Source organism: Gastrolobium bilobum, unplaced genomic scaffold (assembly GCF_033153095.1).
Source record: "Gastrolobium bilobum isolate Gb01-03AN ecotype WA unplaced genomic scaffold, APGP_CSIRO_Gbil_v1 utg2779, whole genome shotgun sequence".
In the NCBI taxonomy this organism is placed as follows: Eukaryota; Viridiplantae; Streptophyta; class Magnoliopsida; order Fabales; family Fabaceae; genus Gastrolobium; species Gastrolobium bilobum.
Genome location: NW_026897558.1, coordinates 192,894 through 264,982, shown reverse-complemented (window position 1 = coordinate 264,982; position 72,089 = coordinate 192,894). Strand labels below are relative to the sequence as shown.

Genomic DNA, 72,089 nt, shown 5'->3' with positions numbered 1-72,089 from the left:
CTTTTAAATCCTCCCAAAGCTCTTGACGGATATTATAATGAGGACTAGCATACACTGCTGTCCAGAAAAAACCAACCATATCAGGGAACTCAACCCAAACATGAATAAACTGATCATGTTTAGATATGAGGGATATTTTAACATCCCTATTATTCCAAACCAGCCAGATACCCCCAGCAAAACCAAGAGCATCAACAACTATACTGTTAGTAAAACCCATACAATGAATTATCCTATTTGCTTTAGAACCACTAACTCTAGGTTCAAAAATAGCAGCAACACCTACCTTATACTTTCTACAGAATCTAGAAAAAGTACTTTTGAATTGATTTTTCGCAGCCCCCCTACAATTCCAAGAAATGATATGCATGATAAAGATTGGTTTAGTTGCAAGTTCTATAAGCACTTGCTACTTAACTCATTATTAACTGAAAAAGAGTCACTCTCAGCAGTAAACTTTTGCTCACCTACAGGTTTGCAATCAACATTCATGGAACAAAATTCGGGAATTCCTCCCAAACCTGAGGCTTTATCTACCTCCATTCCTGACTGGATACCTTCTTCTTTGCCATCCTTTACAAAATCTTGCTCTGGTGGGTCAGGATCCTTCACTACTTCTTCGAAGACCACCTTCTCTTCTACTATCTTCCCAGCACTACCCTCCTCCATTGAATTATCAACAGCCATCATTAAATCTCCCCAAAGTTGACCCTTAATTTGTTCCCCATTGGACTGCCTTTAAACTCCTAAGAGGTCCTGCCCTACCCAATTATTGGCAACAGCAACAACAGCAGGAGATAGGGGAGCCACTCCTTTGCCTTTACTGTTGAAATTCTTGGGATTTTGCTTCCTAGCTGTTATCACAAGATTTTTAGATCCTGTAGATTTCCTAGGCTGACTTGGAGCAGCAGCCGAGAACCTCATCCCACCAGCATCTGTCTTAACATTTCTCTTCAACCCCTCATTTTCCTTAAGCACATTTTCCTCCCTACTACCTTCACTAACATGATGACTTGCTGCAGAATTCACAGCCTGAAAAACTTGAGAACACTTAACAGTCCTACCAACCACCTCAGCCTCATTGGTACTTTTCTTGTTTGATATGTCTTCACCAAATTTCCTACCACCTGCATTAACCTTGTTCTGGCCAGACTGCTGAATTCTTTTTTTTCGCTGGACTACCATCCAAGGTCCTACCACTTGAGCGCCCTGATTAGTCACTGGCACCTCAACAACTCCCTCTTCTTTTTTAGTGTAAACTGGTTTAGCATAATCAGGGCATGAGTCTGCATTATGCCCATATTTCCCACATCTCAGACAAATAAGGAATAATCCTTCGTATTCCACTTGCTTCCTACATCCATCAAGGATGTATTCACCTCTCAGAGGCTTGGAGAGATCCACCCTCAATACACACTCTAGCAAACCTGGCCCTATCCCCTGTTGACGTCGTCTTATCCACCTTAAGGACCTTCCCTATTACAGTACCCAATTGACTAAGAAAGGGGAACTCACAATATTCTTGAGGCACTCCAGGAAGCCTAACCCATGCAGCCACCTTATGTATATTGGCCTTGTCCGGATCAAAGCACGATTCCTATTTTCTAGTGGCAAGGTAGTGACCCAAAATAATCCATGGACCTCCAGTGATGGCCATATTGAGATCTTCAAGAGAGCTGAACCTCACTGAAAAGAATTCGTTCCCTAAGTCCGCCACCGTAATGCTACCGGCTTTGGCCCAAAAGGACTCCAGCTTCTTTTTCATGAAACCCACTCCTACTTTCTTTCCCAGCAACTTGACAATGAGAGCATGTCTCCAGCGTTGACGCATCCTCGCCCTAGCCTCACTGTTGCTCTTAATCTCCACAGAGCCAGCTTCCCTGAAGATCGTCTGAAATCTCCATTCAGAAATTTCCCCCAAACTTGGATCCAACGGCTCCAGATCAACATCTTCCTCCTCAATCAGCCAAGGAATAGCTTCCCCAGCCACCCCGTTCTCCGCGCCCGTAACATCAGCAAAGGATCTTTGCTTCGCTTTCATCGGAGAACCCGACTGGAAAACCCTCACCGCTTCCCTCATTCGAACCTCAGCCAGAATTTCTTCCCCATTCTTAGATCTCTTAGTACTCTTCCTCTCCATTCGCAAAGCATCATCACAAGCAACTGGATTTTCTTCCATCGAAACCCACTCAGCAAAAGAACAACCAAAAACCTAACGCTCTAGAAAAAAATCGCGCGCGTGAACTAACGCGCCTAACCCATCACTACTCTCCTTTTGGAGTACTGGTGGCAGTGATTACTTTCGAAAGGGTAATTTTTGTTTCAAATAATTTATTTAATTGCCACATGAATATGTATGTTTATGTATATGAAATAAAATGTTTGTCAAGTGATAAAATTTTATGAATGAGCAAAAACATATCAGCCCCACACCAAAAAAAAAAAAAAAACATACTAGCCTTTTTTTTATTGAACATAATATTTTTGGTTCAATTGAAATAATCTAAAATGGTTGTTACGATGGAGATAATCTGGTCTGAGCTTTGGCCCTCCCCATTTAGCAACATTGTAAGTAAATGATAAAAAAAAATTCCACAAGCTTTTTCTTTTTAAAAATTATACTTATCTCTAAATGGGGAGATAATAATGAAGGTGTTACCGTGTTAGTGTCCTATCACCGAAAAAGGATGCCTCTCATGGGGCGTTTGGTTGAGGGAAAATTTTATGAATAATAGGGAAATGATATACATAGGGAAATAGGTGGAAAGTGAGTTTGGTAGGAAAATGTTAAAAAAAGTTGTTTGGTTGGAAAATATTTTACCAGGAAAATTAAGTAAATTTATAATGTCTATGTTTGGATGTAAGGAAAATATAGATGGGAAAGAAGGTTGGAAGTTACGAAAATAACCCTCTCTTCAAATTATTTTGAATCAGTATCAACTACCCTTTATTCGAATGTCACCAAAAAAGAAAGGAGAGCATCTCTGTCATCGCACGCTTTCCTATGTCACCAAATAGCTAGCTAAGTCAAAATACCACACCATGAAGTGGGTTTATTTTGCCGGTTTTTTCGTTTCAGATTGGTAGGCAAACATGAGAACTAGGAAAGTCATTTACATAGCTAACTTTGAAAGCAGTCCAACCAAACTTGGTTCTCCAACAATCCCACTTGCCATTTCCCCATCTTTCTCCACAAAATCCACCAACCAAATGCCCCCTCAGTGCTGTCTTTTCTTTCTTTTGAGTAATAGTTAGCCACACCTGCTTTAGGTTTTTGTCCATTCTGTTTATGTAGCTGGTTATCAATTATTCTCTTCCTTATCTGTGTCGGCAGAGCTAAGGCATACGAATCTTCGTCAACCGATTCAAACTGATTCAAATTGCGGTGACCGAACCAAAAAATCGATAACTGAATAAATCGAAAATTGAAAAATCGAAAATTGAAAAAAAACCACAAATTTTAATTAGATTGAATCGGTTTTTAGATGGACTGATGAAAATCGATCCAATCCATATCGATCCAATATATTAATTCTCCTCTATATACTTAGATCTTTCCCTAATCATAGCCTAAAAATTTCTAAATCCAAGACCCATTAACCCATCAACTAAACCCAAGAAAAAATCTAGTCACATCTCATCAACAAAATATGATCTTTGTAGAGTTTCATATCTCATTGTTCAAAAAAAAAATAAAAACTATATTATAGTTTTTTTTTTGGTAATCAAAACTGTATCATAATTTATTAATGTTTTTGTATTTCAAAAGAAAAAAATTTTAAAAGCCAATATTAGGGGTGTAAATGGGCTGGGCTGGGCTGGGCTTTGGCCATCCTGGCCCAAGCCTACGTAAAAAAAAAATCTAGCCTATCTGGCCTACTGGCCTATTAAAGGCTTTATTTGTAGGCCAAGCCCGACCCATTTTAAAAAATAAGAAAGCCTGACATGGCCTACAGGCCTTGTAGGCTTCCCACTATATATACTAAGCAAAAAAAATAAATTGTATAGAGCAAAGAAAGTTTCATTCATCCATGCACTAGTACTTCTCATAAGAAAAAGATGACAAACAAGAAAGAGTCAACGTAATACCTCAGCTCTAGAATGTATATCATAGAGGAATAAAGTCAAAGAAATGAGAAAAATAAGAAAAATACAATTACTGGATGCTGAAATAAAGTCTACAAGAGAATATCATTCATTTAAAAATCTTTAAACCACCATCAAGACAAGGGAAAGAAGAGTATTATTGAAAGATCTTCATCAGTAACATCATAATCCAGCAAGGTACCCATTGCTCCAAGGTATTAAGCTGCAACAGCATGTAAAATTTGGAGACATTAGACAAGTTTTTCTTTCATAAAATAAAATAGCACAAAAAGTAAGAGATATTGGTATTTAGTACTTTGTGTCTTTGCCACATAAAATAAATATTATTTTATTATTTTATTTTCATAAATTAAATAGGCCAGCCTACAAGGCTGTAGGCCGGGCTTGACAAAATTGGCCTATGGCCTATTTATTAAAAAAGCTTTTTTATAAGCCTAAGCCTACTCTACTTTTCTGAAAGGCCGAGCCTGGGCTGGGCTTAATGTAGGCCGGACCGTAGGCTGGGCTGGGCCAGCCTGGCCCATTTACACCCCTAGCCAATATATACAAAAGATGTTATTTGCACAATAATCATGAAATAAATTTTTAGATTTTCAAAAAATTGAAAACCGATACAATCTAAACTGAAAAAAACTGGATTGGATCGAATCGAAATTTGAAAAGAATCCAAATTGAATGATTGATTATATGATCAAACCGAAGGGATTGTATCGGATAATTTTTACTTCTAAAAATGATCCAATCTAGACTGCGAACACCCTGCTAGCACATCTGTGAGGGAAAAGTAAGTAATCCAATCTTTTCAAAAATCTCATCAGAAAGAGCACCCGGGAGAGAATAAGAAAAAGAGTAAATACATTTTTTGGTCCTCGGCAAATTTCACGACGCCCGTTTTAGTCCCTAGCAAATAAAAAGACCATCGTGGTTCCTAAGAAATTCAAAATGGACCCATTTAGTTGAAATCGTGGTCCCTCACAAATTCAAAAAAGATCCATATTAGTCCCTAAAAGGACTAAAATGGATACATTTTGAATTTCTTAAGAACCACGCTAAGCCTTTTTATTTACTAGGGACCACGATCATCATTAAATTTGACGAAGATCAAAAAGAATATTTACTCTAAGAAAAATAAAAAGAACTTCGCAAAATACTTTCTCTCTTTTTCTTTTGTGAGTGCACTGGCAAGCTTATCTACAACACATTTTTTTTTTCCAGAGCCGAATGAGTGCACTTGAAGTGTGGAACACTTCGTGCTTAAGATATTTTGCTAGACTTAGCCATTGACTTGACCTTGTATACTCTTACAATTCTTCTTGGCTCCCCCCTCTTCCAGCCACACACTTCTCAGAAGTGCGTTGCATTCCTTTCTCTGCTCTTTCATCTTTCCCCCAAAATCATGGCCGAATCCCTTCTCTTCAGCGTCGCAGAATCACTCATTGGGAATATTGCTTCTCGTGCTGTTGAAGAAGCTTCTTTGGTGCTGGGTGTGCACGAAGATCTGCTAGAGCTCAAAGAAACTGCGTCATTCATCAAAGCTGTGCTGTTGGATGCAGAGCAAAAGCAGCAACAGAACAATGAGTTGCGGGTGTGGCTGAGACAGATTAAGCGTGTTTTCTCTGATGCCGAAGACATAATCGATGATGTTGAGTGCGAAGCCCTATGTAAGCATGTTGTCAACACTTACGGTAGCAACTCAAGGAAGGTACGCCGTTTCTTTTCAACTTCAAATCCTCTTGTTTATCGTCTTAGAATGGCACATCAGATCAAAGATATCAAACAGAGATTAGACAAGGTTGCCGCTGATAGGCATAAGTTTGGCCTTCAAAACATTGAGAATGATACACGTGTTGTGCATAGGAGGGAAATGACTCACTCTCATGTTGATGCTTCTGATGTGATAGGAAGGGAACATGATAAAGATAAAGTTTTAGAGCTTTTGTTACAACATGATGGTGATGATAAAAGTCTCACTGTTATCCCCATCGTGGGAATCGGAGGTTTGGGGAAGACTACACTTGCTCAGTCGGTGTTTAATGATAAGAGTATAGACGATAAGTCTTTCCCATTGAAGATGTGGGTGTGTGTCTCTGGCAATTTTGAGCTTGAGGATTTGCTTCGTAAAATTCTCAGGTCTGATACGGGTAGTAGTACATCTGCTCCTACCCTAACTCACCAGGAAAGCTTTAAAAGTTGTGATATGGAGCAACTACAACATCTTGTAAGGAGTAAACTTGATGGTAAAAAGTTCTTGCTTGTCTTGGATGACGTATGGAACGAGGATCGCGTTAAATGGGTCAAGTTGATGAAATTACTAAAAGGAGGGGCCGAAGGAAGTAAAATCGTGGTGACTACACGTATTCACTCAATTGCTTCTATGATGGCCACTAATTCATCATACAATTTAACTGGTCTTTCTGAAGATGATTCCTTTTCCCTATTTGTCAAATGGGCTTTTAAAGAAGGAGAAGACAGAAGATATCCTGAATTGTTGCAGATTGGGAAAGAAATAGTGAAAAAATGTGGCGGGCTTCCATTGGCTGTGATAACATTAGGGAGTTCATTATTCTTGAAAGTTGATATGAAAGACTGGGAGTCTATTAGAGACAATGAGATTTGGAATTTACCACAAAAAGATGGTGACATTCTGCCTGCCTTAAAATTAAGTTATGACCAGCTGCCTTCATACTTAAAACCATGTTTTGCTTGCCTCTCCCTTTTTCCAAAGGACTATGATTTCACTTATTTTCGTGTTAGTGCACTTTGGGAGGCACATGGATGATGTTGGCATCGATTTTTTGCATGAACTACAATCAGGATCATTCCTTGAAGATTTTATTGACTATGGTACTGCTTGCAGGTTTAAATTACATGATTTGGTGCATGATCTTGCAATGTATGTTGCGAACGATGCGTTTCAGGTCATAAGGTCCAGTTATCAAAATATATCTGAGAATGTCCAGCATTTGTCATTCGTCAAAAATGATTTGCATGGTCAAACATCCATTCCAAGAGGTCTGAGAACCATACTTTTTCCTGTGGGAGCCAACAATGAAGCTTTCTTGAATACATTGGTGTCGAGGTGCAAATACTTGCAGTTTTTGCAATTAAATGATTCTGAGTACGAGAGTTTGCCCCGCTCCATTGGTGAGTTGAAACATTTAAGATATCTCTCTCTTAGTGGTAATCAAAAGCTGAAGAGTCTCCCTAATACATTGAGCAAGCTCCAAAATCTGCTAGCATTGCACCTCTATGAATGCACAAAGCTACAAACATTGCCCAATGGAATAGGAAACTTGATTAGCCTGCGAGTTTTGAGTATAAGCACAAAGCAATCTGATTTTCCAGACAAAGATATTGCAAAATTGACTTCTCTAGAAAAATTAATTTTAACATTTTGTGATAATTTGGAGTCATTGTTCGGAGGGATGCAACTTCCTAGTCTTAAAAGTTTTACTATCAATACTTGTGGGAGTCTAAAGTCTTTGCCACTTCATGCTACTCCAAACCTAGAGACTTTGTATATTATAAAGTGCGATAAGTTGGAATTGTCAAAGGGCAATGACAACCAAATCTCTGAGTTAAGGTTAAAGTTACTATGGCTTAGAGATTTGCCACAACTGGTGACTTGGCCTCAATGGCTGCAAAGATCTGTGAGCACTTTACATTCCTTGACGATTATAGATTGTGACAATCTTGAGGAGCTTCCCGAGCAGCTGTCAGCTTCAATTTGTCTCAAAGCACTTCAAATTTGGAATTGTCCAAAGTTGAATTCCCTCCCAGATGATATGAATCACTTCTCCAACCTTGAATTTTTAGAAATTGGAAATTGCCCTGAACTCTGCAGAAGATACCAGCAGGAGGTTGGACGAGATTGGCCCAAAATATCGCACATCAAACAAGTCCGCATATATGAATCTGAATAGGCGAAGAGGAATTCTCTGATAACGAGGTCAAAAGTTGGAGGTATTAATTTTTGCTTATTGTAGATTGTTTCTTTAGAGGATTTTGTTTTTCTATTTGGACGAAATGGTTTTCTTCTTTACTATCATACTATTTTAATTAAATGTTCTTGTAACCCATATAGTCTTTGCTTAATCAATTTGTTAATTCTTTTTGTTTACACTTGTTTTACTTTTGGATTCAATTATAGGACTACATATATTGACAACTTAGCATATGATGACCTTTTGTCTATTATAACATAACTGATTCCACTTTATAATATCTTTGAAGTTTATTGCAGAGAATTATTTTCAATGATGTATGGAAATTAGCTCTAGCGTATCCTCTGGCGATTGTATGCATATAGATAACAAACAGGGATTTGGATTTAATATAACTTTTAATATATTTTTCAACTCTAAAGACAATGCTTTTGTTAGTTTCGTATGCATGTCATAATTATTATGACTATTTTTTGTATTAGATAAAGATGAGGACGATTTTTATTACTATGCCATTACTGGAAATTTTACTTTTCTATGATGACAGTCTTCTTTTTCTTTTTCTGTATTTCTTTAAAGAAAATTACACGTTGATATACATCTTGAAGGAGGTGCATCTCTGTTTAAATTAGCATTGTAAGTTTCTTTTAATTTTGTGTTAATTCAAGAATTTTTAAAAACTATCATTTTATTACTTTCTGTTTTATCTTATTCATATATTAACTACCACCTGATAATCAAATCAGTTTTTAAATTTCAACTCAGGATAGTACTATGATAAGCAACAAGACTCCTTGGAGGAGCATCATGATGAGGAAGTCCAAGGAGACACAGCAAATGAAGCCCAAGAGTTGGAAGAGGAGGCCCAAAAGGAACAATGTCCAGCCAAAGTGGATGAGGGACTATGTGTAGCTGAAAGAAAAATATCAGTAAGGCAGTTAGTGGAGAGAAGGTGCATGTAATTCTGTTGGGAGTGGTGCTGTGAGGCATGCTCTTTTTTTGTGCATTTTTCAATTCTGTTTTGGGTGTGTTGTTGCTTGTGTGTATAAGACTGATTTTTGAATTCAGAAATAGTATTGAGAAGTTTAGATCAACCTTTGGTGGTTGGAGGAGCCTTCCCTCGAAGCAAGGCATCTCATATTCTCTATTTTTTCTTTTTGTATCTTTCCCCTTAACAATTGGTGCTTTCATTGATTTCCCTTTTTCATAGCTGGTCCATCATATAACCCTGAAAATCTCGAAACAACCTTGGCTAAGTTGATGCAATCCTAACTTGCGCTTCGCCGGGAAATGCAAGAAATGGCTCAAAAGGTTTTGTTTCTGGAATCTCGAGTTACTAATCCATCACCTCGCACGCCGGGATCTTCGTCCGGTCCACACTCATCCACAAACCTAGCCGAAATCAAAGCCGTCACTCTGAAACTCGATGTATCTTGATGAGTCTCCAATTTATTATATATTAAGAGTTAATATGAGCATGAAATTGATTTAACAATAATTAAAATGTATAAGAATTATAATTAAAGTGTTATTTTATTCTCAATAATATTCTTATAAAAAATCTTATAATTTACAGTAATTTTCAGCTCAATAAAAAGATAAATTAGAGAGCTCAAGTGGATTTGCTTTATGGATCCGACGTGAATCCTATTTGTGGTTTAAATTGGTTTGTTTAATAAATTGTCTTGGTTTATTTGTACTTTACCTTGTTTGAATTTTTATATCATTGTATGTATTGTTGTCAAAAACTAGTGTAAAAACGTAAAAACTTATGTTTTTACTAGAGTGGTGCATGTTAAAACGATAGTAAAAACTATCTTTAGTAAAAACTGGTAAAAATGACGTGTAAAAACGTAAAAACTGTAAAAACTTATGTTTTTACCGTTTTTACTTAAAACTATTTTTTTTTTAAAAAAATAAGATTTACAAAAGAAGAAATTAAAAAAAAAAACCAATTTTCATTTTCCCCAAATCATATGCACAAATCTTGATATCTTTTTGTTTAGATATATGTCTTTCATAATTATGTCCTATAAACTATAAAGCTGCAATTCTATTATAAGTTATGCTATAGAATCATTTTGTGTTTTTGGATCATTGTGTGCACTGAAAGAAGTGGAATGATATCTTGATGAGCGATGATCCAAAATCTGCAGAGTGTATGAAGCAGTTAAAACATGTTGGTTATCCATTACTTGTTAGTTATCACTGTTTATAATTTTGATATTTGGTCATCAATTTTTTTTTTCCTTTTTAGATGGGATAAGTGGCTCAACACACATTATGAGATATTTTTTTATATGCATATATATATATATATATATATATATATATATATATATATATATATATATGTATTTGTATCTTGACCTCAAGTAGTAGAAAGTAGAAACTTTACGTTTCGTGTCGTTTCTACGTTTTACGTTTTTACCACCCATTTCCGTTTCTACGTAGAAACTCGAGTTTGACAACATTGCTTGTATGAACTGATCACTCTTATAGGGATTTGAGGGTTAGGGTTCACAATAGACATATTGAGATTCTAATCTTGACAGGGGTAAAATACAAATTGTTGCATGATCTAGACATAGCTTGCTTGGATTGCAAACTTAATAATTCATCACACTTAATCATTAATCAAAAAGGGATCACTAAGACATTAGGGTTCTAATTGGGTTAAAGGGTTAAAGTCACTAAGACATTATGATTTAACCAATTATTTTTAGAAGATGAATTGTTTGAGATAAGTGAGATGAATTATTATTGAAATTAATTTAAACTACTTAAAGGAGGATCTGAGGTGAAATAATTCCTAGCTACAGCTTCCTTCTTTAATACTTAAAATTCAATTTTCAATTCTTTGTCTTCTTGCTTATTCTTTATTTTCATTGCAATCGCCTTCAATTATTTTTAATTTAATTCAAAAATTAGTCTCTACATTAAATTGATTTGTCCAAATTAGAGGGAATAACGAGAATAATACTTGGTGTCATTAATCCTCGTGGGAACGATATCTTATTCACTACTTTATTACTTGTTCGACTGGTATACTTATCGTGATCGCAACATACCTCGTTTTGATGGGTCCAATGCTTTGGGATGGATCTTCAAGGTAACTCAATTTTTTGAGTTTCACGGTACACCGGAGGCCCAGCGACCCCGCATTGCTTCCTTCTATATGGAAGGTGAAGCGCTGAACTGGTACCAATGGATGCATGCTAATGGTCAAATCTCATATTGGACTCAGTTATTCCAAGCCCTAGAACTGCATTTCACTTCGTCTCAATATGATGATCTGAAGGGGGATTTGATGAAGCTTTACAGATGGCTTCCATTCGTGAATATCAAGCTCAATTTGAGGTGCTCGCTAACCATTGCATTGGTTTACCCCCACCTTATCTCCTTAGCTATTTTATTTCGGTATTGAAATCAGAGATTCGGAGGGAGGTTCGAGCGCTGCAAACCCCTTTCTCTGGCTCATATCATTGGGTTAGCTCGACTCCAGGAAGACAAATTCAATGACCAAAGACCGTACCAAATTTTTCAATGGCCTGAACTCCTCCACTATTAATTGTACGTGTGGCCCTATCAGTACATCTGCAATTATCATTCCCTCACTCCGGTCACTACTTCATCAGCATCTTCTACCCCTCAACAATTCACTAAACCTGACTTTAAGCGCATGTCCAGAGGAACTTCAGCTTCGCTGTGACAAGGGCTTGTGCTATACCTGTGATGATAAATATCATCGAGGGCACGTCTGTGAAAAGCAATTCATTCTTCTGATAGCATTGTCGAATTCAGAGGGGGAAAATCTTGAGTGGCTGCGACTGTTGGAGGATGAGGTTGCAGATCAGCCACACCAAGGCTCTAGAGAGGATATGGGGCTAACAAGTGATGCGGCCCAAATTAGTTTCCACGCGTTGACGGTCCATGCAGTTCCCCAAACACTGAAGGTCCAAGGACGTGTAGGTAAGGCCCAACTCTCTATTTTAATGGATAGTGAGAGTACTCACAACTTTGTGCAGGCCAGAATTGCCAAAAATTTGGGCCTCCAAGTGCACACAACCCATGGGTTTATGGTATTGGTAGGAAATGGAGAGGAATTGGATTGTTCCTTTGTTTGTAAACAGGTCCAATTGTTTATTGGAGATTACATGTTTGTGTTGGATTTTTTACTCCTACCAATTTCTAGGGCGGATTTGGTTATAGGAGTCGAGTGGTTAAAAACATTAGGGCCCTTTCTCACCGATTATGAGACTCTGACCATGAAATTTGTTAAGGAAGGTAAATTGGTAAAATTTAATGGCATTCCCAACGAGCCAACCCAAGAAATATCCATGGCCCAACTGAAGAGAATGGCTTCCACACAATCCATTGCTGAGATGTATCACCTCTAAGCTGTCCCATCTGCGCCACCATCACCGACTACAGAGTCCATCCCATCTGAAATCGAAGCTCTTCTTTCTAGATTTCAGATGCTGTTACAGAACCTAACCCAGTTACAGTTACTTCCCCCTCGTCCCACTGATCACCATATCCCATTGGTGGTTCCAGTGAACGTCCGCTGATGGGACAAAAATTCGTTCCCATCTAAGCTCATTTTGATGGTAAAATTCCATCCGTTCCTTCAACTGGTGACCATTTTTTGCCATAAAAACACATTTCTAGATCTTGGGAACAAAAGCACCAGAAAGGAACGGATGATGATGTAATTAGTTGAGAATGCAAGAAAAGAGGAACAGATTGACTTATGTGCACACCTGCTCCACTAACCCCCTCTTTGACCACTTTGCAGGAAATATTGAAAAGAAGCTTCCAAAAAGCAGAAGAAGTACAACAATCAAGCAGGAAGAAATGTGTACAACAGAGAATAAATAGCAACCTTTGGGTGAGAGAAAAAGCAAGCATGGGAGAGTCAGTAGAAAAAGGCAAATCTCAACCTTAAGTTGTCTCATCCAACAACTTTCTTCACATATCATAGCACTGTCTGCACCGCATCTTTATGCAACCAAGGAACAACTAAGGCAGAATTACAAGTGTGCCATCCACTCTTCTGCCCTATAAATAGGACGTTCCAACACGAAGAAAGGATCGAATTTCTTAAGAAGAGATCTTTTAGGATAGTTTAAGTTTATGTTTTTCAAGTTGTATAGTTTTAACAATAGTTAAGTGACAGCAACTCTTCCCTCATTCTCCTTCCACCATTTGAGACTCCTTAGGAGCATTACCCATACTTCTCCATTTTATTTCATTGTACCCTAAACTTGTTTCTTATTGATATATGTGTGTTATTTCTCTTCTCTTCCACTCGTTATCTTCAAACTGAATATCGGGTATATGAGATTTCAGGTTGAAATAATTATGTTTATGTTTTCAGTCATGGGCTAAATCATTTTGGAATGGAAAAACTGTGAAAATCTTAAAGAACTATTAATATGCCTCCAGCATATATATGATTGTAAGCCAAAAAGAGAAAGAATCTTGATCGATCTTGGATAAAAAGGGCAATAATTGTTATTAAATTGATAAATCTCAATCAGATATCTTGTCACTGATTTTATTATATTTTTGTAGGAAAATCTTCAACTTATCTCAGAAAGATTGGACTAAGATATATGATGAAGATTTGATCAAGATTTCTAAGCACGGGCATAAAGTCTATAAATAGAGACTCAGACCCCAGAGACAAACATCTTTGGCTGGAAAGAATTCTTAGAGGCTCACGCTGGAGATCAGGATTCTGACAGAGTTGAAGAACGAAGACCATTGATCCTTGATCTTTTTCTTCTTTTTCATTATTGTTTTCATGAATACTTTTTATTTCTTTTATTTGTTTAAGTCAGACATGAGTATGTTTGGCTAATTTCTTTTTGTAGTTGGGATCACGGACCCAATGTGAATCCTTTATATTTTCTGTATTGATATTTTATAAGTTAATTAGTTAGTTTTTTTATTCTACCTATGTTAATTTTTTCATATCCTGTTTAGAATTGGCCACTCTAAATTATAGGGCTTTGAGGGTTAGAATTCATAATAGACATATTGGGGTTTTAATCTGGACAAGGATAGAATAACAATTTGTGTATGATCTAGACATAGTCTTACATAAATTGCAGACTCATAATTCATTTGCTTAATGCTTAATTCAAGAGGGATTCCTAAGACATTAGAATTCTGATTGGTTTAAAGGGTTGAAATCACTAAGACATTAGGGTTCAACTATTTTAGAGGGAAATAATGAATTGTCTGAACAAAGAATTAATTAATTATAAAATATAATATAGGAATACAAGGGAGGATCGGAGGTGAAGTGCATCCTGACTACATCCTTTTTATAAATTTTTCATCAATATTTTCTCGCGTTCTTGATCTTTTTACGCATGCGTTCAAAATTAATTGTCATTACTTTTCTGTTTTAAATTTAATTGTTTTTATTTTCCAACTTAAGGGGAATAGTTAAACTAGTACTTTGTGCATTAATCCTCGTGGGAACGATACTCTACTTATCACTTTATTACTTGAAACGAACGGTATAGTTGCCGACTTCGCAACAACTATGCTCAAAACTTTTACATTGAAGCTTTTGTATTTATGTGATTTAAGTAAGCTTAACCTTTTATGTATCAATGGAAATTGAACTCAACTGAGAAAAGAACTTCCTTAAGGAAGAGATTTCAGACAACTTAATCATAGGAGGAAGGTAGGGATGTGAAAAAATGCTACTGGTTGCCTTAGAAATAAGGAACCACCTTGTTCTCTGAAGGTTCTAAACTTAGTAATGTTAGTATTTGGGTGTCCTAGAGACAATCTTATGATTAAATAAGGACAGAGATGTAGACCTTTTTAATATTGTCGCAAATAAATAAAAGCACTCTTTATCTTGTTTCATAATTATGTCTCAATAATAATATTAATATATTATGAATAACTTGATAAACCCCGTGGAATAAAAATAGGTATCTCTTGAGTATCTGTGATGAGATCACAATCATGAGGATTCAAGTTTACCGGATGTTCATTCCTAATTTTATGTTCCTAGTCTAGAGATACTGAGAATGAGGTCAGTAATCTCGGGTAAGACTAACACGACTTATCTATTTGTATATGGATACAAGGTATAGACCTCATGTGCTACAGATATGGAGATGTCTTAGCTAAAGTCGTGGGTGGACCTATAAGGGTATAGCTCGCACTGAACGGACCCACAAAGAGACTCTATGAGGAACTCTCACAGAGAGTATCATTAGAGTAGTCTTTTTATATTTGGGTATGTCTTTCCTAAGACCAGAAGTTATTACCTTGACTGTGTTCTAGAAGGCATGCTTTGATTGTGCACTTCGTCTGCCTGAAACATGGAGACTCATAGGTATACTGTTGGGCTTGTCCTGAAAGAACACAGGGCTAGGGTGATAAGCTGAAGGAATTTGTCAAATCTCTGTGAGAGATTAGGTTATCTGTAAACCGAAGAAATCGGGATGACATTTACAGGGACTCAGGAATCTATGCATAGTAAAAGAGATCATGAGATGATCTGCCTTTAGAGTCTGTAAATTGAAGATTCCCTAATTTCGAATAAAGCTTACCCTAAACCGCAGGGGTTGATATGCTTCCTTACCCTAGGTTTTATGGGAAGGTAACCGAGACGAAAGGAAATATGTACGGCAACCAAATATGTTTAATAGGATGATCAAATCATTAATCTAACTAGTTCTGGGGCAACAAAGCATTGCTAGTACTCTGTGTTGTCATTAGATGGGTTGTGGGCTTATTGAGCCTAAGCCCATTTATGTCAGTGGCTAAGTTAGACCTAATGGGTCACACACAAACACCTAATTGTCTAGATGCTCTAGCATTAAAGGTATTGGGCCTAATAATAGTTATTAGCCTAAGAAGTAGTTTGGAACTCCACCTAAAGGGGTGGAGGGCGCATGGTTCATTGTAATGGGCTTGGATAGTCCAAGACATTACTAATTAATTTAATTAGTTAAATTAATTATCAAACATTTAAATTTTGAATTTTGGAATTCGAAATTTGAATTTTGAAATTTTGAATTTTGAATTTGAATTTCGAATTTTGAATTTTGAATTTGAAATTTGAAATTTGAAATTGGAATTTTGAAATTTGGATTTTGAATTCGAATTTTGAAATTTGAATTTTGAAATTTGAAAATTTGAATTTTGAATTTGAATTTTAAATTTGAATGTTTGAACATTTGAATTTGAATATTTGAATGTTTGAATTTGAATGTTTGAATTTGAATTGCCTATGAAAGGTTGTTTCATAACAAAAGGATAAGATGAGATCTTGTTGGAACAAATCACTAGTATCATGAGAGAATCTTTTGGACAAGATCCAAGGCCATATATGGCGCTGATTTGGGTTGTTGGTGAGCAAGATTTGCTCATCAAAATCAGCTCCAGAAGATTCAGTCAGTTGGGAGAAAATCTGAGTGAGTTGATTCAAATTTGAATGCAACTACTCAGATGTATCTGGTCACCTTTTTGGGCTATATGGGGCGCACCATATAGCTGATCTTATGAAGATTTCTGATCAGAATTTTGAATAGGTTTTGAACCAATTCTCAAGAGAATATTCTAAGAGCCTGTTAGCAATTTTTGAAATAAAATAACTCCACTTCTCTCTCTCCTATCTGGCGCCTAAGGATCAGATTTTTAGGAGAAAAATTTGATTGGTATTTTATTTTTAAATACTCTCCTCTTATGTGCCTAAGTGTTTAGTTGTTCCTCCAAGGGTTTTTCTGAAAACCTAGCCTATTCTCTCCTCTCTCCTGCGCCACTTGTGAAGCTTTCAGATTGAGAGCTTCACTTTTTCAAACACTTTCACCTAGCCTCCATCTTCACACATAGAGCGCCTAGCAAGCCTCTTTGTGGTGATCATACGGTGGCTTTACAAGAAGGAGTTCTTGCACCTAGACGAGTGGGTGGTGTGGATCAACGTTAGAGGGTCTGAACTCTTCAGACCGGCCTTGATCATCTGGTGATTTCACAAACAAGGTTACATCATGCTTTCCTAAAGCATGATCTTGATGTGCATGTATATTCCGCAAAGAAAACTTTTGTTTTTCCCTCTTGCATGCATCGGCCTTCAAGGCCATTTCGAACTTTCAAGTAACTGTTGGAGTCAAGGAAACCATAGGAATATGGAAACTTATGAGCCATTAAAGTTCATGGAACTGAGGAATCAGAGTTGGCAGTGAAAAGACCTGAATAAATTCAGAAGGGTTAAGTCTTAAGTTTGGAGTATAGTTATTTAAGAATGGAACAGTAGATTCGTTCCTTGTGTTAAAAACTATTTTTATCCATCTATCTTATTGTCTTTTAAACATTGTCATTTTTAGTTATTTCACTTTAAAGTTCTTGTGACAATATAATCAAACCTCCAATGAATTTGTCGTTCCTTCTCATATCAAGAAGGATTTAATACATAACGATGCAAGGAGTCGTTTAGAGTCAATCTGAACCTATTAACCTTGAGGGAACGTCCACAAGGCAGTAGGGAACGAAAGACTAAACAGTTCAAATACTGTCTTTTCTCTTATTTAAAATTCTTTTTAAAATAGTTCAAGGTATTATTTAGAGTTCTATCCTCATGGGAACGATAATCTGGGCACTAATAATCCCAATTATTACTTGATGCGTGCACTTGCGCGACTAGGTTGGTATCTAGAGAACAAATGTGTTTTCTCTAGATGGACTAAGTAAGGGGAACGTCCTTAAAAGAACATAAGCACCCAACAAGTTCTTGGCGCCGTTGTCGGGGATAGTTTACACTAAATTCTGTCCTTAAGACTATTTTATTTTATACTTTGTTAATATATCATTCTTTATTATTTAATGTTCATACTGTTGTTCATATTGTTTATGTTTTATGGTTTATGAGTGAGGAAACTGAAACTGGTTCTCACCATCACATTGAGATACCCGAGTTCTTCTTTGACCCAGAACCAGAACGCACTTTTCACAGGAGAAGAAGAAATCTAAGGGAAGATAATCTTGAAGCAGAAATAACTGATCATAATAATCATAACAATGAAAAGATTCTTCTAGAACAAAAGTTCAGAGCACTGGCTGCTCCTTCATGGAACAAACCAGAAAGAGGAGTAATCCTCCCTCCTGTTGAAGCTCCTAACTTTGAGCTAAAGCCCATCATGTTCAATATGATCAGGGAGGCTAGAAAGTTTTCAAAGGACTCCCTGCAGAAGATCCGTACACTCACCTTAACAATTTCCAAGATATTTGTGACAACTTTAGAACATAAGGTGTATCAGAAGAGAGAATAAGAATGAGGTTGTTCCCTCAGTCTTTGGGATCAAGAGCCAAAACTTAGATGAAATCCCTCATCTCTGGATCCATACACTCATGGGAAGAACTCTCTAATAAGTTCATAGAGAGATTCCTCCCTATGTCCTGTCAAGCTAATGTAAGAGCTAAAATCTCTAGCTTCAAAATGTTTTATGGAGAGAATCTCCATGAAGCATGGGAGAGATACAAGGACTTTATCAAGAAATGTCCTAACCACAGGGTAGAAAAATGGGGAGTCTTACGACTTTCTATAAGGGTATTGACCATACTTCTCAGTCTTATTTAGATTTTGTTGCAGGGGGATATTTCTTTACAGGAACTCTTGAATCCAGACATAAAATCATAGAGAGCACTGCAGAACGTTGCCTTCAGTCGCCACTAGAGAGGATGAATCCAGTCAGGAAACCGGTATACTAGAGTTGGATAAACAAACAGCCGTGAAAGCTCAACTGGCGGCACTGATGAATGAAGTAAAGAGTTTGAAAGTTGACAGAAATCAGCCCAAAGCCAATGTCTTATAACTCACAGCCCCTGAAAGTGAACCATGTTCAGCATGTGGTGACCATCATGACTCAACAGACTGTCCATCAACTACTCTGGTGTGTTATGCTGAAAATTTTGGGAACAGAAACTTGAATCAGACCAGAGACAACCTATATGCAGGTCGCAACAACAACACAAGCTTTGGAGGCACTATACAGAAAGATCAGAACCATAACCCTTAGTGGACACCACCCATGAATCAGAGACCATAGAACAACTAATAACAATAGTACCAGCAAAGCAACAATAGAGAAAATGGAGCATTTGATCAAAAAGAAGACCAAACAATATTTCCTTCCCCAGAAAGGACAATGCATCAGTGCATTGGAAAATTATGTGAAAGAATATGTCACTAGAAATAATGTAGTTGTCCGAAACATTGAGTCCCATTTTGGGCAAATAGCTGCCAGCTTAACACTAGAGTGCCATGAAAATTTCCAGGAAACACTGAAGTCCCCTCAACATCCTCCCCAGAGCAGATTAAAGCAATCACCTTGAGGAGTGGGAGAGTTGCTACACAAGCCTCAAACACACCTAAGACAACAAACATGAACACTGAGGAGGAACCTGTTGAACCAGTTGAGGTATCTCTAAGCATTTCACATCCTGAACAACATCAAAAGCAAGCAGCTAGTCTCAGTAAAAAAAACCAAGGACTTGAGGAACGCACCATAGCTGGTGAGCAAGCGAAGCTGAAATTTGTCAAGCAGCAAAGCCTTCACAAAAGAAACAATTTCCAGTTACAGTTACATTCCCTCAAAGAACGAAGAAGCAACAAGATGACAAACAATTTGGAAAATTCTTGAGCATCCTGAAGCAACTTCATATCAACATCCCTCTGGTAGAAGTTTTGGAGCAGATGCCCAAATATGTCAAGTTCATGAAGGACGTCCTTTCCATAAAAAGACGTTTGGAAGAATATGAGACAATAACCTTGACAGAGAAAAGTTTCAAATATTTTGGTAAACTTCCACCAAAGTTACAGGACCCTGGGAGTTTTATTGTCCCTTGTGTTATAGGGAACAATTCCCAAGCAAAGCCTTGTGTGACTTGGGAGCTAGCATCAATCTGATGCCCTCCTCAGTTTTTAAACAACTTGCTACTGGACCAGCAAAGCCTACTACTATAATAATTCAAATGGCTGACAGATCTATTGTTAAGCCTGAAGAAAAAGTAGAAGATTTGCTGGTTAAAGTAGACAGATTCATTTTTCCTGCTGATTTCATCATCCTAGACTATGAAGCTGATGGTGACGTTCTCATTATTTTGGGAAGACCGTTCCTAGCAACTAGAGGAGTTGTCATCAATGTAGAGAAATGAGAACTCACCATGAGAGTTCATGATGATGAAATTAAGTTCAATGTCCTTAAATCCATGAAGTTCCATGATGATGAAGGAGACTTAGAAGAATGTTTTGTGATATCTGTGTTAGACACCTACATTAACTCGAACTCAGATGAAGAAGAATAAAAAAAAAAAGACAGTTTGCTGGATGAGGAACTGATCCCTTATTTTCAAGAAAGAAAACTTGAGCCTATGTAGAGAACAAACAAAAAAAAAAAAACAAGTCAAGAGACTATCTGCAGAGCAGCCACCTGATATGGAATTAAAACCATTTCCCCAACATTTGAAGTATACATATTTGGGAAATGTTGACACTCTTCCTGTTATCATCTCCTCGTTCCTTACCAGAGAACAAGAAGATTTGCTGATCAACAAACTAAAGAAGTATTAAGAAGCTATTGGCTGAACCATAGCTGACCTCAAAAGTATCAGTCCCACTTTCTGCATGCATAAAATTTTTTTGACTGACCCTGATAGCTTTTTAGTGGAACATCAAAGGAGATTAAATCACATCATGAAAGAAGTGGTAAGAAAAGAAGTAATCAAGTGGTTAACTGTATGAATTATATATTCCATTTCAGACAGTAATTGGGTATGTCATGTCCAATGTATTCCCAAGAAAGAGGCATAATTGTAGAATTGAATGCAAAAAATGAGTTGTTCTTTATAGGTTGGAGAATCTACCAGGACCACAGAAAACTCAATGCTGCCACCAGGAAAGACTACTTTCCTCTTCCATTCATAGATCATATGTTAGATCACTTAGCAGGTAAGGAATATTTCTGTTTTCTGTATGGCTATTCTAGGTACAATCAAATTCCTCTAGTACTAGAGGATCAACACAAAACCACTTTCACCTGTCCCTATGGAACGTTTGCTTTTAGAAGAATTCCTTTTGGATTATGCAATGCACCAGCAACGTTCCAGAGGTGCATGTTTTCTATTTTCTCTGATTTAATAGGTGAAGGAGTGGAAGTTTTATGGATGACTTCTCAGTATTGGGAACGTCATATGATCACTGCCTGATTAATTTAGAAGAAGTGTTGCAAAGATGTCTCTCTTTTAATCTAGTTCTTAACTGGGAGAAATGTCATTTTATGGTAGGAGAATGAATTGTCTTAGGACACAAAATCTCCAGGAACAGATTGGAAGTTGACCAAGCCAAGGTAGAAGCCATAGCCAAGATGCCACCCCCTATCAATGTTAAAACTCTTTGATATTTTTTTTGGCATGCTGGTTTCTACAGAAGGTTTATTAAAGATTTTTCCAAAATAGCTAGACCTCTTTGTTAGTTGTAGGAAAAAGATGTTAAATTTGAACCCAGTCCTGAATGTTTGAAAGCTTTCAAAGCTTTAAAGAGTAAGTTGATCACTATTCCTGTCATCCAACCTCCAGACTGGAACCTATCCTTTGAATTAATGTGTGATGCAAGTGATCAAGCTATTAGGGTAGTTCTGGGCTAGAGGAAGGATAAACTATTTCATAGCATATACTATGCCAGTAAAACTTTAAATTAAGCTCAAATGAATTACACAGTCACTAAAAAGAGCTACTGGTTGTAGTATATGCCTGCGAAAAGTTCAGACCATACATCCTGGGGTCCAAGGTCACCATTCATACTGATCATGCAGCTCTTAGGTACCTGTTTGCCAAGAAAGAGGCAAGACCACATTTAATCAAATGGATTTTGTTGTTACAAGAGTTCAATATGGAAATCAAAGAAAAAAAAGGTTGTGAAAACCAAATTGCAGATCACATATCCAGATTAGAGCACACTCAAGTTGGTCTGCCTATCGAGGAGACGTTTCCTGATGAACAATTGTTTGCCAACTTTCTTGCAGCAGGGATAGAACCTTATGAAGCAAATAGGATGCAAAAGAAGAAATTCTTTTATGATTGCAGGAGCTACTTATGGGATGAACCTCTATCAAAAGATGTGCAAATCAAATGATAAGGATGTGCGTTCCAGAAGAACAAACTCGATTCCCCTTCCACTGTCATTCCTCTCCATATGGAGGCCATCTAGGAGGAATCAGGACTGGATCCAAAGTACTCCAATTAGGTTTTTATTAGCCCTCTCTTTTTAAAGATGCACTTCAATATGCTAAACAATGTGATAGATGCCAAAAGGACGGGAACATAACCAAGCAGAATGAAATGCCTCTCAACCCTATATTAGAAGTTGAATTGTTTGATGTTTGGGGCATTGATTTTATGGGTCCATTTCCCCCCTCTTGTGGGAACAAATTCATTCTAATGGCTGTAGACTATGTGAGCAAGTGGGTAGAAGCTGTTGCTTTAACCACTAATGATGCCAAACTTGTGGTAAAGTTTTTGAAGAAAAATATTTTGACAAGGTATGGAACTCCTCGTTGTATTATCAGTGATGGTGGGAAACACTTTATTAATCACTAGTTTGAGAGGTTATTGGAGAAATATGGAGTAAAACACAAGGTTTCAACTCTACATTATAACACCTCGTAATTCTAAAATACTTAATTATAGTTAAAAGATGGATTAAAAGGTAGGATTAGTGAAAATCCTGAATTTGGAGTCAAAATACGTCAAAAGGGTAAAACAGTAAATTGCCAAACACGTAATCCTTGGAAAGGAAATTTGAGTAGAAGGTTTCAAATAGAAAAAATAATCCTGAAAATGGACTCAGAACGAAAATTAAGTGGTTAGGCAAGTTTCTGGAAAAATGATGAATAGTATTTTTACCAAGTAAAAATATTGCGGTACAGTTGCACCAAAAAGCGTATAGAATGAATTTTGAGCTCTAGGTTTGGAAATAAGTTATAAATGGTACATAAGACTAGGAAATGTGATTTCTGGTGAACATTGATGGAAATTAGGGTTTTGGGGGAAACATTCCCAAAGCGCGCATAACAGCTTAAAACTATGAATTCTCCGAATGACCGGAAAACTCCGAATTCATCTGATCAAGGGCAATTAAAGGACAATAGTTAAAGTTAAAAATTGGAGTTTCTAATTAGTTTAAGAAATTATAGACGTTTAGTGGAATAAGCGGGAGATTTGAATTAATTTGAATCGCGTAACGTGGCGGTGGGACCCACTCCACTTAAGTCATTAGATGACAACAAGGATTGTGTCACTATTCACTCATCTCCCTCCCTCTTCTCTCTCCTAAGCCGCGGCCTCCATGGTTGCTTGGGGAAGATTTTCTCCAAAATTTCATTTGCTCCAACTGCACTTAAATCTCACTCAAAATCAACAAAGTCCTACATCAAACTTTAAGTAAAGGACCTTCTAAACACAACCATAGTAGTTTTAGGGCTTGAAACTCAGTGATTTGGGAGAAAAAGCACAGTCATGTCCGCGTCCATTGAGGGAAATTTTGATGTTCTTGGAGTTGATTGATCTTTCAATGCTTGGGTATTGTGTGGAGGAGTCATAGGCCTTGCTTGTGGGTAAGTTTCAACACATTTCATTGGTTGATTCATTAGATTTGAATTTGGTGACCTAGAGCTTGCATGCTTGGATTGATGTAGTTAGAGAGCTCAAATTGAAAATGTGTATTAGATAAAAGTGGCTTAGAATGATGTTTTATAGTGATTAAACTGATAAAAATTATTAGTGAAATTGTTGGATAACTTAGACAATTTTGATGTTAATATTCATGACTTTGTGAAACGACATTGATTGTAGGATTGTGTAATTGAGTTGTGGAGTGTTTGTATGAGTTAATTATAGGATTGTATGGTGTGTGGAAGTGTTGAAATGAATCAAAAATCCTTGGGTGCACATGCATGTTGAATTCAGCCAATGAGGGAAAATAAGGATGGATGATGTAAAAATTGTATAATTGATGTTGTGTGGTTGTGAATGATGTTTAAATGAGTTGTATGTTGGTTTGATGCATGTGATTTGGAAGTGAAGCCATTGGATATGTATAAGTGTAGGAATTGGTCTAAAGGAGGATACTTGAGAAAAATGGTGTTGTGATGGTATTGAATTAGGTTAAAGGCTTGAATTGGTGTTATGGTGAGCTTAGGAAACCATTGGGACAAATATCAATTAATTGTTCCTTTTAAGAATGGAAGATTTCAAAGGTTGTGACAAATATTGTCGATTGGTTTGAAATTGAGAACTGAAATTAAAGACTTATTTTTGTAATTTTTGTTTATGAGAAATAGACAATAAAAATAAGAATTGATTTTTCTAAATGTATGAAAAGCATTGTAGCTAGAGCGCACTCACCTTATGATCCCCACTTTTTATTTTGGATTGACTTACAATATTCATTTATAAATTTACTTGAATAAATTATTATCTAAAATAATTAGTTAAATTCCAATCCCTTGGCAATTTAACCCTTTAATCTCAATTGGAATCCTAATCCCTTAGCAACCCCTCATGAAAATTAAGCAATGAACTCAACAATTTAGGCATCCGCAATTCAATACACATCTATTCCTAGCATGCATACAAATCGTTATCCTACCCCCTTTCAGGATGAAAACCCCAATATTTCTATTTAAGGTTCTAACCCTCAGACTATTATCAACTATTAGAATGATCAATTCTAATAAAGAGAATATAAATTACGAACAAGGTAGAGATAAAGATAATTATATAAACGAAGAGTTATAAATCAATCCAGCGTAAAAAGGGTTCACATAGGGCTCGTGACCCTAACTACAATAAAAAGTACTAGCCAAACATAATCATGGCTAAAAATTCAATATTCGATAAAAGCATAAAATTAAAGAGAAGGAGAAGAAAGAAACTTGATCTTCAGATTCCTCTCGGAGCACCGTCGTCGTCTCTCTCAGTAGAATAGGTCTGAATCCCCTAATTCTGTCATAAGGATCCTTCTTTCTTCCAAAATTACCCTTCGCGCAGCACGGTCAAATTTCTCGCAAACCGGCGCCAGTTGGCGCCGGTGTGGCGTTAGTTGGCGCCATGACTCTGTCAAATTCTTCATCAAGTTGGCGCTAGGTGGCTTGGAAGGTGGCGCCATTTTGTTGTGTTTTGGCGCCACTTAGCATGGGTTTGGCGCTAAGTGGCGCACTTCCCTGTGTCCATTTTTGCTTTCTTTTAGTTTGGCGCCAGTTGGCGCCACTTCCAAAGTACCGCTGTGAAATCCGAAAACTGGCGCAGGTGTGCGCCAGTGTGGCGCCGGTCCGCGCCATGTTGCTGGAATTTGTAGTGTGCTACACCCATATGGAATTGCGTTAATAAGCTTTTTATAATTTTCACTTCTTTTTCCTGTAAAAACACAACCAATAGGTGAGAAATATTAATGAAAAGAAAGAATCAATATAATTAGCAAATATATATTTAAATTGCTCTAGTATGACTCAATTCTTATCAATTTTAACACAAAAAATCACACTTGCCAGAGGCACATCAAACCATTCCCAGATTTAAACGTTGCTGTCCCCAGCAATGTACAAGACTCAATCCAGGAAACAATCAATTATTCCAACAGGACATCACACAGACAATCAATAGCTCACTATGCTAAGCATGACTGAATCAATGCAAAGAACTCCTAACAATGCCTTCTATTCTCATAAAAATGTCAGAATCTGGCTTGAACACCCCTCACCAAGATAAACATATAACGCTCAGCACTCAAGTGTTTGGGGGAGTAACAATCACTCAATCCATCACAACAATAACATTACCATTGATCATATTCTAAAAAATTCTTAAAAATGAAGAATCAAACACATGCATCAATTGATCAAAAGGACTTCACAGGTTGTAACTTGGCCGGGTTAATGGGTAGGAATATATGGACAGTAGCTCAAACAACAATAAGATTGAAAAACTGGTATTATTTCACTTTAACACATTCAACTCAATGGTTTTTCTCCACTCAGATTCCCACAGAATTTCGGGAATTAATTCCTATCAATCACCTTTTCTTTACATTCACCCTTTTTTTTTCTTTTTCTTTTTCTTTTTCTCCCTTTGTTTTAAGGGCACAGATGAAATTTTACCTCCCCTAATTACTTGACCTCTACGGAGCTTACCTCAATTTCTTTGTTTTATTTTTCAACACATCAGTAATTCAATCTCAATTAAGGTAAGTCACATGGATATAGGCTAAGCTATCAATCCGGAATTATGAACAAAAAGGCTCAGGCTCAAAGGGGCTAGCAATGGAAAAATTCATACAGGTGGGTTATTTTGGCCAATAGCTAACAAGAACAAAATGCCTTTATCATATCAACCAATGCATGCATAATAGAGAAACAGAGCAAGTTCTAGAATGCTATCACAGTGAGGTTTCTCGGAATAAAATAAGTGTTTAAGCACAAAACCTCACCAGCTATGATGTCAAGCTAGACTTCCAAAAGAAACATCAGACATCATTAATCATTCAATCACAAAATTCAGACAAACGAGCAATCATGAAGTCTACTCATGCCCATACAATATCATGCGAGAAGTTCATACAAAATATGATGCTAAGAATTCAGTCAAGCACATTAACTAGATAAGCACATTTAAACCTGGGACTTGCTCAGAAAACATTTTCCAATTTTTTTTTAAAGATAAAAATAAAGAGCACACAAAATACTACAAAAATAACTAAGAAATTTAAAAGAGTTAGAATAACTCCCCTGATAGAAGAATTGCAGCAGTTCTAAGATGCAAGCCTACCATTCCCAGATTTAGAGAATTGCTGTCCTCAGCAATAATTAAACCACAAGAAAGAAGAAAACCCTGCACAATGGAACAAACAGTGGCATATACGATAAACTATAATGCGCACATTAAAACATCAGAAAGAGATATACCAGCACAAAACAACTAAAAATACGAAACAGAAAAATAAACTAATATACAAAATCTCCGTCAGCAAGGAGATATCAATCATCCATGTCATCCCCCTCAGCAGCGTGGGATGACTCAGCAAATGGAAGATCTGGTGGTACTGGATGCCTTGATGTATGAGACCACCATTCCCAGATTTGTTCCAAACCATGAAGCCATGTTAAGAACTCTTTGAAGCTTTGATTTTTTCGAGAGATAGAGTCTCGGTGTCTCTTGTCAAACTTCAGCTCCTGGTGTCTCTTCCAATTCGTGTCAAAGAGTTTCACCACTTCCTTTCTCAGTACCTTCTTCCGTATAGGATGACGCCTCCCTTGGGGTTTTTCCCTATGTTTGTCATCATCTTCATTGAGAATTTTGTGGGTACGGGAAGAGGGATCTTTATCTTTCAAATCTGAAGTAGACCACCCTATGGCAGTCTCATGTTCCTTCAATACTTCAATCACTGCCTCCTTATTACCCAAGAAGGTATGTTTCAGAGTTTCAGGAAGCTCTTTCAACTTTAATTTTGGGGCACCATCTTCTTTGTCATCATTTGTTTTCTCAAGAACTTCAAACACTACATTTTTTTTCTCTTAGCAAGAACAATCTTACGCGCCTCAAGTTCTTTATCAAGCTCTTGACTAGAAGATTTTTCTTCCTTCCGCACTTGCTCAAGTCTAAAACAATCAATCGCCTTTGCCAGAAGATTGTTTCATAGAGTCAAAGAAATTGATGGTAATGGACTCATCATTCATCCTTAACTCTAGCTTCCCATTCTCAACGTCAATCATGGCACAAGATGTAGCTAAGAACGGTCTACCCAGCAAAAGAGGTATCTCAGCTCCCCCTTCCATGTCCAGCACCACAAAATCAGCAGGGAAGATGAACTTGTCCACCTTCACAAGAACATCTTCTATTATTCCACTAGGCTTCCTTAAAGATCTATCAGCAAGTTGAAGAGAAACCATAGTGGGTTTTAGTTCTGTGATCCCTAAGGATTTGCAAACCGAAAGAGGCATCAAATTAATGCTAGCCCCAAGATCACATAATGCCCTGCTGATTTTTGTGTTACCAATTTCAATAGGAATGTTGAAGCTTCTAGGATCACGAGGCTTAGGAGGACATTTTCTTGTAATGATAGCACTGCATTCCTCAGTAAGTGCTACAGTTTGGCACTCTTGTAGCTTGTGCTTCCTTGATAAAAGATCCTTCATGAATTTAGCATAATTTGGCATATTGACCAAAGCTTCAGCAAATGGAATATTAACATGAAGCTTTTTGAAAATATCCAAGAACCTTTCATAATGCTTCTTCTGAATGTCCTGTTTGAATCTTTCAGGATACGGTGCCATAGCCCTCACATATTTGGGACTCAATTCGTGCTTCTTCTTTTCCACTGGCTTCACCACTTCAGCAGGTTTTTCAATTTCTTTCTCTTTTTCTAGCTCACCTGCAGTGTCTAGCTTTTCTTTAACCTCAAGAGATGGAAGTATTTTTCCACTTCTAATTGTGATGGCCATACAATCTTCCCTCGGATTGGTGACTGTGTTACTAGGGAAGGTACCTGGAGTTCTATCAGCCATTTCTTTTGCCTGGAAGATTTCAAAGGTTGTGACAAATATTGTCGATTGGTTTGAAATTGAGAACTGAAATTAAAGACTTATTTTTGTAATTTTTGTTTATGAGAAATAGACAATAAAAATAAGAATTGATTTTTCTAAATGTATGAAAAGCATTGTAGCTAGAGCGCACTCACCTTATGATCACCACATCTTATTTTGGATTGACTTACAATATTCATTTATAAATTTACTCGAATAAATTATTATCTAAAATAATTAGTTAAATTCCAATCCCTTGGCAATTTAACCCTTTAATCTCAATTGGAATCCTAATCCCTTAGCAACCCCTCATGAAAATTAAGCAATGAACTCAACAATTTAGGCATCCGCAATTCAATACACATCTATTCCTAGCATGCATACGAAACGTTATCCTACCCCCTTTAAGGATGAAAACCCCAATATTTCTATTTAGGGTTCTACCCCTCAGACTATTATCAACTATTAGAGTGATCAATTCTAATAAAGGGAATATAAATTACGAACAGGGTAGAGATAAAGATAATTATATAAACGAAGAATTATAAATCAATCCAGCGTAAAAAGGGTTCACATAGGGCTCGTGACCCTAACTACAATAAAAAGTACTAGCCAAACATAATCATGGCTAAAAATTCAATATTCAATAAAAGCATAAAATTAAAGAGAAGGAGAAGAAATAAACTTGATCTTCAGATTCCTCTCGGAGCACCGTTGTCGTCTCTCTCAGTAGAATAGGTCTGAATCCCCTAATTCTGTCATAAGGATCCTATTTATAACCTTGCTTCTTTCTTCCAAAATTACCCTCCGCGCAGCACGGTCAAATTTCTCGCAAACCGGTGCCAGTTGGCGCCGGTGTGGCGCTAGTTGGCGCCATGACTCTGTCAAATTCTTCACCAAGTTGGCGCTAGGTGGCTTGGAGGGTGGCGCCACTTTGTTGTGTTTTGGCGCCACTTAGCATGGTTTGGCGCTAAGTGGCGCACTTCCCTGTGTCCATTTTTGCTTTCTTTTAGTTTGGCGTCGGTTGGCGCCATAGTGGCGCTAGTTGGTGCCACTTCCAAAGTACCGCTGTGAAATCCGAAAACTGACGCGGGTGTGCGCCAGTGTGGTGCCGGTCCGCGCCATGTTGCTGGAATTTGTAGTGTGCTACACCCATCTGGAATTGCGTTAACAGGCTTTTTATAATTTTCACTTCTTTTTCCTGTAAAAACACAACCAGTAGGTGAGAAATATTATTGAAAAGAAAGAATCAATATAATTAGCAAATATATATTTAAATTGCTTTAGTATGACTCAATTCTTATCAATTTTAACACAGAAAATCACACTTTCCTGAGGCACATCAGTCCTTGACTAAAAGGATTGTGGTAAGTGGTTATGAATATATGCATGAATCCTTGGATAAGAATGTACATGTCTTGGTTGATTATAATTGTAATGAGAATGACCAATGTGAGGCATTTCTTGTTTGACCAAGCCTGGTGGCATATTACATTGCAGCTACCTAGAGAGGGAGCTTCCATCAGGTAATCCCTTGGTACTGGGGTTAATCCTCGTGTATGCTCCGCCATCCCCCTTGGGAGTAGTGGTTGGAGGTGTATGTTGATAGTGTATTATAATATGCTCATGCATATATGTATGTATAGTGGATACAGAGGATGTACCGTGTCTTTGGCCAGTAGACTGTTGCCTTCAGGCGTTACGGACTTCCACTGGATATGTCTCTATGAGGGAGTTCCAGTTGACCTGGGGTCATGGGGTGTCATCCGTTGAGGAGCACTCTAGGAAAGTCTCGGGTTATATGGATGGAGGGTGCCTTGGTTGATGTTCTGGGAACACTTTCTTGGAAGAGAACCCGTAAGCTATATGCTGAGACCAATAGGCCGGACATTGCGTGGCTTTTGCATAGACCATGCCAGCTTCATTGTATTTTTACTCCCTATGCATCCCTACTTCACTAAATCCCCTTGCTTTATCCCTTTTTGGTTGTTGTAATATGTTTATTGATGTACATCTGAGTGAGCCATTGGATGGAGTAATCTCCAAAACCTCTGGGTTATTGAGATATATCTGTATATCTTACCCCATTTTGGGAACTTTATTTCAGGTCGTAGCAGTGGGGCAGGAGCCATGGGCAAGAGGCCCGTAGGATGAGCATGTGGTTATGGTCCATGTTTTTCCTTTTGAGGCCAATTTCCTGGGCTAGACTTAGGGCATGAAATTTGTATATAGAGTTAGGTTTATGCATATTATTACATTTGTTCATGCCATCTTTTTGCCTAAGTCTAGTTGTACATTTAGCATGCTTTACTTTGAGGTTATTTCATTATGTTGTAATTGAAGGATTATTGTATTATGTTTCATTGTAGAAATGTCAATTGTAATATTTGGACCTTGTGTAATATTGAAGGACAATGTATGATGAAAGGTCAATAGGCCTATTTTAGTTGATGAATTATGTGTATGTTTAAAGAATGCGTGCAATTGGATCAAAGTGATTGAAATGGTTTAAATGCTGAAAATGTAAGTAATGAGACGTAAGCTGTACAAATTGATATAAATCGTGATGGGTTGTAAGAGCACCAAGGAATTGTTGGTCCTTGAGTGCCACCCGTATCTATTAGGTACCCTTGATGATAGATAACACACTTTTGATAAAGTGGGAAAGGTTGAATAAACAAAGGAGATGCTGGAGAAATTTCTAGAAAATGGCAGATTTTGGGTGAACTTTGAGAAAGAATATCTCCCTCCAAAGAAGTCCAATAGGGACTTTCAATACACCATTTTGAAGGTTGAGATGTCAACTATGTTGTGTCAAAAGTTGGTAGCCATTGGAGTTGTACGCAGACTTATGGAGTTAGAAGAGTGAGGACTGCCCTGAATTTCCCTGCACTTGGGGCTCTCGGGTTACATAATTGAGGAATTTACTTCTCCCTCAATTCTTGGTCATATTAGGCCCCCAATATGTCAAATTGAAGAATGAGGTGTCTAAGTTTTGCTGTATAAAAATTTGAGAGAAATTGGTGGAGTGTTTTGTCCGAAATCGTTGAAAGAGTGGGGGCTATTTGGAGCCCTGTTTGAGGTTGGCTGACAACTTTGCTTGTCCAACTTCAAATGGTGATAACCGGAGCAAACGATAACTTTATGGAGCGTGTGATAGCTTGTTGGAAAGATAATTAAGTCTAGAATAATATACTAAAAGAAGAGAGACTTATGACACACGAATTTCTTGCAGTATCCAAAAGACTAAACCATATTCGGATAGGTAAAAATCGTCAAAGTGAGATTTTGGCTAAGTGGGTTTATAGGGACCCCTTATTGACTTGAGAGAAGTATTATATGATAGTTAGGCAATTAATATTATTATTCTGCATTTATTTTTCAGTTATGATCACAAATTTCACTCATTACGTTTTATTATTGTTTTAAATGCTTACGTAATGAAAAGGAAAAAAGTTTACTCGCATCTTTATAAATGAACCACTGTAGTTGTAATTGCGCTTAATATCATAATCAATGTTAACAATATCGGTGTACAACCGGCTGTTACACGTATCATCCTCAAACCAGTGGGCTTATTGAAGTCTCTAACCGAGAGGTTAAGAGAATTATAGAGAAGCTTATCAATCTTTTTAGGAAAGACTGATCTCTCAATTTAGATGAGGCATTACGGGCTTACAAAACAGCCTACAGAACACCACTTGGATGTTCCTCGTATAGACTAATATTTGGCAAATCCTATCACCTTCCATTAGAATTAGAACACAAGGCATATTCGGCAGTTTATTCACTGAATATGGATGAGAAAGCAATAGGAGAAAAGAGGCTGCTGCAACTTGGAGAATTAGAAGAATTCAGAGGAAATATATATGAGAATCATAAACTGTACAAAGAAAGAATGAAAAAGTGGCATGAGCGCATGACAAAACGAATCAGGAACAGAGAATTCAAAGTTGGTCAGAAGGTTTTATTGTTTAATTCAAGACTCAAACTGTTCCCTGGGAAGCTTAAGTCAAGATGGACTGGTCCATATCAGATTATGCAAGATTCAGAAAATGAAGCCATTGAAATTCAAGGGTCTGAACATGGCTGTTCCTTCAAAGTAAATGCGTACAGACTGAAATTGTACTATGATGATTCCTTCAATGATAAAGAAGAAAGTATCCCTCTCTCTGATTCTATTTGAAAGATGAGTAAGATGTCAGCTAAAGACATAAAATTAAGCGCTGACTGGGAGGCAACCCAGCTTTTTACCTTTGTTCTCTAATAAGAACAAAGTTTTAGGGTAGTTAACTGAACCACATCAAGCCCAGAAAAGGAAGGAACGTCTGATTTTCACCTATGCTCCATAAAAATATAACATGTTTCGTGGCAGGAACGTAGTTTTGGGGTGGTTAATTAATCACATAACCCCATAAAAAAATGTACATTTTTAAGTAGTTGTTCATTTTTCCCTGTTGTTTAAGTTCAAAAGATGCAAATATTTTTTTACACAGATGATAAGTTTCAGGTTGCTTTAAGAAGGGGAACATTCCCCAAGCTTGTGATAAGGATACTGAAGCCTTAGGGACACTTGTCTCTGCTGAGTCACCTCAAGGCACGCAAACGTTACCAAACTTGCACTCATTACAAATTTGAAAACATGCTCAGAGAAAAGCAACTGTCCACTCAGCCATTAATACAACTGCTTCTCTTCTCTCTCTCCCCCCACGATTTTGCCCTAAAACCGTTGCATCTCCTCAACCTGTCACCAGAAGTTACCAGCCTTTAATCCATGACCACTCGTTTTGTAACGTTCCCTACCCACTGCTTCTTCAACTTCCTTCCACAACCTCCACGTCTTTAAAACTGCTCACCCTCTCTATTCTGCATGCCTATTTAACTCCCTCCCTCGTGTTTATACCTTATCATTTTCTCATAAACTCAGAAGACCTAAGTCTTATTCTTCTCCCAATATTTCCCTTACTCTTATCTCATTTTGCCCTAATTCTCTTCAACCCAAAAATCATGACAAAAGCGAAGATCATTGTAACACCTGTTTCTGACTATACCAAGAGCCAGAGATTACAGAAAGCAATGTAATGCTCTATCCAGAGAGGTACATTCAGCTGGGGAAAGATGAAACTCTTATGCCTTCCTTCATACATGTTGTACTGATAAACCTTAAATGGCGTAAGTTTGCAATAGCAGAACGACACTTCTATCCATCCCTGGTGGTTAAGTTTTTATACCATGCAAAGAGGCTTCCAAAGGAGAACCGGAAGGATGAGGTGATGGTTCAGGGGAAGAAGGTCTCATTCTCCCCTAAAGCTATCAAGAACGTGTTATCATTACCCAACGTGGACAACTGTCCATACGTAGAGTATATAGACAAGAAAGATAATCTTGCATTTAGTATGGAAATGCATAAGTTAATAGCTTTTGGGAAGCCCACATATGCCAAAGGAGCACTCTGCATGGGTAGCCTGCTGGACGAGGCTAGGTTTTGGTCTCTGTTTGCTAACAACAACTTAACTCTTTTAACCCAGATGCTACTATCAAGTGGGCATTGCAGGTACAGATATATTGCATCATGAAGAGCATCTCTTTTGATGCAGTACCTCTCACTTATAAGAGTTGAAGAAGGAAATCAAGAAAACCACCAACTGCCTTCACAGTCTGATCACCAAGCTCTATCTAAGAGCTGGTATGCACACTCCTCCAGATGAAGATCCATCAATTGGGTCAATTCTTGACCACAAGACTTGGAATAACTTGAGGATCACATACATCGAAAAAGCTCTCACAAACCTCATTGAGGACAATATCAGATATGGAGTTGTTGTGCACAATGAGGAAGAAGATGAGGAAGAAAAAGTAATCGCTGCCCCCAAACCTGCCAAAAAGAAAAAAAAAAACCTCACAACCCGAGAATCCTACATCTACCACTCCAACCACCAAATCCTTTAAATTTGTTCCCCCTCCATCAAAAGTCAAGAAGGAGGCTCCTACTGCTACTGAGAGCAAGTCAGTGAAGAACTCTCCTTCTAAATCTCATCCCAAACCTCCTCGAAAAACTCCTAACAGTAAAGGGGAACGTTCCAGTCAGAGGCTGAAGAGAATCTTCAGCAGTAGAAAAAGTTCAGAGGGAACGACCTCTGAGAAATCCATCACTCTCTCTGATAAGGAGGAGAACAGTGAGGATAAGGTCCTTATTGCCAAAAGTATGAAGAGGAACGAAGTTTCCATGTAGTCCTAAAATTTCTGGTTTCTTTGATGTTCCTTCTTTTCAGGGATCACCTCCTCACTTATGACCACCACCACAAGAAACACCACAACAACCCTCTTCCAGACAACAAGAGGAAAGGGAAAAAGAAAAAGAAAAGCAAATGGCTGAGCAGGAACAGCAAGAGGCTCAGCCACAGAATAAACTAACAAAGGTAAGGGGATTATTCATAGTCCCCCTAAGAAGAAAAATGCATTTGTCCCCAGACAAATCAATTTGGGGGGACCCCTGACTTCTTCATTCATTCGTCCTGGCACCTCTGGGGACGAAGCATTGGCTAGAGCTCTAGCTGAAGAAGAAGGACTTGACATTCCTCCACTGATGGAGGAACAAGTGGCCATAATCCCCTCTACCTCAACAACTTATGAGGTGGCAATCAACAAGCCACCTGCTAAGGAGCCATCATCTTCCACCCCCCAGCTCAAGAGCAATCAGAAAAAGAAGAAGCCAACCCCTTTCATCCCAGTAATACCTCTAGCAGCGAGGAGAAAATCTCAAATAGGTATTGTTGAGATCTTTGAGATGATGGAAAAGAAAATGGCCAAACTGCTTTCTGAAGAGCCAACTGTTCCCCAAATAAACACCTCCAATACAACAGAAGAACTTAAAGCCATGAGGAATGGGGTGGAACAGCTCTCCTCTGCCTTCAACCAATTCCAAGAGCAACAAAGGGCAGAAAGGGAACAATTACTCAACTCTATCACCACAGCTATCAGGAACAACAATGTTGCACCCTCTGCAGTAACCCTACAGGATGTCAGGAGTGAAGTCCGAAATGTAGCTGAATCATTAAAGTATGCTCATTCAATGCACAACACAAGAGCTGAGCTGCAACTCAGACGCCTCCTTAACAAAGACGCTGAGGAACGTAAGGAAACCAAAGAAGCTTTTTAGATTTTTGGCACGTTCCTGGAGGAAAGGATCACTCAGCTGGAGGGCAAGGTGGAATATGTTGAAGGCTAATTGGTGCATATGCACAATGGCAGGGTGATGATGAGAAGCACTATTGAGCATCTCACTGCTGTAGTCAATAACCTCCTAAAAGAAGCTCAAAAATGGTTCCTTGAAGCTTAACTGAAGAAACTAAAGGACAAGCTAAAAGGAAGACCACTAACATAGGAGGAAGTTGATGAGAAGAAGAGAAGAAGAGAAGAAGAAGAGAAGAAGAGCCTAGAGAAGAGGCCACCACAGTGAAGGGAGGAAAACCCTCCTTTTCATTGCATTATGTTATTTTCTTTGCTGCAATTTTTATTTTTATTTTCTTGTTTTATGTTCTTAGTGTACAAATTTTTTCATCTATAGTAGAAAAATCCATTTTTCCTGATGAAATTCAAAATTGTTTTAAGAAAACAGCTTAGTTAAAGTAGCTTGGATGATCAAAGATAAAGAGTAGTAGCATGAAGTATAAAGCTAATGAGTGATAATTGTTATTCTTAAATTGAATTCTGAAGGTAGATAAAGAGAATTGAATTTTACCCTCAGATTTGTGAAGGATGTTGATCTGTGTGACTAGCATGTAAGGAACGAAAAAGCCAAACACATGTCCATGAGAGCGTTCCCAAGGTGTGACCACAATGGGACTTCTGAACTTGCTTTGATACTGTTAGTACTGCAGAGATACTGATAAACCCCAAAAAGATAAGGGCCATCCATCAAACAATCACCTCACCACAACCATGCCAAAACACCTCCATCAAAACACTCACATGCACTCTCATACGCCACAAGGTCATATATAAAGGTCAAGGAATACAACAAAATGAGCTGTAAAAAACAAAGAGACAAGAGTCATAACAAAAGAGGGAACAACATTAGAGAAAATTCAGAGGAAACTACCAAAGAAAAGTTCCATCAAAGAAAGGAAAAGAAGGTAGTCAAACAAAGAAAATGCGTTCCTAATACAAATGTCCAACAAAAATTCTCAGTAGAAAAGATTAACGCTTACGTTCCTTGAACCAAGACCAGTGACTTCCCATACATTACCTTTTTAATTATGTTTCCATAACTTTCTTCATAAAAAGTCCACTTGATTGGAAAACATCACTACCTCTTAGGAAAACTGTAGATAAGCAAGTCTGAAGAATCACACCTAGGAACAAACAGAGAAACACTAACCTTGACTGATCAGTGAGACAAAAGATCAATAACCTTCATTTACTTTGGAACAAATTCTTTCCTACTCAGTAATCTATGGATAGGAATTTGATTTTGAATATGATTGTGTTTCTCATTGGTTAAGATTTTAATGTTGAGCTTTTCTTTGAAATTGAGCAGCTTAGCCACTATTTCTCAGTTGTTTGAGGATAACCAACAATTTAGTTTTGGGGTATTTGATGAGACGAAAATTCGTTTCCATCTAAGCTCATTTTGATGGTAAAATTCCATCTGTTCCTTCATCTGATGATCATTTTTTGCCTTAAAAACACATTTCTAGATCTTGGGAACAAAAGCACCAGAAAGGAACGGATGATGATGTAATCAATTGAGAATGTAAGAAAAGAAGAACAGATTGACTTATTTGCACACCTGCTCCACTAACCCCCTCTCTGACCACTTTGCAGGAAACATTGAAAAGAAGCTTCCAAAAAGCAGAAAGAAGTACAACAGTCAAGCAGGAAGAAACGTGTACAACAGATAATAAAGAGCAACCATTGGGTGAGAGAAAAAGCAAGCATGGGAGAGATAGTAGAAAAAGGCAAATCTCAACCTTAAGTTTGTCTTATCCAACAACTTGCTTCACATATCAGAGCACTATTTGCACCGCCTCTTCATGCAATCAAGGAACAACTACGGCAGAACTACAATTGTGTCATCCACTCTTCTTGCCTATAAATAGGACGTTCCAACACGAAAAAAGGATCGAATTCCTTAAGAATAGATCATTTAGGATAGTTTAAGTTTCTATTTTTCAAGTTGTATAGTTTTAATAATAGTTAGGTGACAGCAACTTTTCCCTCATTCTCCTTCCACCATTTGAGACTCCTTAAGAACATTACCCATACTTCTCCATTTTATTTCCTTGTACCCTAAACTTGTTTCTTATTAATATATGGGTGTTATTTCTCTTCTCTTCTACTTGTTATCTTCAAACTGAATCTCAAGTCTATGGGATTTCAAGTTGAAATAATTATTTTTATATTTTCAGCCATGGGCTAAGTCATTTTGGAATGGAAAAAATGTGAAATTCTTAAAGAACTATGCTCAAAACTTTTGCACTGAAGCTTTTGTATTGTTGTGATTTAAATAAGCTTAACCCTTTGTGTATCAATGGAAATTGAACTCAATTGAGAAAGGAACTTTCTTAAGGAAGAGATTTCAAACAACTTAATCATAGGAGGAAGGTAGGGTTGTGAAAACAATGCTACTAGTTATCTTAGGAATAAGGAACCACCTTGTTCCCGAAGGTTCTGAACTTAGTAACTATTGGAGTCAAGGGAACCATAGGAATATGGAAACTTGTGAGCTATTAAAGTCCATGAGCTGAAGAAACAGAGTTGGCAGTGAAAAGAACTGAACAAATTCAAAAGGGTTAAGTCTTAAGTTGAGAGTATAGCTATTTAAGAATGAGACAATGGATCTGTTCCTTGTGTTAAAAACTGTTTTTATCCATCCATCTTGTTGTCCCTTAAATATTGTTATTTTTAGTTATTTCACTTTAAAGTTCTTGTCACCATATAAGCAAACCACCAATGAATTTTGTCGTTCCTTCTCACGTCAAGAAAGATTTAATACATAATGACGCAAGGAGTTGTTTAGAGTCAATCTGAACCTATTAACCTTGAGGGAACGTCCACAAGGCAGTAGGGAACGAAAGACCAAACAGTTCAAATACTATATTTTCTCTTATTTAAAATTCTTTTTAAAATAGTTCAAGGTATTATTTAGAGTTCTATGATTGTGGGAACAATAATCTGGGCACTAGTAACCCATTTATTACTTGATGTGTGCACTTACGCTATTGGGTTGATATCTAGAGAACGGATGTGTTTTCTCTTGATGGACTAAGTAAGGGGAACGTCCTTAAAAGAACATAAGCATCCAACAAGTTTTTGGGCCCCTATAAATTCCCCTATTTCCAAAAAAAGGAGATTGAAAAGCTGACTGCTGAAATGCTTGAGGCTGGTATCATTCGTCACAGCAACATCCCCTTATCATCACCGATTTTACTTGTAAAAAAGAATGACGGGTCTTGGCGATTTTGCACCGACTATAGGGCGCTCAATGCCATCACGCAGAAGGATCGTTTTCCAATTCCTTTGATCGATGAGTTGATTGACAATCTCGATGGCGCTCAATGATTTTCGAAGCTTGACTTGCGTTCCGGCTACCACTAGATTCGCATGGCTTCTGGTTATTGTATTCTTTGATGACATTTTGGTTTACAGTAAGTCGATAGATGACCATATCCAGCATCTGGAAGAAACATTGCAGTGTTTGCTATACCATCAATTCTTCTTGAAGAAAACAAAGTGTACATTTGCTCACAATGGAGTACCTTGGGCATATCATTTCAGATCAGGTGGTTGGTTCGGATCCTGAAAAAATACAGGCTATGTTGGCTTGGCCCATTCTTTCTACTACTCAAGCAGCTGCGGGGGTTTCTTGGCTTGACTGGCTTTTATCACCATTTTTTCAGAGGTTATGTCACTATTGCATCCCCTTTGACTGATATGCTTAAGAAAGCCGCTTTTGTTTGGAATGATGTCGCTCACCAATCTTTTGAGAATCTAAAACATGCTATAACTCAATCTACAGTCTTAGCTCTCCCTGACTTCTCAGCACCTTTCATATTGGAAACAAATGCTTCAGGGGATGACATAGGTGCAATTTTGCTACAAAATGGCCACCCTATTAGTTACTTTAGTAAAAAGTTATGCACTAAAATGGTGAAGCCTCCACTTACGTGAGGGAATTACATGTGATTGTTGGAGCAGTGAAGAAGTGGAGACACTATCTATTGGAGTGTAGATTCACCACTATTCATACCGACCATAAAAGTTTGAAAGAGTTGATGACAAATCTAGTACTATATCTCTAAATTAATGTGGTATAACTATGAAATTGCTTACAAGCCAGGTCATGAAAATAAGCCTGATGCCTTATCTTGGATGTAAAAGTCTATGCCACAGGTCTTAACTTTAACAGTGCCCCAACTTAATCTGTTAACCAAGATTCGAGAAGAGTACATCAGTGACCCATAGCTACAACAACTACAAATGAATCTGACAGCCAACCCAGCATCTCATCCTGACCCTTGTTAGTATATGGGTGTCCTAGAGATAATCTTTTTGATTAAATAAGGACATAAGATGTAGACCTTTTTGTCGCAAATTAATAATAAGCAATCTTTATCCTGTTTCATATTTAGTCTCGATATTATTGTTAATATATTATGAATAAACTGGATAAACCCCTTGGAATAAAATAGGTATCTCTTAAGTATCTGGGATGAGATCACGATCATGAGGATTTAAGGATACCAGATGTTTATTCCTAATTTTATGTTCCTAGTCCAGAGACACTGAGAATGGGGATCAGTGATCTCGGGTAAGACTAGCACGACTTATCTACTTATATTCGGATGCAAGGTAAAGACCTCATGAGCTACAGATATGGAGATGTCTTAGCTAAAGTCGTGGGTGGACCTATAAGGGTATAGCTCGCACTGAACAGACCCACAAAGAGACTCTACGAGGAAATCTCACAGATAGTATCATTAGAGTAGTCTCTTTATATTTGGGTATGTCTTTCCTTAGACCAGAAGTTATTACCTAGATTGTGTTCTAGAAGGCATGCTTTGACTGTATACCTCGTCTGCCTGAAACATGGAGACTCATAGGTATACTGTTGGGTTTGTCCTGAAAGAGCACAGGGCTAGGGTGATAAGCTGAAGGAATTCGTCAAATCTCTGTGAGAGATTAGGTTATCTGTAAACCAGAGAAATCGGGATGACATTTACAAGGACTCGGGAATCTATGCATAGTAAAAGAGATTATGAGATGATCTGCCTTTAGAGTCAGTAAATTGAAGATTCCCTATTTCGAATAAAGCTTACCCTAAACCGCAAGGGTTGATACGCTTCCTTACCCTAGGTTTTATGGGAAGGTAACCGAGATGAAAAGAAATACATATGGCAACCAAATATGTTTAATAGGATGATTAAGTCATTAATCTAACTAGCTCTGGGGCAACAAAGCATTGCTAGTGCTTTGTGTTGTCATTAAATGGGTTGTGGGCTTGTTGGGTCCGAGCCCATTTATGTCAGTGGCTATGTTGGACCTAATGGGTCACACACTAACACCTTAATGTCATGATGATATAACATTAAAAGTATTGGGCCTAATAATGGTTGTTAGCCCAAGATGAAGTTTGGAAACCCACCTAAGAGGGAGAGGGCGCATGGTATTGTTAATGGGCTTGGATAGTCCAAGACATTACTAATTAATTTAATTATCAAATATTTAAATTTTGAATTTTGTATTTGAAATTTGAATTTTGAATTTGAATTTTGAAATTCGAATTTTGAATTTGAAATTGGAATTTTGAAATTTGAATTTTGAAATTTGAATTTTAAATTTGAAATTTGAATTTGAATTTGAAATTTGAATTTGAATTTAGAATTTAAATGTTTGAACATTTGAATTTAAATGTTTGAATTCGAATTTGAATTGGCTATGAAAAGTTGTTTCATAACAAAAGGATAAAATGATATCTTGTTGGAACAAATCCCTTGTATCAAGAGAAGATCTATGGAGATCTCCAAGGGCTGATTTGGGGCGCCATTTTGGTGGGAGATGATTGTAATCTTGTCAAACTAACAAGCTCCAATCAGATTTGGTTGTTGAGAGAATCAGTGAGCTAGTTGGTTCAAACTTGAATGCAACAGCTCAAATGTATCTGGATCCTTTTTGGGCTGAAAAGGGGCGCATGAATTGGTGGTCATATGATGACCATTGGTTCAGAATTTTGACTAGATAAAGATCTAGTCTTATGAGGATTCAAAGGGGAGGTTGTTGGGATTTTTGAATTGCAACAACTCCACCTTTGTCTCACTCACTTGTGCGCCACTTTCATTATAAGTAAAGTGAAATTCTGATTTGATACACCAATTCTCTCCCTCTCTTGTGCGCCTAGTTGTTGAGTTCCTCCTTAAGGTTTTTCAAAAGAACCTAGCCAATTCTTCTATATACCATTCCCACTCTTGTGAAGTTTTCATGTTGGAGACTTCACTCTTCTAAACACATATACCTAGCCTCCTTCTTCACCTATTGAGCGCATAGCAAGCCTCTCTGTGGTGGTCAATTGGTGGCTTTCAAGAAAGCGTTCTTGCATCTTGACGTGGATGGTGTGGACCAACGTTAGAGGGTTTGAACCCTTCAAACCTAACACTGATCGTCTTGGAGTTTTGAACTCACAAACAAAGGTAACATCACATGCCATAAAGCATGATTCTTGATTGCATGTGAAATTCCGCATATGAAAATTTTTGTTTTTCCCTCTCACATGCTACGGCCTTCAAGGCCATTTTACTTTCAACCCTTCCCTTCAGCATGACTCGATTTTTTATCAAGGACGCATCCTTCTCAGTCCTCATTCTGCCCTTAAACCAATGCTTTTTGAAGAGTTTCATGCCTCATATGTGGGAGGCCACATGGGGGTTACTAAATCTTATGCTAGATTGTCTGCAAATTTCTATTGGCAGGGAATGAGAAAGGATGTAGCTCAATATGTTCAGCAATGCCTTGTAAGACATCTATTACTCAACCTCTTGGCCTATTGCAACCAATTCCAATCCCCACACAAGTTCAGGATGATGTTGCTTTGGATTTCATCACAGGGCTACCTTCATTTTGAAGTTATACAGTAGTCTAGGTAGTAGTGGATAGACTTTCCAAGGCGGCTCATTTAGACATGTTACCCACTTAGTATACAAGAGCACATGTGGCTGATATATTTGCTCTTATGGTCTCATATATGCATAGGATGCCTAAAAGCATCATCTCAGACAGGGATCCTATATTTTTGAGTAAATTTTGGCAAGAATTACTCCGGCTAAGCGGCACCAAACTGCACATGTCTACTACTTATCACCCCAAAGTGACGGGAAAACAAAGGTCCTCAATCGAGTATTGCAACAATACTTACATGCACATGTCCATGATCAACCCAAGTTTTGGGGGCGTTACCTGCACTGGGCGGAGTGGTGCTATTGTATGTCACATAAGGGATATCTCCAGCAAAACCCGACCGGAATCTCCCAAAGGGATATCTCCAGCGGAAGTTCAAACCACACACATCTACTGGCCAGAGATCACAAACATGTCACACAACATGCTCCAAGCATGTCACATAATCAAGCAACAATGCATGAACATACAATTCACACAACGTCAAAGAGCACAAAATACAAACCATGACCTTCCACTAGGTGTGGCGGAACACACAAGGGATAAAACCCGAGTACCAAGAGTTTACCTTAACTCCGTAAGTAATGCTCCACAACGTAAGCTCCAAGCTTAGTCCACTTCTATTGGTTCCGTGAGTGGTAACCTATAACGATCAAACAACAATGATCATCAATACATTTTCAAGGAAATTAATTCACTTTCAAAATACTAATGCCCAAACCTATTCACTTAGGCCTAAGGGCTATTTTACATTTATTTTCCTTAAACTTCCCAATAGGTCGAATTCCCACACATACATATATATCCAACATTTTTCCTTCCATTCCACTACATCACACCAACCTACCATCCAAATAAACACCATCCACAATCATACAACATCAATTATACCAATTTTACCTCACCAAACCATTCATGACCTCACCAGACCATTCATGACCTCAATAGGTCAAATTGTTCAAGGAATCACACTCCAATGTTTTTAATTCAATTCAACACTTATACTCAGCATATAATCCTATGATTAATTCATACCAATGTTCCACAACTCAATTACACCATCACACAACATACCAATTTCACAAAGTATTGAATTTCAACTCAATTTTTCACTAAGTTACAAATTTACAAATCACCATGATTTTTATTGTATCAATCATCATCTTTTATCGTTCTAAGCATTTAATTCCAAAGGAGACATACCATTTAATGCTCCTAACTACTAAAACTCAACATACATAATCAAAACCTCACCATTTTATGATCTCATGGAAAACTAAATGAGTGTGAAAACTTACCACCAATAGCTTCCAAGGGTCCAAGGGGATGGTCTCCAACCAATGAATCAACACAAGAATCCCCAAAAAATCTCCAAAATGTCACAATTTTCGTGGCTAATTTATGGGTATATCTCCTCACACAATGATCCCCACAAGGTGCACTCTACATAAAAGTCACTCACAAGATGATGGGGAACAACTTTGTAGTTGGAAGTTTTTCCTAAAAGTGGCTAGAAAAATAGTTGGAAAAATCAAAAGCTTCCAACCCCAACAATGGAGAAGAGCTCGACAGTTTCAAGGAAAAGAGGAGAGAGAATATGCTCGTTCTTGGGTTTGCTTCCTTTAATTCACTTAAGCCATTTAAAGTGGGTCACACACGTCAGTTAACTTTTTTAAATCACCTAATTTAACCCACAAATTCATAATCTACATATTTTTTTCGTTCACATCATATTTTTACTTTCTATAATTACTAATCATATTTTCACGCTTATCGGTACAATTATACCGCAATATTTTACACCAGTAAAATCACTATTCATCAAATTTTTCGAAACTTTCCTCACCACTCGATTTTTCATTCTGAATTCATTTCTGACATTATTTTTTCCATTTGAGACCTTTTACTCAATTTTTCTTGCCTAGGGTTACGTGTTTGATAAATTACCATTTTGCCTTTTTCTTTACGTATTTTAGCCCTAATTTCAGGATTTTCACTAATCTTACCCTTTAAGCATCATTATCTCATATAATTATACATTTAGAAATATGAAGTGTTATACTAAAGGAAGTAAAATCTTGGTGACTACTTGTAGCTACGCAATTGTTACCATGATGAGCACTAATTTATCTTAGGGGAAAGTACTTCTTATGTGACTGCAGAAGGGAAAAAGTGCAGCAACACTTACTTTTATCAGGATACGCGTCCGAATCCTGGTTTTTTTTTTTTTTTGATAGAGTCCGCACGTGTATCCTAGGATCTGCACGTGTATCCTAGTGTTAAAAATTTGCTGTAACTTTTCTCATCAGCAGTCACTTGAGAAGCGACGGACCCATAGTTTACAAGTTCTTTCTGAAGAGGATTCCTTGTCAGTATTTGTCAAATGGGCTTTTAAAGAAGGAGAAGAGAGAAAATATCCAGAATTGTTGGAGATAGGAAAAGAAATGGTGAATAAATGCGGAGGGCTTACGTTGGCAGTAGTAAGAACACTAGGGAGTTCACTATTCTTAAAAGTTGATATAAAAGAGTGGGAGTTTGTTAGAAACAATGAGATTTGGAATTTACCACAATAAGGAGGTGAGATTTTGCCGGCTCTACAATTGAGTTATGGTCAAATTCCTTCATATTTGAAACCATGTTTTGCTTACTTTTCCCTTTTCCCTAAAGACTTTGAGTTCAATAGTTTTGATGTTATTGCACTTTGGGTGGCACTCAGTTTTCTTCCAACACAAAACAGAAACAAATCTTTTGAAGAAGTTGGCAATCAGTTTTTGCGTGAGCTGCAGTCGAGATCTTTTCTTCATGATTTTATTGATCATGGTACTTCTTTTGAATTTAAATTACACGATTTGGTGCATGATCTTGCAACGTATGTCGCAAACGAAGAGTTTCAACTGTTAAATTCTAGCAATCAGATATGTAAGCATGCCCAGCATTTGTCATTTTTTAAAAATGATTTGCTTGACCATTCTTCCATTCCAAGAGGTCTGAGAACCATATTTTTTCCTAATGGAGCCAACAATGAAGCTTTCTTTAATACATTGGTGTCAAGGTGCAATTACTTGCGGGTTTTGAATTTAATTGAGTCTGAATATGAGAGTTTGCCCAGCTCCATTGGTAAGTTGAAGCATATAAGATTTCTCTGTCTTTACTCTAATGAAAAACTTAAGCGACTCCCTAGTTCAGTCTGCAAGCTCCAAAATCTACTAGTTTTGGATCTCAGAGGATGCACTAATTTACAAACATTGCCCAAAGGAATAGGAAACATGATTAGTCTTCGAGACCTGGGTATAAGCACAAAGCAATCTGATTTTCCGGAGAAAGAAGTTGCAAAATTGACTTGTCTAGAATTATTAAGTTTAAGCAATTGTGACAATTTGGTATCATTCCTCAAAGCGGTGCAACTGCCTAATCTTAAAGGGTTGTTTATTGATTCTTGTGACAATCTAAAGTCTTTGCCACTCCATGCTACTCCAAACCTAGAGACTTTGCTTATTAGGAACTGCGACAAGTTGGAATTGTCAAAGGGCCTTGACAACCAAATCCCTGAGTTAAGGTTAAAGTTATTAGAACTTAGTTATTTGCCACAGCTGGTGACTTGGCCTCAATGGCTGCAAAGATCTGGCAGCACATTACATTCCTTGTTGATTGATAACTGTGACAATCTTAAGGAGCTTCCCAAGTGGCTGTGTCAACTTCGATTCATCTCAAAACACTTATGATTATAAAGTGTCCAAAGTTGCTTTCACTCCCTGAAGACATGCATTGTTTCACCTACCTTGAATACTTATGTATTGAAGATTGTCCAAAACTATGTAGAAGGTACCAGCCAGAAATTGGATGGGATTGGCCCAAAATATCGCACATCAAACGAGTCTACATTGGTGAACCAGAATCGGAAGAGGAATTCTCAGACAACGCGGTCAAAAGTTGAAGGTATTACATTTCCCTTATTTTAGATTGCTGCTTTAGACTAGACGATTTCGTTTTTTTTTTTTTTTGGAGGAAATTATACTATTTGAATTAAATTTTGTTGTTACCGAAAATATAGATTTTGCTTAATGGATTTCTTATTTATTTTTCTTATTTATTTTTGTTTCTACTTGTTTGCACTTTTGGGTTCAATTATATATAGGACTTTCTTCATTTGTTTACAACTTAGCATATGATGACCTTTTTTCTTTAACTTAACGGATTCCAGTTTATAATATCTTGAAGTTTGTTGCAGTGAATGATGTATCAAAATTACCTCTGCTGATTGTATACATATGAATAACAAACAAAGATATGTATTTAATATAAGTTTGGTACGGTTTTCAGCACTGAAGAAAGAGAATGCTTTTGTATACATGTCATAATTGTTATGACAAAATTTTCTTGAAAAAGATGACGACGATTTTGATTACTATGCCATTACTGGAAATTTTACTTTCCATTGATGAGGGTCATATTGATGAGATATATCTTTTATCTTCATTTTTCTTTTTTTACCAAGAAAATGAAAAGTTGATGTACCTCTTGTAGGAGGTGCATCTCAGTTTAATTTAGTCTTGCAAGTTTTCTTTTCATGTTGTGTAAACTCAAGATTTTTGGGAACTACTATTTTAACACTTCCTCTGTTCTATCTCTTTCATATAATGACTTCCAACTAATAATCAAATCAGTTTTTTAATTCGAATAGCTCTAAGTGAATGGTTGTTGAAATTTCAAGAATTTAAGTATGTTAACATTTGCAAAATCTCAGGTTTTGGACAGAGAAGCAGATAAGTTTGGTAAGTGGTACTCATTTTTCAAACTTGGCTGAAGGGAGCATTTAAGTACACAAATTTATAATCATTGAATTCTTAAGATCAATGTCATTAAATTAGATTTTTGGGTGAATTATATAATAAAGAAATCCAAGACCCTTGTGTCTCACATGATACTACAGGCATCTTTTTTGTGGCTCGTAGACAAATATAGTCTAGAATTTTAGATTCCTACATGTTGTAAAATGGCCTAAAAGCTGATGTTAAGATTTGTAAATAATCAATCTTTTGTAGTTTGTGTAGATAGTATGTCTGTTATTGTTCCTCAGAGATCTATTTGTGCTTAATTCTGGAAGGAAATTAAATTGACAGTTTATTTAATTAAATGCTTCCTTCTTCCTCAAGCAAAAGGTTGATTCATTTCTTGTTTATTTATTTTTAATACTTGTAGAATCACATGGGGTGGAAGTTAGACTTTTTAGTACCAGAGCTACAAAGGCAAAGCAGATTCGCTTGCTTCAATCTCTCAATTGATGGTGGTTACTGCTTATCGTTCAGAAAATTTCTTGTTCTGAAGAGAAGATCATTGTTCTATATAATCTTTATGTGTCTGTACTGAAATAATCTTTGTCCCAATTCAATTAGCATTGGCTGAATTAATTTGATTGGAATGTTATTTTATAATGTTTGTTTTATGATTAAAACTGAATGAGATTATAATTATCCTTTTGTATCACCTGTGCTATATGTCATATTTGTCTAAATGGACTACTGTTCCTTCATATTTTAATTATCCTTTTGGAATTCATACTTTTGATTTGAGAAGTAGTTGAGTTTGTTGAGTCCAAATGCTGGTTGTTGTTCTCTGGCACAAGTAGCCACTTGTTGTGCGGTGAAGTATCTCTAGGCTGCTGCTGTTTGTATTGCAGAGGACTCTCATTTAAGTTTCGGTAAGATACAATCTTTATTCATGTTCTTATCTCCGTTGAATATTAAGTTTGATATTAATTCTTGATTCTACTTTAATGTTACCTGTTATTAAAAATTAATTTTTTTTTTTATACAATGGAACCACTGAGGTTTGAACCTATGATCTTACGCAAATTACCAAATCCCTCGTTCCAATCCTATTAGCTTAATTAAGAACTAATTCAACTATGATAATATTGAAGAATATGATTTTTTTCTTCTTATGTTATTAACTATGAAAATATTGAGATTATAGCCACACAAAATTAAATTCTGCTTATATTAAAAAAAATGGTAAATATTGCTGAGAAGATTCATCAGTTACCTAGAATTGGGAAAAGCACCAAAACTAAAGCCCTTAACCATCTAACCAGATAATTGTTGAAATTTGAAGATGCAAGAGGCAAAATTGGTTCATAAGGAAAAAAAAAAAAAAAACTGACTTTTTTTATCAAAATAAAAGAATTTTGCTTTGTGAGTTCCGACTATGTTAACGTTACCAAGCACGCTTTTGTAGAATGAGGAATACAAAAAAAATTCATATGGCTATGGCATGCAATGGGAAGAATTCTAGTTCCTTCTGCGGAGGAGGAATTCCAGTTTGTTATTTCATTACAAAGATCTTTTCTAGAAATTCCTAACAGAAATATCACCACCACTCGCTTCATTAACTCAAATGACAAGCTTGTGAATGTTTCCACGAATTCATTGCTAGGTCTTCCGAAAAGTTACATCCCGAACAAGGTTGGTACATATGCCGTTAATACTTCAACTTGACTGTGGCGGTGAAAATGGGCTCATGCATCTTCTTCTTTTTTTTCTTTTTTTCTTTTTTAAGATATTACAATTGGTTCATAGCTTCTTAACTAGTTCGATTCCGAACAAGTCGGGGATAAAGCTTTAAACTCGTTTGACTTGATTTGCTAGTCTTATGTAAGTTAAAATTATTATAAATCTGACATGACCTTTATTTAACAAACAAAAAGTTTGGACTAGACTTGTTAGCCAAGGGTGTAAATGAGCTGGACGACCTAAACTTTAGTTTAAACAAGCCAAGCCGCTCGGTCAATTTACGCCCATATTATTATCTTGTTTAAGTCTATTAGGTATTCAATAATTAAAATAATATTATTATTTAAAATAAGAAAAATATGATATAAACTAGCTTGTAGACTTATAAACCGAACTTGTAAAAGAAAATATATGACTCGCTTTAAAAAAAAAAATTAAGACCTTGAACCTGTTATATTTTATTAGATAAAATAGGTCAAATTTAATCTGATATAAGGCGCAGTAGCGGACCCAAGTAATTTTATTTATGTCTGCACATTTAGGGATGGGGTTCGGTGGCAATGTCCCCGAATTTTTTTTTTAAAAAAAGTTTTAAATGTATTAAAAAACAAAAGAATATAAACAAAAAAAGAAAAGAAAACTTGAGCTTACTACAAAAATAAAATACCTTTTGGGTCCTCAACAAAAATAAGGGACCCAATTTAATCCCTTAGAAAAAAATTGACTCGTGATCCCTCTGATTTCAAAATAGACTCATGTTAGTCTTTTTGAGGGATTAATGTAAGTCTTTTTTGAATTTCAGAGGAACCATGATTTCTGTAATGTCCCACATCGGTTGGTGAGGGGAACGAAGCATGCCTTATAAGGGTGTGGATACCTCTTCTAGTGTGAGGCCTTTTGTGGGGTGTCCCAAGAAACAAAACCGTGAGCTCGACGGTGCTTGTGCGCGGGGCAAAGTGGACAATATCATGCTACAGGGTTTGGGACTGTTACAAGTGGTATCAGAGCAGGGCCTCTCATCCAGTACGGTGTGGTTCGAGGACGAACCAGGCGGAAGCTGGTGGACATGTAACATCCCGAGCGCTGACGAGGGCGGGGAGTGATCGCCGGTGCGAAAGGGCATGGACAAGGAGCGGCTCCTGACAGGCTTCCAGTGGGGGGTTACATGCATGAATGATTTGAAGCGACACCCGAAAGAGAGGGATTCCAAAGACTGTGCAGGTGTGAGATTGCACAGTTTGGGATAGCTTATAAGAATTAATTGGTACTACCTATGCTAACAAGAAGCATCTGTTTTTCGGTAGCCCGGATCGGAAGAACTCCACAGTTAAGTGTGCTTGACTTGGAGCAATTCTGGGATGGGTGACCGACCTCCTGAGAAGTTTTCCCGGGAAGTGTGCGAGTGAGGAAAAAGCACACTGAAAAGTCTCGTGTTAGTATGTGGGGATAGTCGTTGATTCTTGAAGCGGCCGTGCGTTACAATTTCGACTAACCAGGTCTATTTTGGAATTTAGAGGGATCGAGAGTCAACTTTTTTTTTAAAGATTAAATTAGGTCCTGTAATTTTTATTTTTATTAAGGACTCAATATATATATATATATATATATATATATATATATATATATATATATATTCCAAAAATTTATGTGTTTATGTGTGCACTTGCACACACTTGCATCAAAACATGTCCGCCATTGGCCTTGATATGGCATATAAAGAATGTAAACAATGTCTATATTCACTGTATACGCTAAAATAGTGTGTAGAATTATTATATGGGTTGATTTATATAATAAATAGGACATTAGTGACCTGCATAATTATTACTTTCTTTTCTATGTATATAATGTGGATTTCATTATATGTCTCTATTTTCTTCTCCCCTTAATAACGGTGAATGATGATAAACAAAAAACGAACAAGCACATGAATTTTGGGTAAACAATGCTGCAACCATGTGATAATGTGAAGCTAATAATGTAAACTTATGCGATAGTATGGGTGGTTGTTAGTTTTTGTCTGAGTTGTATTTTTCTTCCTGGATTTTCAGTGAAGAAGAAGCTAAGAAGAAGATTTACAATGTTTCTTTGAGAGATACTTTGGATTTGGATCAATCAATTACAATTTACAGCATAGACTAATTCAATTATTTTCCCACTGAGATCCTTTCCGGCCAAAGTCATTCATCACTCTTTCTTTTTAACATGGTGAATCACTCTACATCATTGATGCATTAATGCCTCCAATTCACATTGTTGCCTAGACACTTTATGTCTAGTATGCCACTTCTATCAAAGGGTCTTTTAAGCTTGTAATGGATCTGGGCTAGGTTAATTGTTTTTCAGGTCACTTGGCTTGCTATGGATTGCCTATAGTATCTGAATAGTCTTCCATTAGGCTGATTAAACCAAAAATGTTTTTTTTTTTAATTTTTGTTTTACTAATGACAGGAGAGAGTTTGCTCTTCTTTTTTTTTTTTTACTCTCCCTACCTATTTCATCCAGCCATTTTTTCTTATATTCATCTTCTTCTTTCCTGTCTTTCCCTTCTTCTTTTTATAACTTTCTTTTCCAATTCATCCCATCTCGACCTTGTCTTTCTATTTTTTTTTAAAGTACAACTTCCACATGTTCATCTTTTCCTTCCTTTCCTTTTACTTCACCATTTTTAGCACGCAAGCCTTCCCCTGCCATACTCTTTTGTCTAATCAGCCTAACGAAAATTAGTCAAAGACTAAGGTTTTCCAATATAGGGTTGGTTGGGCATATAGGATGTAAAATTTATAGGTTGTATAAGCAGAAAAGAACAGGCCAAGGCTCAAAATAAGGTGCAATTGATCAATAAAAGGGTGGTTTTTTGGCTCAATGGTTCATAAATCAAACAATGCCCTTTATCACACAAAAGTTGGCATACTACTCGTCTAGGTGTAATGCGAAATTCAAGACATCAATACACAATGATCACACAACAAGAAAGTATAAGTGTGTAGGCTCAAATGCTTACATGGGTTTTTATGCAGTGGTTCAACATTGAACTAGCCTAAACTGAAATTGTAATATCTCTCATGGCATATCATGTGGTTTTTTTTTTCTAAATGTTGTCTAGAATGGACCACATTCACAAATGACAAAGGATACAAGACAATCATAATTAACTATACAGTAGTAGTTTTCATGTTAAATTATAGTAGGTAAATTGTATCTTCAGCCACCAGCATCTTGGAAGCATGCAAAATTTTAAATTTTTACCAAATTTCAGCATCATAGCATGCATAGTTGACCACTTACTCAAAATACAACATATAAACTAGCATTTAAATCACCCAAACTTAAAATAAAGTTGTGTCCTCACAACAATTAACAAAACATAGTACAGGGGAGAGATCAAATAACTAGAAAAACATGTCATTGAATGAAAAATCACAACATGCCATTACAGTGTATATCAGGTAACCAAATGGTATATTAGTGTATAAAGAAAAGTGATCATGAAACCTGTGAGACCATGAATATGGTCTGCTTCAGATTGTGAAGCTGAGGAGTATGTTGCTTCTGAGACTGAATCCTCCACTTCAAAAACATTGCAGATAGAAGCTGAGATGAAAAGTTGTTCAATTGATCCAAATAGTAGCAAACATATAATGGATTTTATTATTCCTTGCTTCCAAACAATCACAATTACTACAGCATGTATGTTGTAACAAACATAATAGTGGTGATAGCCAGCCTATGTGCATGAGCCATCATGTTGCACCTCTTAGGCCAATTTTGACATCTAGACAAAGACACAATAATATCCAAACAATAATACAATGTAGCATCAGATAATAACAAAAACTAGCTAAACGAAGCCATGAAATGTACACATGATAGCATTTGTACCAGACCAAAATTATATAGCCATCACACAGTTATATCAGAGAATGAAAATCACAAAATATCCTTGTTGTACCAATGAAGTTCGAACAGATGTTCAACAGAGGAAAATGGAAGTAGATATCCTGATACATTATACAACTCCAAACCAAACAACATAACATAGTCAATGTGGTATGGACAATCCCCATGCTCACCAAATAAGGCAACAAAGCCCAACAAAATCTCAACTCAAATAACATGAAAATGAAAATAAAGCATGGTCAAAATCCAAGCATATCAGCATAAACATGCATAATCAACTCAACTCCGGCCTCCTACCGCCAGAGGTATCAACCCCTGAGGTACGTGAACCTGAAAATGTGCCCCAACACGGGGTAAGATCTCTAAAAAGAAATCTCAGTAAGATAAGGAGTCCTCAAGGATCTCTCCACCTCAAGCTCACTCACATGTGCAATATAAGTTCAAAAGCAATATGACAGTATAAGTTCCAAATCCGTGCAATGCAGCATATAACCATGTCATGTGTGTTAGAATCCTACTGGCCAAAGAATAAACATGCAAGATTTACATACGTCTACAACCTACAGTACAAGGAACACCGCTTATACCTCACCCACAGAATCACCATCTTGTATGTCTCCACATACTCAGGCTTACTGTCTAGGTGGAACACCACATACATGTCATAAGGCACTTGCACTTAACAGCTCAATAGCATTTCAATAATCATCATTTCATGAAAAATATCATGCATATAAACCATCCCTCCATGAGGTATGGTGGAACCAACAATGGGCAAAACTGAGGACATGAAAGCTTACCTCGCAAGCTAACAATCCCAAGTCAAAGGTCCACACCAGCCCAAGGTCCAAGCACAACAGAATTACAATCTGTTTAGACCAGAAACATCATCAATATCCACACTTTTTAAGGTTCATTTCATTATGGCAATATTTCCTTTTTCGTTTAGTGCCCTTAGTCTTCTCCCAAAGCCATAAGCCCTTAATCTAAGTGATTCTGACTTAGTTCAATTATTACAGAGGTTCATATTAACCAACCATGGGGTCCTTAACCAACCCACGCTACTGTTTGGACAGCACAGGTCCATCCACAAAATTTCCAAGAATATCCGGATATATCACGGGGCCATATCCGGATATCATATCCGCATATCCATATCCGGATATCACCAACCCCATATCCGGATATCATATCCGAATATCCATATCCGGATATTTGGCGACAAAATGTAGTTTCTGCATTTCGCGAAGATATCCCTTCAAGGTTCCATTTTTAGACACATTTAGGGCAGTGATAATGTTGGTTACTTAATCTTATCATATTACATGCCAAGGCTTGATTTTTAACAAAAAAGCTCATGATCAAAGGTGAGGAACATACCCCAAAGGCTCAAAACAAAAACAAAGTGTGCTATTGGAGCTCTCAATGCAGCTCCAAAAATCTGACTTCACCAAGCCACGAAAATGAGCAACAAGGTTGTCCCTTTCTCTCCAAAGACAACTTCTTGAAGCTTCAAAAGTCAAGGAAAAAGGCTCCCACACCTCAACCCAAGAACTCAGCCCTCACACACTCAAAACTGAGCCTGGACAACTCAGAAAGACATACTCCTCTCCCTCACAATGTTAACCCACACCAAGCCATGGTGTTTTGATGAAGAAAAAGTGAAGAAAAGTGATCACTTGGGCTTTCCCTTGAAGAAGGATGAAGGTGGCAAGAGAGTATACCAAGTTATATGAAATGGAGGCACGTAGGAATAAGAATTTCTGACCTAGGAGCTTGTGCCATGTCTATTTATACTCGTATTAAATTTTAATCGTCGGTATTTACACTAATAGTTTCGCTAATCGTTTTAATCTAAAACTTTAGATTCTGAACCTAGCCATTTTTCTAGGATTTGTCATATTTTTATTATAATTTTCGCAGCACTTTGCCGATACGCGCTTTTACGTAGCCGGTATCAGTCCTGACTTCAGTTCTCATTATTTCGACTCCAAACTTAGTACACTTGACCTACATAATATTCTAGGAATATTCATACACTTATTATGATTTTTCGGAATACTTCATCGGTACGCAATTATACCGTGCAGCAGAATCGGTATCTGCATTTTCATCAGAAAAGCGACTTTCAACATTATTAAGCCCTTATAATAATTATTTAAGTCTCCTCATATTTATTCTACGTCAAATATGGAATTATTTCATAAACTCACATTTAATTAATTAAATTCCAAAATTAACAGTGCGGGTTCTTACATGGTTCGTCTACTTGTGAAACTTGAATACAAGAACGACATGAGCATGATTGAACACCTCAACACCTACAAAGGTATTGTGAATCAGCTGTCTAAAGCCGAGATGAAAATTGATGATGAGATGTAGGTTTTGCTGCTATTGAGCTCGTTGCCAGAAAGTTGGGATACTCTGTTGGTGACATTAAGCAACTCGACTCCTGATGAAAAATTGAAGATGGATGTCGTGACATACAACCTCCTGAATGAGGAATCCAGGAGAAGGGAACGAGGTGTAACCAGCACATCTGAGGAAAACGTGACCGAAAATAGAGGAATGTCCGATGCCCGGATTACGACAAGTTCATAGGTCGGTCTAGGCCGAAATACGAACTAAAGTGCTTTTATTGTGAGAAGCCCAGTCATGAGAAGCCAAACTGCAAGACTCTGCAGAAAGATGAGAAGAACGACACTGTGAAGATAGATTATATCATTCCAAAGAAAAAAAAAAACAAGAGCACCACAACGGTGGCTGCCAACTCGGATGCCGAGATATTTCTCCTTCTTGAAGACAATTATTTTAATGTTGCATATGATGACTACACCTGGATTGTTGACTCTGGTGCCTCTTTCCACGTTACTCAACACAAAGGTTTTATCTCCTCTTACCTAGGTGGTGATTTTGGAGTCGTGAAGATGGGAAATCAGGTGACCAGCAAGATTGTTGGTGTCGGTGATAAGACCCTAACCACAGATGTTAGGTGCCGACTTGTGTTGAAAGATGTAAAGCATGTTTATGACATGCGACTAAACCTAATCTTAGTAGGCAAGCTTGATGATGTCGGGTTAGTGAACTACTTTAGTAGTGGTAGATGAAAGTTGGCCAAGGAAAAGTTGGTTGTTGCCCGAGGCAAGAAGGAAGGCTCCTTGTACGTGATGCAAGGAAAGATAAATGGTGGTGAAGCCAACTCTGGCCGAGATAGATCTAGCTTGGAGCTATGGAACAAGCGCCTCGGCCATAGGAGCGAAAAAAGGGCTCCAAATTCTGAACAAGAAAAGATTATTGACTGGGTTGAAAGGTCAAGTGCTAGAGAGCTGCACGCACTGCCTAGCTGGAAAGCAGCACCAGGTTTCTTTTGTAAGACCGGATTAACCTAGATGATGCAGGTATATTCTTGACCTCGTCCATACTGATGTCTGCTCCATGTCGGAAAGATACCTTAGAGGAGCTCAATATTTTATTTCTTTTATTGATGATCACTCCCACAAAGTGTGGGTATCACTACAAGAAAAAATCTTATTAGTGGCAAAATTTTATGAAATTTTGTCACAAATTCCTACGTCGCAAGTAAATTTCGTCATAAATTCCTGTGTCGCAATTTTATTTGTGACGAAATTTGATTATTTGTGTCGAAAATTGTCATTTGTGACAAAATTTATGACAAAAATTTTTCGTCACAAATAAACTTTTTTCTTGTAGTGTATATTTGTTGAAAAATAAAGTGATGGTTCGAAAGACTGCACCATAGTCATACTATGGTGCGTATACATGGGTGGAAAACAAAAAAATTCCACAGCGGAAGCATAGACCATCTATACAACCCATGTATGAATGCTTTACGTTGAAACGATAGGGTTTCAGAATTACCTTTTCACTTGTAGGCGCAAAAGGATGACGCCATCCAATGGTGATCCACACGGTTATCTCCTTCTTGCTAGCGAGAACTCTTTCTCCTTGATCCCTCCTTATCCTTGGTGGCTGGTTAGGCGCATGCAAGGAAGAGGCTACCAAGTGTTTGGATTATTTTTCTCAAGACTATAATGGTGTCTTGAGGTTAGGTGATGGTGCAACAAGAGAGAGAGAAGGAAAGGTTGGAGCTTTTTCTTTTTCGAATTCTACACACACATAGGAGAGATGATGCATCAGGATTTTATAAAAAACTGATCAACCACATAAGCCCCTCCTATGATTAGGCGCACAAGTTAAAGTGATGAGAGAGACTTTCCTTGATTCTCTCCATCTCATTATGCGCCCCACATCAGCTCCCTTTAATTAGGCGCACACATTAAAAGGATGAGAGAGACTTTCCTTGATTCACTCCCTTTAATTATGTGCCCCTTTAATACCTTTTCTTTCCTCAGAAATTTTGTTGCAACGGTATTCATTTAAATTCCGAATTCAAATGAAAGAGTAGTTGAGAGAATCTTCATCCAATCTCTATTGGATTATTCCTTTAAATAATTTTAAATTATTCTCAACAACCTAACCTCATAGAATTTAAAATTCAAATTCAAATTTCAAATTCCAATTTGAAATTTAAACTCAAATATAAATTCAATATTATCCAAGTTCGTAATTCGAATTCGAAATTCAAATTTCAAATTTCAGATTTCAAATTCAAATTTCAAAATTCAAATTTCAAAAATTCAAATTTGCCCAAACCTTATTTTGGTCAAGTCAACTCTTTGACTTACTAGGATTCATGCCCCAAGGCTTCTTTGGCCTATCATCATATTTGGGCTCATTAGTGGAGGAAACTCTTTCACCAATAATGCCCCAAAAGGGCGCATGGATCAAGTGGGCTTGGAGTCCCTACTCCAACCCAACTTGACTCATAGTCTTGACAAAGCCCAATAACTCATTATTGGTCCAAACTTGCTATAACTTACAATAAAGAATAACCTTTGTGTGTGACCCATTAGGCCCAATTAGTTACTGACATAAATAAACTTGAACCATTTAAACACCTTTAAAAGGCCCAATCCATTTAATGACTACATGATACAATAACAATGCTCTGTAGCCCCAGAACTAATTGAGTTGATCAAGTGATCTACCTTTCTAATTTGGATACCGTGCCAGCATTATCCCTCACATCGCCATTCACATTTAGTCGAGAGCAAGGATAGAGTATCATCTCTCTTTATTGACTAAATATAATATTTCACTGGAACTAGGAATCTTCTTCTATTGACTCTAAGACAGATCATGACTCTTCATGATCTCTTACTATGCATAGATTCCCGAGTCAACTAGATGTCATCTCAGCCCTACCCGTCTTTGTGAACGACTAATCCCTTATAGGGAATTGTGAGTCCTTTCGGCATGTCCATCTATACTCATGTATTCGAGTTATACCCAAGAGTACACTGTTCTCCCTATTTTTCAGGCGGATAGAGTTGTACAGTCAAAGTATAACTCTAGGACATAGTATTCGATGACATCCTAAAGTCTAGGACGATCTGCACTACCAAACGTTCAGAGATTTTTCAAATCTAATGATACTCTCTATAATGAATCCTTGTGGAGTCTCTAAGCGGGTCAATTCAGTGCTATCTGTTCTCCAACAGATCCACCCACGACATCAGCTAAGGCATCAGCATGCCTGCATTCCATGAGGTCCTTACCTTGTATCTCCATACAAGTAGATGATGTCGTACTAGTCTTATTGAGATCACCAATACCCTTTCTTGGTGATTCAAGACAAGGAACAGATTTTTAGGTAATAGACATTCAGTGTCCTCGAGTCCTCATGATCATGATCCCTATCATAGATCCCCGAGTGAACACCTGCTATATTCCTAGGGTCTTTATCTTTAAGCGCATGTTAACAATAAAATATTAGCGAGACATAAATATGATAAAGATAAAGTTTGCTCAAATTTATTAATCATGATATACCAAATAGAAAAAGGTGTTCATCTGATAAAACAGATTGTCTCTAGGACACCTATATACTAACAATGTACTCAAGCCTTTAAAGAGTTCCATGCTATGGTGGAAAGGGAGACTGACAATAAATTGAAGGTGGTCCGATCTGACAATGGTGGTGAGTATTGCGGCCCATTTAATGCATATTGCTAAGTGGCCAGGATTCGACTTGAGAAGATGCTCCCAAAAATTCCTCAGCTGAATGGACTTGTGATAAACCCTTGGTTTATAAGGTTTTTAAGCATGAATTAGCTTAATTTGTGTGATTAAATGGATGGAAAAGAGGGTCAATGTCCTGGAAAGTTCTAAATACAAGTTCTGAAAGTTTTGTTAAAAATTTATATTGTTCTTGTAGGGAAATGAAGCTCAAGAAGCAAATGAGAGAAGGAAGAAGATTATGAAGAATGGTAGAATTCTAAGTGTTGAGCGTTAAAACGTCCAAAGCGAACGTTTTAGCGCGCAGCTACAAAATGAAGCCAAAAATTGCTGGGGCCGAGTGCGAAAACGTCCAATGCAAAAGTTTTAGCACTTTGTTGTTCAAAAAGATTCTGGTCTTGAACGCTAAAACGTTCAAGTCAAAGGTTTTAGCGCTGAGGACAGTTGAAAGCAGTTGGGCATCCGTCAAAGTTGAATGCTAAAACGTCCAACAGGGAACGTTTTAGCGCCCATGTCAGTTTTTGGATGTTATTCAGTTAGAATTTGTAAACTATAAAAGGGAAAAGAGCCTTCACACTTGAGAGAGATCCTCTGATCTGACTTTTTACTCTCTGAAATTCTAAATTCCTTAGGCCCTAGTATTGTATTAGTTTAGTGTACTTTATGTAATTGTGATTGAAGATTGAAGATTCAACATCATGACAATGGAGTTTGATCTTTCCTCTTCTCTTGTTATTTCTTTTTTCTATGTCTGAGTAGAGTCCTTTGTAGTCTGATTTCAATGGAACTCAAAGATGAATTTATGTATGATTGATTGAATATTTTGATTATCTTTTATGTGATGATATGGAATTGTCTTTATCAATTCTTTTCATTAAGGGGGTAGTGTAGAACAGGAATGTTTACATTATTTCTGCAACTGGCAAGTTCATCATCAGTGTTCTAGTATTCAAGGGATTGGAACTAGGACTTTGATGTAATCTTTAAAATCTTAGTGCTTAATGTATGTATTAAGAAGGGAATCACCAAGGGATTGGGGTTCTTGATTAATGTATCAACCAAGGTAGTAAGGGATTACATCTTGGTGATAATAAAAAGGTTGATTGACATCACATAGAAGATAATTCATAATGGGATTGATTCTTACATAAGTTTATAGTTGAGGGACATTGATTTCTTACTACTTGTTGTAAAATTATAATTCACATTTTAGTTATTGTATCAAGTTCAAATACAATTCAATTTCTGGTGACAATTATCAATGCATTCAATGAATTCTTGTTTGATTCAACTTAATTATAAATGGTTAGTTGGTGTTTGAACACAAATCCTCGTGGGAACGATCTTTACTTATCATTTTATTACTTGTACGACTATTACACTTGCTAAAGTTGCAACAAGTTTTTGGCGTCGTTGCCAGGGATTTGTTCTTTCAACATTGACAGACACCATTAATATTTGAGATTGAATTTTTATTATTTTCAGCAATTTATATTTATGTGTGAAGTTTTGTTCAAATCTAATTCTGGTGTATGCGAGGTACTATTAATCCAAACTCTTTGTTGTTTGCTCCAGAATTAGAAAAGACAATTAGGAAGAGCAGAAAGGCAGCAAGACAAAGAAAGCTACAAGAAAGGGGTGAATCCAGTGTGACAGTTCAAGAAGAGGTCATGGCAGAAAATCACATTCCACCACCACAGAGGACATTGGGAGATTACATGACTCCCACTGTCATTCCACCGATTGGGCGTGTTGTTCGACCCATTGTGGAGCCCAACAACTTTGAGTTGAAACCTGCATTAGTACAATTGGTGCAGAAAGAACAATTTTCTAGCACCAGTGCTGAAGACCCGTATCTGTACATTGAGAATTTCTTACTGTTGAGCGATACAGTGAAGATCAATGGTGTGACTAGAGATTCTATCTTGTTAAGATTGCTCACTCATTCACTAAAGGATGATGCAAGAAGATGGTTACAATCATTACCTCAAGGGAGTATCACAACTTGGGATGATCTGCAGACTAAGTTTTTAGCCCGGTTCTTTTCAGCATCAAAGAGGGCAAAATTAAAGGATGAGGTTACAGGGTTCAAACAAAAAGAATTAGAGTCTATCTATGAAGCTTGGGAGAGGTTCAAAACACTCTTGAGGAAATGTCCACAACATGGAATCGAAATGTGGAATCAAGCAGCAATATTTCTCCAAGGGTTGACAACCAACACTAGAACATTGGTGAATGCCACAGCTGGTGGTTCATTGACAACCAAGACTCCTCAGGAAGCCCTTGAAATATTTGAATCTCTAGCATCTCAAGAGTTTGACAATGCTCCAGTAAATGACAGAAGAACGGGAATTATAAACTTGATGGTTATGATGCTTTGTTAGCCAAGAATGATCAGATGATGCAAATGCAAAAACAACAACAACAACAGTTGGATGCTCTCACTAAGCAGCTATCTTCTCAAAAGGTTGCTTCTGTAGACACTAATCCTGTGTGTGCAATTTGTGGGAAAAGCCATGTTACAGAAGATTATGATTATGGGGGATCTGCCGAACAAGCAGAAGTGAATGGGGTATGGTATGATCAGAGGAACCAGAACAACTAGCGGAAAAATTTGTATGTTCCACCATGGAAGAATAGGAATCAACACCCAGGGTTCAATGATAGTTCTAATCATCAGTTAAATCCTCCATTGCATCCTCCTCCACCACATTCTTCACAACAAGTTGATACCTCTGCATGGGAGGAAGCTTTTGCCTAGTTATCTAAGACGGCCCAAGAATATATTCAGGATTCAAATTCTTTCAGAGAAGAAACTTATGCATTCATGCAAGAGACAAAAACATCATTCAGGAACCAGGAAGCATCCATCCAGAATTTGGAGACCCAAATTGGTCAGCTGTCCAGGCAGATATCTGAGAGACCACAGGGAAAGTTCCCTGGTGATACAATGGTGAATCCCAAGGAGCATTGCAAATCTATTATTACCAGAAGTGGGCTTGTACTTCAACCAGTTAAAAAGAAAGTGGAAGAAAAGAAAGTGGAGGAAGAAGTTGTTGTTGAAGATGATGTAGTCGAAAATGATGAAAGAGAAAAAGTTAAGGAAGATAAGAAAGAAGATGAAGTAGTTGTTGAAAACAACTCTTCACCCAAGAAGTTGATGAAGTGGGAGAAGAAGAAAATGGCTGACAAGCAAGACCAGCCAATTAATCTATCTCCATTGCCAAAGTTCCTTATCCTTAGAGGTTGAAGCAAGAAATTCAGAAACAACATTATGCAAGGTTTCTGGATATTTTCAAAAAATTACAGATTAACATTCCATTTGCTGAAGCCTTGGAAAACATGCCTCACTATGCAAAATTTATGAAGGATCTTTTGTCTAAGAAGAGGAAGTTGAAAGATGGTGAGACTGTGGCTTTAACAGAGGAATGTAGCGCCTTGATTCAAAAGAAGCTTCCTCCAAAGTTAAAGGACCCAGGTAGTTTCAGCATTTCTGTTGCTATTGGAGATGTGGAAGTAGGAAAAGCACTTTGTGACTTGGGAGCCAGTTTAAATTTGATGCCACTATCTGTCTGCAGAGCTTTGGGGATTAACAAGTTGAAAGCCACTAATGTTATTCTACATTTAGCAGATAGATCAATTAAGAGACCAGAAGGGGTGGTAGAAGATGTTCTGGTCAAGGTGGATAAATTCATTTTCCCTGTAGATTTTGTAATACTAGATATGGGAGAGAAGGATACTGAAAGTCCTCTACTCCTAGGGAGGCCATTTTTAGCCACTACAAGATATTTGATTGATGTTGAACAAGGAAAGTTGATGTGAAGGGTGAATGAAGAAACAATCACCATTGATGTGTTTGAAGCTATTAAACATTCTGTTGATGTGGAGGATTGTTTCAAAATTGATATCATACAGGAGGTTGTGAAAGAAGTGATAGGAGAAGAAAACTCTTCACTTGAGGGAGACAAATTCAAGGAGGAAACAAGTGTGGAATACTATGCGGAAGAACCGAAAGTAGAAGAGCTGGAAAAGAAAATAGATGATATTCCTAAGGGAGCACCCAAGGTGGAACTTAAAGAACTTCCATCAAATCTCAAGTATGTGTTTCTTGGAGATGATCAAACATACCCAGCCATTATTAATGCATTGTTGTCTGAAGGGGAGGAAGTAAAGTTGATTGAAGTTCTTAAAAAGAACAAGACATCTATAGGATGGTCATTTTCAAACCTCAAGGGTATCAACCCTTCTTTCTGCACTCATAAAATATTGATGGAAGATGAGGTTAAACCAGTAAGGCAACCATAGAGAAGACTCAACCTTATTATGAAGGAGGTAGTGAGGAAGGAAGTGGTGAAGTTGCTTGATGCTGGAATGATCTACCCTATTTCAGATAGTGCTTGGGTGAGTCAAGTGCAGACAGTGCCCAAGAAAGGAGGAATGACTGTTGTGAGGAATGAGAATAATGAATTAATTACCACAAGAACAGTCACTGGTTGGAGAATGTGCATAGATTACCAGACACTCAACTTAGCAACCCGGAAGGATCATTTCCCTATTCCATTCCTAGATCAAATGCTAGAGAGATTGGCAGGACATGCTTTCTACTGCTTTCTAGATGGATACTCAGGCTACAACCAGATAGCTGTGGCTCCAGAAGATCAGGAGAAAACTGCATTCACTTGCCCATATGGAATCTTTGCATACCAGAGGATGCCTTTCGGCTTATCTAAGGCACCAACGACTTTTCGAAGGTGCATACTTTCCATATTCTCTGACATGGTAGAAAAATGCATTGAAATTTTTATGGATGATTTTTCTGTATTTGGTCCTACTTTTGATGCCTGTCTAGAAAATTTGGATAGTGTTTTAAAAAGATGCCAAGATTGTAATATTGTGTTGAATTGGGAAAAGTGTCACTTCATGGTGACAAAGGGTATTGTTTTAGGACACAAGGTGTCCAGAAGAGGAATTGAAGTGGATAAAGCCAGAATCTCTGTTATTGAGAAACTTCCCCCTCCCATAAATGTCAAAGGTGTGAGAAGTTTTCTTGGTCATGCAGGATTTTATAGACGCTTTATAAAATAATTTTCAAAGATTGCAAAACTTTTATGCAAATTGTTGGTGAAGGAACAAGAGTTTGTGTTTACTGATGAATGCCTGCATGCATTTAACATTCTGAAAGAAAAATTGATCACTGCACCAATAATCATGGCACCTGATTTTTCACTACCTTTTGAGCTGATGTGTGATGAAAGTGATTATGCTGTGGGAGTGGTACTAGGCCAAAGAAATGACAAATTATTGCATGTCATTTGCTATGCCAGTAAAATTCTTATTGATGCACAGAAGAATTATGCTACTTCAGAAAAGGAATTATTGGCTATTGTGTATGCATTTGACAAATTTAGGTCATATCTGCTAGGTTCAAAGGTGATTGTTTACACTAACCATGCAGGTTTGAAGTATTTGTTAACTAAGCAGGATGCTAAGCCCAAGTTACTCCGGTGGATGTTACTTCTACAAGAGTTTGAAGTGGAAATCAAAGATAAAAAGGGAGTTAAAAACTTGGTGGCTGATCACTTATCCAGGATCACAGAGAAAAATCTACAAGAAGGACCGGAAGTGGTAATTAAAGAAGAGTTTCCTGATGAGAAAATACTGGCCATAAGCACTGTTTCCAAGTTGGTGCAGGATCAAGTTTTGAAAATTAATACTCCACCGTGGTTTGCTGATTTTGCAAATTACAAAGCTGCTGGAGCAATGCCTAAAGATTTCACATGGCAACAGAGAAAGAAATTTCTGCATGATGTAAGGAGATATATTTGGGATGAACCATACCTCTTCTACAGGTGTTCAGATGGGGTAATCAGAAGATGTATTCCAGAGGAGGAACAACAAGATGTCTTATGGCACTGTCATGGTTCAGCCTATGGTGGACACTTTGCAGGTGAAAGAACTGCAGCAAAAGTCTTGATGAGTGGTTTTTATTAGCCAACATTGTACAAGGATGCAAGGAAGTATGTGGAAGCCTGTGACAACTGCCAACAGACTGGTAATATATCCAGGAGACATGAAATGCCATTGAACAATATACTAGAGGTGGAAATCTTTGATGTTTGGGGTATGGATTTCATAGGACCCTTTCCCTCTTCTTACTCCAATAAGTACATCCTGGTGGCGGTGGATTATGTATCAAAATGGGTTGAAGCCATAGCTACACAAACTAATGACTCTGGGGTTGTGATCGCCTTTCTGAAAAAGAATATCTTTGTGTGATTTGGAGTTCCGAGAGCCATAATCAGTGATGGGGAACACATTTTGACAACCGGTTGGTAGAAGTTGTTCTTGCAAAATATGGAGTCAGGCATAAGATAAGTACCCCGTACCACCCACAGACTTGTGGTGAAGTTGAGATTTCCAACAGAGAACTTAAACGTATATTGGAAAAGACTGTTGGAAATGCTAGGACTCAATGGTCTAAGAAACTTGATGACACTTTATGGGCTTATCGTATAGCAGTCAAGACTCATATTGGAATGTCTCAATTTCAGTTGTTATTTGGGAAAGCATGGCATCTACCGGTGGGATTGGAAAACAGAGCATTAGGGGCTGTTAAGTTTTTAAACTTTGATTCCAAAGCAGCAAGAGAGAAAAGGCTACTTCAATTAGATGAACTGGATGAATTTCGTCTTTCTGCATATGAAAGTGAAAGCTTATACAAAGAAAAGACCAAGCTATGGCATCACAGGAAAATCACACCTAGGGATTTCAAGGTGGGCAACCAAGTTCTGATGTTAAATTCCAGGTTGAAGCTATTCCCAGGAAAGTTAAAGTCCAGATGGTCTGGACCATTTGTGGTGAAGGATATGAAATCTTATGGAGCGGTGGAAATTAGTTCCTTGGATTCTGACCGAAGCTTTACTGTCAATGGTCAGAGGTTGAAGTTATACATTGGGAGTGTTGTAGACAGGCAACTTCTTACAGTTGCCTTGATGGAGGTAAGTTGAGGAAGAAACGTCAGGCTCGTGATGTTAAACACGCGCTGAGTGGGAGGCAACCCACTATATCAGGTATGTGATAATTAATATTAATAATATTATGTCCTCAAAAAAAATTAGAACATTTGGAAAATTTGCCAAGTGATGGGCGCTAAAACTTTCAGTCTTGAATGTTTTAGCGGTACAGAGATGCATCACAATGCAAAAATCTGGCCCAAAGCTCTAAAATTTTCGGATTGACCATTTTAGCGCGCCATAAAGGCATCACTGTGCAAGCACTCTGGTCCAGAGCGCTAAAACGTGTTGTTTGACCGTGTTAGCGCGCTGATGCACACAACCATGTGCATATTTTTCTGGTCTCAGGCGCTAAAACATTTTGGTTGAATGTTTTAGCGCCGCGTCACTTATTTGATTTCTACGGTTATATTCCATCAATCCCTCACTCTCTCCTTCCTTTATTCACTCTCCCATTTTTATATTGTCGAATTTCTCTCTTTCTCTTCTACATTCACCTAATCATATTCTACCAAGGTATGTTATCCTCATCTTTTCTCTTTTCGAAATATATTCTTCATCTTTTTGTATCATTTTCATTTTCATATCATCTTTTTGTATCATTTTCATTTCATCCTCATCTCGCACGATCCCATGTTTTATTTTTGATAGCAAGTCCTTGGTTTGTAAGTAATTCTGGATTAGTGTTATTTTTGGGATGAAAAGCATATCCAATTATCGAGTTCCCATTATGCATTTGCACACACACACCAAGTGTTTGTTAAATTTCCTGACCCAGAAATTACCATAGCGCTAAAACGCTTGCCAGCCAACGTTTTAGCACTCCACCATTTTGTACCACGAAATTGCCAGGATGCTAAAACGCTCTCTGTGCACGTTTTAGCGCCCTGGCCCTGATACATGCATGATTTTAGGCTGCTAGTATGGCATTGTAGGGGTTGTTTTCTTTCATATTTTTGGATCCATCTCCACTACTTCTTTCAAATCTAAATCTGGTTGTGATCCATTATCTCTCAATTGCTTTGATTGATTGACTGACTTTTCCTTTCATGTTGTAGAACCATGTCTTCACCACCCAAGAAGACCGGCAAGAAGAGGGCTAGGGTGACCAAGGGCAAGGAGCCTGCACCTCCACCTAATTTTGATGATAGATTATGGAAAAGTGCCGCCCATGAAGTCAGGTTTAATGAGAAGACTTCTTCTAGGCCCTTTTTTCCGAGAGAGGAAATTGGTCTTGGACAAGGTTGAATACCCTGACTTTCAATCCCAGTTGATCAAGAGGCAATGGAAGACTTTTGGCATGATGCTGGACAATAGCAGTCAAGCTATTTGTCGGGAGTTCTATGCTAATGCTTATAACGGGGATGAAGGTGGCAAGCGCCATTTTGTCAGTATGGTTCGGGGGAAGAAGGTGAAGTATGATGCTCATACCATCCAGAAACTTTTAAAGATCACACATTGTGACTACATCCAGAACCAAAATTGTCAGTTCAAGAAAACTTGGGAACAGATTGACATTCCCCTAAGGAGAAGCAACCCTGATTTTAAAACTTGGACCAAGTTGGGAGCAACTGAGCCTGTTTTTCAAACCATAGCCAAGCCCAATGAAAAATGGCATATGATGAAGGATGAGGTAAATCCCAAGTTGCTATGGTTAAGGCAGTTAAATGGCCAGGCCAGAGTGTGGTTTCGAATGTATTGTCTTCCTCCAACCAGGCAGAAGTTATTATGATGCGAGCTGTGCTGATTTACACCATCATGACTGGGAAGAAAGTAGAACTTCCTATCATTCTTCAAGATAGTATTTATGACATGGCCCATTTTGATAGCAGTTCTGCCGCACTGGGTCACAGTTCTTTGATCCAGCATCTATGTCAGCGAGCTGGTGTTGACATTTCTGATAATGGGGCGCAGGTAAAGTGGCACCCTGAAATTAATGCAAAGATGATCACCAATCAGCTCAAGATTGGAGGAGGAGCAGCCACCGGTTTGACACCGGGAAGGAAGAACATGACAGAGGCTGAGTCCGCGTCCACACGGCAGAAGAGATCAGGGGAGCAGTGGCTGGTCAACACTGAGGTTCGTTTGGGGTGTTTACGCCACTGTCTCAAGCTCATGCAGACGAGCCAGAGATCATTTCTGACCCAGATGCTGACAGCCCTTTGTGAGGCCGAGGGCGTAAAGCCGGCTGCATTTCAGGCTGAGGATTATCCTCATTTTGAGGAGGAGGACGCATTTGAGGCTGCTGCTACAGCATTCTTTGAGGAGCATGCTGATGAGGAAGAGGCTATGATGGCTGCCATGGGTACTGATGCTACGCCTGCTGCTGATTCGACTGCTGGAGATCAGCCTTCTGCTGGAGATCAGACTGAGGATCAAACTGCTGATGATGATTACACACTGCTACCTACTGCAGATCAAGGATCAGATCCTCTTACCTCAGATGAGGAGGACTCAGAGTCTCAAATTTACTCTTGACTGTCCTCCACTTTAGTTTCTGATATTTTCATTTTAGTTTATTTTAGTTGTATTTTTTTGTTAGTTTTCTTTTGTAATTCGGTGTAGTACATTGGGATATTCATTGTTTTTGCATGATGCACATTGCGATAGTACTGATGCTATTGGTTTATATTGTATGTGTTTCATTGATCAATTGCTGTTTTAGATTTAAATTAGTTGCTGGGGACAACAACATTTAAATCTAGGAATTGGGTGTGATTGAATGGCATGCAAACTTCATGGAGATGTCACACAAATTGATGAGCCAAAACAGGGAAACATCTCAATCTTTCTTTTTCTTTTTCTAAGTTTTCTTGTGTGATTTGGATTTCAGATGTGATATTGAATTTGGATTTCAGTTGTGATATGGAATTCAATGAGGATAAGACTGTGAAAGTAAAATGGCCTTGAAGGCCGTAGCATGTGAGAGGGAAATTTTTTTTCATATGCGGAATTACACATGCAATCAAGAATCATGCTTTATGGCATGTGATGTTACCTTTGTTTGTGAGTTCGAAACTCCAAGACGATCAGTGTTAGGTTTGAAGGGTTCAAACCATCTAACGTTGATCCACACCACCCACGTCAAGATGCAAGAACGCTTTCTTGAAGGCCACCAATTGACCATCACAGAGAGGCTTGCTATGCGCTCAATAGGTGAAGAAGGAGGCTAGGTATATGTGTTTAGAAGAGTGAAGTCTCCTGCATGAAAACTTCACAATAGTGGGAATGGTATATAGAAGAATTGGCTAGGGTCTTTTAAAAAACCTTAAGGAGGAACTCACCAACTAGGCGCACAAGAGAGGGAGAGAATTAGTGTATCAAATCAGAATTTTTACTTTACTTATAATGAAAGTGGCACACAAGTGAGGGAGACAAAGGTGGAGTTGTTGCAATTCAAAAATCCCAACAACCTCCCCTTTGAATCCTCATAAGACTAGGTCTTTATCTAGTCAAAATTCTGAACCAATGGTCATCATATGACCACCAATTCATACGCCCCTATTCAGCCCAAAAAGGGTCCAGATACATTTGAGCTGTTGCATTCAAGTTTGAACCAACTAGCTCACTGATTCTCTCAACAACCAAATCTGATTGGAGCTTGTTGGTTTGACAAGATGACAATCATCTCCCACCAAAATGGCGCCCCAAATCAGCCCTTGGAGATCTCCATAGATCTTCTCTTGATACAAGGGATTTGTTCCAACAAGATCTCATCTTATCCTTTTGTTATGAAACAACTTTTCATAGCCAATTCAAATTCGAATTCAAACATTTAAATTCAAACGTTCAAACATTTAAATTCTAAATTCAAATTCAAATTCAAAATTCAAATTCAAAATTCAAAATTCAAATTCAAAATTCAAAATTTAAAATTCAAATTTCAAATTCAAAATTTAAATATTTGATAATTAATTTAACTAATTAAATTAATTAGTAATGTCTTGGACCATCCAAGCCCATTAACAATACCATGCGCCCTCTCCCTCTTAGGTGGGCTTCCAAAATTCATCTTAGGCTAACAACCATTATTAGGCCCAATACCTTTAATGCTATATCATCATGACATTAAGGTGTTAGTGTGTGACCCATTAGGTCCAACATAGCCACTGACATAAATGGGCTCGGGTCCAACAAGCCCACAACCCATTTAATGACAACACAGAGCACTAGCAATGCTTTGTTGCCCCGGAGCTAGTTAGATTAATGACTTGATCATCCTATTACACATATTTGGTTGCCGTATGTATTTCTTTTCGTCTCGGTTACCTTCCCATAAAACCTAGGGTAAGGAAGCGTATCAACCCTTGCGGTTTAGGGTAAGCTTTATTCGAAATAGGGAATCTTCAATTTACTGACTCTAAAGGCAGATCATCTCATGATCTCTTTTACTATGCATAGATTCCCGAGTCCCTATAAATGTCATCCCAATTTCTCTGGTTTACAGATAACCTAATCTCTCACAGAGATTTGACGAATTCCTTCAACTTATCACCCTAGCCCTGTGCTCTTTCAGGACAAGCCCAACAGTATACCTATGAGTCTCCATGTTTCAGGAAGACGAAGTATACAGTCAAAAGCATGCCTTCTAGAACACAGTCTAGGTAATAACTTCTGGTCTAAGGAAAAACATACCCAAATATAAAGAGACTACTCTAATGATACCCTCTGTGAGATTTCCTCATAGAGTCTCTTTTGTGGGTCTGTTCGGTGCGAGCTATACCCTTATAGATCCACCCACGACTTTAGCTAAGTCATCTCCATATCTGTAGCTCATGAGGTCTTTACCTTGCATCCGACTGGTATCTGCTCGTAATGCTCAAAGCATATGAGACATCTGGTCTCGTACATATCATGGCATACATGATGGATCCAATAGCTGAAGCGTATGGAATTCCACTCATGCGATCCTTCTCAGGCTGTGACTTAGGACACAGTCTTTGAAAGATGTACCCCATGACTGACGGGAAGAAAACCCTTTTTCGACCCTTCCATGCTAAACCCTTTTAGCATCTTGTCAACATACGTGGATTGAGATAAACCCAGCAGCCTCTTGGATCGATCTCTATAGATCTTTATACCAAGTATAAAGGTCGCTTCTCCCAAATCCTTCATGGTGAAGCTTTTTGAAAGCCACTCTTTCGTTATTTGTAATGTGGGGATGTCATTTCCTATTAACAATATGTCATCTACATAAAGTACCAGGAAGACGACATTACTCCCACTAACCTTCTTGTAAACACAAGGTTCATCCTCGTTCTTGATAAAACCGTTACTCTTAACGACTTCGTCAAAACGAATATTCCAACTCCTTGACCCTTGCTTTAGCCCATATATCGACCTTTGAAGTTTGCATACCATATGCTCCTGATCTTTGATTTCAAAGACCTCAGGTTGTGTCATGTACACTTCCTCCTTCAAGAACCCATTCAAGAAGGCGGTCTTGACATCCATTTGCCAAATTTCATAGTCGTGATATGTCGCTATTGCAAGCATGATCCTAATAGATTTGATCATGGCAACAGGCGAGAAAGTCTCATCATAGTCAACTCCTTGTCTTTGACGATACCCTTTCGCAACCAACCTAGCTTTGTAGGTTTGAACGTTCCCATCTGCATCAGTCTTTCTTTTAAAGACTCATTTGTTACCGATAGGAACTATTCCTTGCGGTTTAGGAACCAAGGTCCATACCTTGTTTTGATACATCGAATCCATTTCAGATTCCATGGCTTCAACCCA

General features: G+C 37.6%; 4 protein-coding genes, 2 non-coding genes and 2 pseudogenes across 6 annotated transcripts in view; 5 read left to right on the top strand and 3 right to left on the bottom strand.

The window, feature by feature from the left end:
- The window catches only part of LOC133308038 (uncharacterized), a 1,714-nt gene extending 1,027 nt beyond the window's left edge, over positions 1 to 687 (bottom strand). The window contains exons 1-3 of the mRNA XM_061508620.1: positions 468 to 687; positions 287 to 344; positions 73 to 203 (exon numbers count right to left, since the gene is read on the bottom strand). Of these exons, the coding sequence (XP_061364604.1) occupies positions 73 to 203; positions 287 to 344; positions 468 to 687 (409 nt within the window). The remainder of the gene's footprint in view (positions 1 to 72; positions 204 to 286; positions 345 to 467) is intronic.
- Positions 688 to 5,463: 4,776 nt separating this feature from the next.
- LOC133308031 (putative disease resistance protein RGA3) lies at positions 5,464 to 9,159 on the top strand (annotated as a pseudogene).
- A 9,333-nt stretch (positions 9,160 to 18,492) lies between these two features.
- Positions 18,493 to 18,599, bottom strand: LOC133308049 (small nucleolar RNA R71). The gene has a single exon (XR_009751124.1). It is a non-coding gene; the product is annotated as a small nucleolar RNA R71 (small nucleolar RNA).
- A 13,854-nt stretch (positions 18,600 to 32,453) lies between these two features.
- On the top strand, positions 32,454 to 32,843 carry LOC133308037 (uncharacterized). The gene has a single exon (XM_061508619.1). The coding sequence runs from the start codon at positions 32,454 to 32,456 to the stop codon at positions 32,841 to 32,843; it is 390 nt and encodes a 129-aa protein (XP_061364603.1).
- Positions 32,844 to 44,877: 12,034 nt separating this feature from the next.
- Positions 44,878 to 46,763, top strand: LOC133308036 (disease resistance protein RGA2-like; annotated as a pseudogene).
- A 14,637-nt stretch (positions 46,764 to 61,400) lies between these two features.
- On the bottom strand, positions 61,401 to 61,507 carry LOC133308048 (small nucleolar RNA R71). Its single transcript, XR_009751123.1, has one exon. It is a non-coding gene; the product is annotated as a small nucleolar RNA R71 (small nucleolar RNA).
- Positions 61,508 to 62,700: 1,193 nt separating this feature from the next.
- Positions 62,701 to 63,642, top strand: LOC133308035 (uncharacterized). Its single transcript, XM_061508616.1, has 2 exons — positions 62,701 to 63,101; positions 63,162 to 63,642. The coding sequence occupies exons 1-2, from the start codon at positions 62,701 to 62,703 to the stop codon at positions 63,640 to 63,642; spliced, it is 882 nt and encodes a 293-aa protein (XP_061364600.1).
- Positions 63,643 to 65,236: 1,594 nt separating this feature from the next.
- LOC133308034 (uncharacterized) lies at positions 65,237 to 67,453 on the top strand. The gene is made up of 4 exons (XM_061508615.1): positions 65,237 to 65,284; positions 65,329 to 65,609; positions 65,702 to 66,335; positions 67,409 to 67,453. Exons 1-4 carry the CDS (start codon positions 65,237 to 65,239, stop codon positions 67,451 to 67,453), a joined length of 1,008 nt encoding a protein of 335 aa, XP_061364599.1.
- Positions 67,454 to 72,089: the final 4,636 nt, after the last annotated feature.

Bases quoted from the DNA above. Each gene is read 5' to 3' on its own strand.
- LOC133308037 (XM_061508619.1), top strand. From the start codon at position 32,454: ATGGATGAGAAAGCAATAGGAGAAAAGAGGCTGCTGCAACTTGGAGAA.
- LOC133308034 (XM_061508615.1), top strand. From the start codon at position 65,237: ATGTCTTATGGCACTGTCATGGTTCAGCCTATGGTGGACACTTTGCAG. The intron at 65,285-65,328 runs GTGAAAGAACTG...GGTTTTTATTAG, and splicing joins CTATGGTGGACACTTTGCAG to CCAACATTGTACAAGGATGC. The intron at 66,336-67,408 runs GTAAGTTGAGGA...TTCATGTTGTAG, and splicing joins TTACAGTTGCCTTGATGGAG to AACCATGTCTTCACCACCCA.
- LOC133308035 (XM_061508616.1), top strand. From the start codon at position 62,701: ATGAAGGATCTTTTGTCTAAGAAGAGGAAGTTGAAAGATGGTGAGACT. The intron at 63,102-63,161 runs GCCATTTTTAGC...GTTGATGTGAAG, and splicing joins AGTCCTCTACTCCTAGGGAG to GGTGAATGAAGAAACAATCA.